This window comes from Daldinia loculata, assembly GCF_022478755.1.
Source record: "Daldinia loculata strain CBS 113971 unplaced genomic scaffold F4817scaffold_29, whole genome shotgun sequence".
Classification (NCBI taxonomy): Eukaryota; Fungi; Ascomycota; class Sordariomycetes; order Xylariales; family Hypoxylaceae; genus Daldinia; species Daldinia loculata.
Window position 1 is genome coordinate 256,406 of NW_026054883.1, and position 67,305 is coordinate 323,710.

At 36.8% G+C, this 67,305-nt stretch overlaps 20 protein-coding genes across 20 annotated transcripts in view; 12 read left to right on the forward strand and 8 right to left on the reverse strand.

Moving 5' to 3' along the window:
- Positions 1–3,439: 3,439 nt before the first annotated feature.
- F4817DRAFT_339795 (zf-C2HC5-domain-containing protein) lies at positions 3,440–5,289 on the reverse strand. Its single transcript, XM_049303587.1, has one exon. It carries the CDS (start codon positions 5,092–5,094, stop codon positions 3,511–3,513), a length of 1,584 nt encoding a protein of 527 aa, XP_049158358.1. The 5' UTR covers positions 5,095–5,289; the 3' UTR covers positions 3,440–3,510.
- Positions 5,290–6,595: 1,306 nt separating this feature from the next.
- Positions 6,596–9,905, forward strand: F4817DRAFT_365729 (Six-hairpin glycosidase; the record flags this gene model as incomplete). The annotated part of the gene is made up of 3 exons (XM_049306905.1): positions 6,596–7,817; positions 7,887–8,420; positions 8,540–9,905. 3 exons carry the CDS (start codon positions 6,596–6,598, stop codon positions 9,361–9,363), a joined length of 2,580 nt encoding a protein of 859 aa, XP_049158359.1. The 3' UTR covers positions 9,364–9,905.
- A 288-nt stretch (positions 9,906–10,193) lies between these two features.
- Positions 10,194–14,652, forward strand: F4817DRAFT_339809 (uncharacterized protein). The gene is made up of 3 exons (XM_049303588.1): positions 10,194–10,793; positions 10,856–13,926; positions 13,978–14,652. The coding sequence occupies exons 1-3, from the start codon at positions 10,440–10,442 to the stop codon at positions 14,516–14,518; spliced, it is 3,966 nt and encodes a 1,321-aa protein (XP_049158360.1). The 5' UTR covers positions 10,194–10,439; the 3' UTR covers positions 14,519–14,652.
- Positions 14,653–14,815: 163 nt separating this feature from the next.
- F4817DRAFT_339811 (UPF0052-domain-containing protein) lies at positions 14,816–16,861 on the forward strand. Its single transcript, XM_049303589.1, has 4 exons — positions 14,816–15,278; positions 15,369–15,386; positions 15,471–15,753; positions 15,847–16,861. The coding sequence occupies exons 1-4, from the start codon at positions 15,104–15,106 to the stop codon at positions 16,760–16,762; spliced, it is 1,392 nt and encodes a 463-aa protein (XP_049158361.1). The 5' UTR covers positions 14,816–15,103; the 3' UTR covers positions 16,763–16,861.
- F4817DRAFT_127184 (malate dehydrogenase-like protein) lies at positions 16,847–18,392 on the reverse strand. Its single transcript, XM_049297703.1, has 3 exons — positions 18,238–18,392; positions 18,042–18,159; positions 16,847–17,933 (listed from the first exon to the last, which is right to left on the reverse strand). The coding sequence occupies exons 1-3, from the start codon at positions 18,301–18,303 to the stop codon at positions 17,095–17,097; spliced, it is 1,023 nt and encodes a 340-aa protein (XP_049158362.1). The 5' UTR covers positions 18,304–18,392; the 3' UTR covers positions 16,847–17,094.
- A 902-nt stretch (positions 18,393–19,294) lies between these two features.
- Positions 19,295–21,025, forward strand: F4817DRAFT_365734 (phosphotransferase enzyme family-domain-containing protein; the record flags this gene model as incomplete). Its single annotated transcript, XM_049306906.1, has 3 exons — positions 19,295–19,310; positions 19,392–20,017; positions 20,105–21,025. The coding sequence occupies 3 exons, from the start codon at positions 19,295–19,297 to the stop codon at positions 20,825–20,827; spliced, it is 1,365 nt and encodes a 454-aa protein (XP_049158363.1). The 3' UTR covers positions 20,828–21,025.
- Positions 21,026–21,052: 27 nt separating this feature from the next.
- On the reverse strand, positions 21,053–22,308 carry F4817DRAFT_365738 (uncharacterized protein; the record flags this gene model as incomplete). The annotated part of the gene is made up of 1 exon (XM_049306907.1): positions 21,053–22,308. Exon 1 carries the CDS (start codon positions 22,178–22,180, stop codon positions 21,053–21,055), a length of 1,128 nt encoding a protein of 375 aa, XP_049158364.1. The 5' UTR covers positions 22,181–22,308.
- Positions 22,309–22,525: 217 nt separating this feature from the next.
- Positions 22,526–23,197, reverse strand: F4817DRAFT_365740 (uncharacterized protein; the record flags this gene model as incomplete). The annotated part of the gene is made up of 1 exon (XM_049306908.1): positions 22,526–23,197. One exon carries the CDS (start codon positions 23,195–23,197, stop codon positions 22,748–22,750), a length of 450 nt encoding a protein of 149 aa, XP_049158365.1. The 3' UTR covers positions 22,526–22,747.
- Positions 23,198–23,296: 99 nt separating this feature from the next.
- Positions 23,297–23,998, reverse strand: F4817DRAFT_316633 (uncharacterized protein; the record flags this gene model as incomplete). Its single annotated transcript, XM_049300700.1, has 1 exon — positions 23,297–23,998. The coding sequence occupies one exon, from the start codon at positions 23,996–23,998 to the stop codon at positions 23,297–23,299; it is 702 nt and encodes a 233-aa protein (XP_049158366.1).
- Positions 23,999–24,917: 919 nt separating this feature from the next.
- F4817DRAFT_316634 (uncharacterized protein) lies at positions 24,918–25,361 on the forward strand (the record flags this gene model as incomplete). Its single annotated transcript, XM_049300701.1, has 1 exon — positions 24,918–25,361. The coding sequence occupies one exon, from the start codon at positions 24,918–24,920 to the stop codon at positions 25,359–25,361; it is 444 nt and encodes a 147-aa protein (XP_049158367.1).
- Positions 25,362–26,134: 773 nt separating this feature from the next.
- Positions 26,135–27,850, forward strand: F4817DRAFT_339816 (uncharacterized protein). The gene is made up of 2 exons (XM_049303590.1): positions 26,135–26,336; positions 26,392–27,850. The coding sequence occupies exon 2, from the start codon at positions 26,702–26,704 to the stop codon at positions 27,671–27,673; it is 972 nt and encodes a 323-aa protein (XP_049158368.1). The 5' UTR covers positions 26,135–26,336; positions 26,392–26,701; the 3' UTR covers positions 27,674–27,850.
- F4817DRAFT_339818 (uncharacterized protein) lies at positions 27,851–28,814 on the reverse strand. The gene has a single exon (XM_049303591.1). It carries the CDS (start codon positions 28,569–28,571, stop codon positions 28,029–28,031), a length of 543 nt encoding a protein of 180 aa, XP_049158369.1. The 5' UTR covers positions 28,572–28,814; the 3' UTR covers positions 27,851–28,028.
- A 2,597-nt stretch (positions 28,815–31,411) lies between these two features.
- F4817DRAFT_339821 (major royal jelly protein-domain-containing protein) lies at positions 31,412–33,572 on the forward strand. The gene is made up of 4 exons (XM_049303592.1): positions 31,412–32,486; positions 32,533–32,750; positions 32,811–33,286; positions 33,345–33,572. Exons 1-3 carry the CDS (start codon positions 31,629–31,631, stop codon positions 33,025–33,027), a joined length of 1,293 nt encoding a protein of 430 aa, XP_049158370.1. The 5' UTR covers positions 31,412–31,628; the 3' UTR covers positions 33,028–33,286; positions 33,345–33,572.
- On the reverse strand, positions 33,132–33,435 carry F4817DRAFT_359234 (uncharacterized protein; the record flags this gene model as incomplete). Its single annotated transcript, XM_049306129.1, has 2 exons — positions 33,132–33,284; positions 33,343–33,435. 2 exons carry the CDS (start codon positions 33,433–33,435, stop codon positions 33,132–33,134), a joined length of 246 nt encoding a protein of 81 aa, XP_049158371.1.
- On the forward strand, positions 33,573–35,163 carry F4817DRAFT_339822 (glutathione S-transferase domain-containing protein). Its single transcript, XM_049303593.1, has 3 exons — positions 33,573–34,308; positions 34,365–34,804; positions 34,859–35,163. Exons 1-3 carry the CDS (start codon positions 34,263–34,265, stop codon positions 35,069–35,071), a joined length of 699 nt encoding a protein of 232 aa, XP_049158372.1. The 5' UTR covers positions 33,573–34,262; the 3' UTR covers positions 35,072–35,163.
- A 19,416-nt stretch (positions 35,164–54,579) lies between these two features.
- On the forward strand, positions 54,580–56,754 carry F4817DRAFT_127276 (uncharacterized protein). Its single transcript, XM_049297704.1, has 2 exons — positions 54,580–55,218; positions 55,277–56,754. Exons 1-2 carry the CDS (start codon positions 54,833–54,835, stop codon positions 56,586–56,588), a joined length of 1,698 nt encoding a protein of 565 aa, XP_049158373.1. The 5' UTR covers positions 54,580–54,832; the 3' UTR covers positions 56,589–56,754.
- Positions 56,755–57,456: 702 nt separating this feature from the next.
- Positions 57,457–59,742, forward strand: F4817DRAFT_359237 (putative maltose permease; the record flags this gene model as incomplete). Its single annotated transcript, XM_049306130.1, has 8 exons — positions 57,457–57,546; positions 57,632–57,688; positions 57,743–58,032; positions 58,369–58,427; positions 58,489–58,869; positions 58,921–59,298; positions 59,413–59,567; positions 59,623–59,742. The coding sequence occupies 8 exons, from the start codon at positions 57,457–57,459 to the stop codon at positions 59,740–59,742; spliced, it is 1,530 nt and encodes a 509-aa protein (XP_049158374.1).
- Positions 59,743–59,889: 147 nt separating this feature from the next.
- Positions 59,890–61,686, reverse strand: F4817DRAFT_127442 (FAD/NAD(P)-binding domain-containing protein). Its single transcript, XM_049297705.1, has 4 exons — positions 61,387–61,686; positions 60,886–61,310; positions 60,716–60,828; positions 59,890–60,663 (listed from the first exon to the last, which is right to left on the reverse strand). The coding sequence occupies exons 1-4, from the start codon at positions 61,460–61,462 to the stop codon at positions 59,958–59,960; spliced, it is 1,320 nt and encodes a 439-aa protein (XP_049158375.1). The 5' UTR covers positions 61,463–61,686; the 3' UTR covers positions 59,890–59,957.
- Positions 61,687–62,191: 505 nt separating this feature from the next.
- Positions 62,192–63,366, forward strand: F4817DRAFT_316644 (NAD(P)-binding protein; the record flags this gene model as incomplete). The annotated part of the gene is made up of 4 exons (XM_049300702.1): positions 62,192–62,276; positions 62,330–62,992; positions 63,050–63,184; positions 63,236–63,366. 4 exons carry the CDS (start codon positions 62,192–62,194, stop codon positions 63,364–63,366), a joined length of 1,014 nt encoding a protein of 337 aa, XP_049158376.1.
- Positions 63,367–63,992: 626 nt separating this feature from the next.
- The window catches only part of F4817DRAFT_359240 (DHS-like NAD/FAD-binding domain-containing protein), a gene marked incomplete at both ends in the record, with an annotated part of 5,772 nt that continues 2,459 nt past the window's right edge, over positions 63,993–67,305 (forward strand). Inside the window, 5 exons of the mRNA XM_049306131.1 lie at positions 63,993–65,082; positions 65,197–65,846; positions 66,686–66,770; positions 66,803–66,912; positions 66,969–67,305. The exon at positions 66,969–67,305 is cut by the window's right edge and continues 115 nt beyond it. Of these exons, the coding sequence (XP_049158377.1) occupies positions 63,993–65,082; positions 65,197–65,846; positions 66,686–66,770; positions 66,803–66,912; positions 66,969–67,305 (2,272 nt within the window). The remainder of the gene's footprint in view (positions 65,083–65,196; positions 65,847–66,685; positions 66,771–66,802; positions 66,913–66,968) is intronic.

A 67,305-nucleotide genomic window follows, 5' to 3' on the forward strand; every position in this document is an offset into this window, starting at 1 on the left:
ATTATTTTAAAAATATATATATATTATAATAAATTTATATAATAAAAAAAATATTTAATAATATATAAAAGTTTTATATATTATTTATTTAATCCGTTTTTTATTATTTATTTAATACGTTTTTTATTATTTGTTTAATGTTATTTTTATATAAATATAAATTTTTTAATTTTTTAAAAATAAAATATTTTTTAACGTTAAACTTTTAACCCGTGTAATTTATTAACTTATTATTTACGTTAATATATTTTTATTAAGTAATATAATGCTATTACGTAATTTCACATGATTCTAACCCACTGTATCACACACATGTTCGCAGGTTTGTGTGAGATGTACCTTAGTACATCTCAACACGTGACTGCTCGTCACGTGTCATTCAGACATTCAGATTCATCTTGAGTGTTTGTAAAAAAAAAAATAATAATGTTTCATTTTTATTAGTTAGTTCAATAGATCAATTTATCTAACAGTTTGCAAGTAGTGATCGGGCGCTTAAGTAAGATAAGGCGGGGTGATTGGAGGTTGTGCTGTACATGAGTTGTCACCTGCAAAGCACCCAACATTTGAATTAGCACGGCAACCAACCACATCTAACTCTTGACCGCTAGATAGGTAGCTTAAGTAGCGTTTGGTGCGGGACCGCGGGACATCGGATCCCTGTTTGGCTTGAAAATATTTTTTTAATTGGCAGTAACAGCAAAGGGAAGGAACTTTTCTCTACCCAGTCACTTCCCTGTTACAACCATCGGAACCTATCGTATCTTTTCTTCCCCCTCTCAACATCTCATTTTATGCATGCGACGGAATGAATGAATGAACAAATTGTTTAATTGATACCTAGCATCTCAATTCTGTTACTTGATTGATTGCTGTCGGATACCCCCAACAAAGCAAACATCATTTGGTAGAAAGCCGTTGCATTTCGTGTGAACCTTCATTCCCCATTTGCGGCACATTTTGCAACGAAAATAGCAATTTGCAACCTCAATTCTCTTTCCGCCTCACATATAAAGAGGACGCGAAGAAGCACCTTACGAGATGGGTAACATACTCTCCACGTTCTCTAGTGCCGCTGCTCTTGCCAAGGAAGAAAGAGAAGCTATAGAGAAGAAGATTTCAGAGAGAGACGAGAACATTACCACCCTCGAGAAGGACTTGGCCACGAAGGAAAGCGAACTCTCGGAGGCCAAGGAAGAACTCAACAAGGCCACCGAGGAGACAGAGGCCCTGCGAAAAAAGATCGAAGAATTGGAAGCGCAGTCCACATCACTGAAGCAGGAAAACCAGGAACAGGCTGATAAGCTCCAAAATGAGCTAAAGCAGACTTCCGACGACTCCGCCTCGGTGCGTCGCACTCTCGAAGAGTCTGCCTCTGCCAAAGCCCAGGAGCTCGAAGAGAAACGCGCCGAACTAGCCCAGAAACAGGACGAGGTGAACGCCTTACAGCAGGAGAAGAACTCACTAAGCGAGGAGCTATCAGATGTTAAGCGGGAACTAGCCGATGCTATCGAGCAGCGCAATTCCCTCGAAGCCTCCCTGAAGGAAGAATTGGCTAGTGTAAAAGAGGAATTGATTGCCTCAAGCAAGAACCACGAGGCCTTGCAGAGCGATCACAGCAAGCTCACTGAAGAACTCGCATCTGTAAAGACTCGCCGGGATGAACTGGAGGAGAGTCTTACAAAATCGCTAAACGAGCTCAAGGCCCTCGAGCAAACTCACGATCAGCTCAAGAAGGAATCCGACGAGGAGATTGCCTTAGCAAAGAAGACTCTGGCTGAAACGCAGCAGAAACATGATAACTTGCAACAAGCCTATGGCCAGTTGCAGACAGAATCCGGTGAGAAGGCTGCTGAGGCGGAGAGGAATGTGGCCGAATGGAAGCAAAAGCACGAATCCTTGCAGGAGGAATACGATAATCTTACCAAGGAAGTAGAAGACGCTAAGAAGAGCTTAGCCGATGCTGAAGAAAAGAGACAGTCGCTTGAGCAAGCCCACGAAGCCGAATTGGAGCGACTGCGTACCGATGCAGAAAAGCTGCAGCAAAGCAATGTTGCCCTAGAAGAAAGCCAGAACAAGCTGAAGGCGGAGCATGCGGCCGAGCTCGAGAGTGCCCAGAAAGAGGCAAGCGAATTAGAGAGCAAATTAAAATCGACTCAGGAGGAAGCCGAGACGCTACAAAAGCAGCTTGAGGCCCAAGGCGCTGAGCTTGAGAAGGCGAAGCAAGAAGCTGCTGAGTTACAAGACAAGATCACAGCCACCGAGGATGAACGTGAGAAGTTGCAAGCACAACATGACGAGCAATCTGCTACACTTGAAAAGCAAATTCAAGAAGCATCTGAGTTACAAGACAAGATTAAAGCTACGGAGGATGAACGTGAGAAGTTGCAAGCGCAACACGACGAACAAGCTGCCACACTCGAAAAGCAAAAGCAAGAAGCAGCCGAGTTGCAGGAAAAGTTGGAATCCGTCCAGAACGAACGGGAGCATTTGCAGAAGCAGCTTGATGAACAATCGGAAGAAATCACTAGCCTGAAAGCTAAGGCCGAGGAGATCAATGCTAATGCCGAGGAGGCTAATGCCAAGGCTGCTAAGGCTGAAGAAGACCTTAAGAAAGCTCAATCTGTAGGCCAACTCTCACGTTCCCGAGTCATTTTTTAGACGTAATTTAAGCTAACTTTAACACTAATATTAGGAGAAGACTGCCCTCGAGACCAAGATCAGCGAGCTCCAGTCCGAAAAGCAGGAAGATGAGAAGACTCAGTCCGATCTGAACACCAAGCTGGAAGACGCTCAAGCTGATGTCGCTCGCTTGGAGTCCGAGAAGAAGGAAGCCGCAGAAAAGGTTGGGAGTCTTGAGGAGCAAGTTAAGCAGTTGAAGGCGGCCGCGGCACCTAAGGTGAACGGCACCGCTACTGAGAATGGCACTGCCGAGAACGGTATCGCCGAGAACGGTATCGCCGAGAGCAAAGAGCCGGAGAAAGTTGCAGCTTAAGTTTCTATAATTGCCCCGGGACGCGGTTGCAGCGTAATCATGACGACTTGGACGCAGACGGCATTGTCGATAACGCCCGTTATGACGAAGGAACTATAATTCTAATACCACTCAGTACATTTTGTAGCGTTACGCCGATCGTTCTATAGATGCATGGCGACTGCTGGTTTCTTAAGGCCAAGCTCAAGCACACACCAGCTTCAGCTGTGAGTAGTAGAAGGAAATATGCCTTGGACGTTGCCTGGTAAGCCTCTAAGGAGGTAAAATGTTTGGGTTGACGGAAACGGATTGATGAGGCTAGGGAGATACCAATGGAAATATGGTCACAGATCCGTATATGGACTAGTCTTCGTTTCGCAAGTTAGGCGTAGCAATGGTCGTTCGAGGTGATACTATACCAATGAAGATATTTGACATTCCTTTACACGATACTATAATACCCTAGCCGAACTTGACAGTGGTGTGATCATTTGGATACTAACTTCATTAATTAAGTTTTCTAACTAGGGCCTACATCAACCGCAAGCAGGTTCATCTACAGCGGCACGAGCTGTTTCTTGGCCGGATTTCCCTCCATACGCTCCACCATCAAGAATGACGGCCTCGTTATCATCTAGATCGTCTTGTACTCTCCTCCACCGAGTGGCCTTGGGATCACGGCCTTCTAGCTTAGCTCCCTTGCCCTTGGCGTCGAAAACTGGCTTGATTAGCGAGCCTAATAGTGGATTCTTGCTGAAAGCTCCTCCAGTCCCGCCTCCTCTGCTCGCATTGTCGCGGTTAGTATTATTGACCTCCTGTAGGGTCGTATCGGTCTGTATGTCGTCTTCGGGGTTCCCTGGTCGCTCAACGGCTGCCATCTTCCTGACTACCTTGCCACCTACTACGTCGATGCTGATAACTTGCCGTCGTTTTTCGTAGTCTGGTCGAGCATTCCATTCTATCTCTCTTAAAACTTTCTGCTGGCGTTTTAACTCCCGAGCTCTCTCTTCGGGCGTGGCCCAGATATTACCGCCGAATCCTGTCATAGCCCCACTGACATCGAAATCAGCGGCCTCGTCCCGGACAGTCGTTCGACGTGCATTCTGAGCCTGAAACTCTAGCAAACGATCTCGATGCTCCAGAGCCTTCGATTGTGCTTCACTGGTCTCGCTGGTGGTTTCCTTGGGTTTTGAGAAAGAAGTAGGGGTCCTCGACACGTCGGCCTTCTTGTTAGCTTCGCGGTTGGCGGCCATTTTCTCTCGGCCCCGCTCGTCGCGCAGTTCCCGTATCATTAATTGTATCTCGGCTGGGCTCAGAAGAGGCGTGCCGCAGAATGTGCAAGGCCCGAGGCCCTCTTTTACACATACGACTTTCCCGCAATTCATGCAGTTCGGTGCGGCAGCCAGCAAGGGATGCCTAGCAGCGACGCAGTTGCATTGCCGAGCGGAGTCGTCCGTTCCCAGAGTAGGATTTGTGGCCGTTTCAAGAAGGCGAATGGCGTTGTCTAAGTCCGATAAAGCTGTAGATGCGCCATGCATAGCAGTACCACCAGAGATGTGGACTTTGGTTTTCGGAGCCGGCGTTGAAGACCGTGAATCAGGCATTGACTTTGGCTTGGGCTTCCGGACATCTGATATCAGCTGACCCGCAGCAGAGGGAGGTAGCTTTGGCAGAGGAGGAGTTGCGGATTTCTGAGGCGGAGGCTTCTTTCCGGACCCGGACCCAGATCCAGCTGAAGTTGCGGCCGGGCTGGGACGCCGAGTGATGTAGTCGCTCTCAACATTCTTGCTATATGCGGTTCCTGGTGCAGGGCCGAGATTGGTGACTGGACGTGGAGCAGGAGTATGCAACTGAGCCTTTGGCTTTTTAGATGCTCTCGTCGGCTTCGGCACAGGTTCGATATGTGAGGAAGACCGGTTTGACGATGCAGCGGAAGCTGTGGGGTCTTGTCTCTTGGAATTAAAAGAAGCTATAAAATCAATAGATTCAGGCGATTCGCCGAGTAGATTCCGAAAATGCTCGGCGGCGTCTGGCTTAGAGAGCGTAGCCGCATAGTCTATGACTTGCTTCAGTTCACCCTCGGGTAGAGGTAATAGCTTTGATAGTTGAAATACTGACATAGCAGCTTGAAATGAACTGAAAATAAACTAGAAATATGAAATATGAAATATGAAATCCGGTTGGAATGAGACCGTTTGCTGGTTTAGATATAATGTGATATTCCGAAGTCGAAAAAGGTTCAACTAGTTATTTGGAATTACAGATGACACACGCCGACGCCGACGTACATTGTACTGATGTATTAATGTACCTACCTATATTCGTGCAGTGATGACAGGTAACGACTGCTAATAAGGGTTGGCAACTGGACCCAGCTGTCAACTTTTACAACCCCAACAAAAAGTTGTCCTAGGTACCTTTACTAAGGTTCTTTACTTGTCGGCTTACATTATATGTATCTATAGACATATATGTGCAAGCGTCTTTGACAACCCATTAGTACCAAATCATTATATCTAAATAAACTAACAATAAGAATGTTCACCTACAGAAAAGGAAAGTAGTCAGACGAGGAGCGTATCTAGTTATCTAGAGCAATGTAACCTCTTCTTGGTCACGTCCCAACCGAGGAGCGCTCTAGATTTGTCTATACTGCCAATAATGTCACCGACCAATTCTCCAAAAGCCCGGCGAATTCGGATTCCGAGGGAACATTAAGCAGTATTAGAGACCCTAAAGATCTACCTGACCTAGGTCATGATGGCTGTCGTCGAATTTCAAGGTGAGAGACCTAGTTATTGACCTATCACAAGCTATCCGGGGTTGGCGTTGACCATATTTCCTAGACATGCGGAGGGGGTCATGCCTATGACGTTATGCGCATGACTATTTCATCCCCCGGCCACATGAGACTCTCCTCAACGACCTACCTACTTAGGTAGTTAGTATGAAGGGGATCTTAGGCGGGGAAATCTACATAAAGATGGCCTTAATATCCCTATTAAAGAATTCAAGGATGATCGTCAGGGAATTAACACAAAATTGGTTCAGCCTACGCAGATCTTTCTCTATCAATCTTGGGGAGGTTGGTATCTGTTTGACTTACATCTATTTCATACATAATGGAAGCAAAGTACTAATAACTGTGAATTAGATACTGTTTACGTTTAATACTTACAACTCGAGTACTTGCCTCACCAATCCGGTACGACATAACATTTGAACTCGGTATATAAGGTTGTTCCCGGCATTTTAGTCATTGCGGGGATCTGATTGTGGAGAAATCCCCCTGGATTTAGCGACGTCGCAGGTCCGTCGCTTGCCGGTGTCTGCCGTTTCTCACCGTTATCTTTACCGAAGCCTCCGCTAGCATTACCTACCTATACTATTTATACCGGCTGCAGCCCTATCTTCGTGGGTATCCATATATATTAATGGTACGCTAATACTCACGCGATATACATCGTGTCCAATCGGTCGGATATTGCTGCTGTTGTTGGTATCAAATTGGTATTACTCTAATCCATGCAGTTTCGATAGGTCACATCGCAAGGTAACCTTACCTTGGTACCTGCGTTACCCAAACCAGAGTTCACCTAATAAGATCTATTGTTCGAGAAAATGGCGCGGCAGTCTTATAACACCTTTGAATCGGCTGATTCTAAGAGCGCCAAACTTGAGGAACAAGTTGATTTGTTGCCTCTACATTACGGCAAGGGGAATTCACTGAGGAGAAAGCAGGATGGCGGGCCGTCCGATGCTGATTACCTCCTTCTCAAAGTGTCCGCTCTCATCTCGGCGGTTGGAGTTTTTTGTCTGCTCGCCTATACTCTCCTCGTACAGCGAGTACCTCCTCGGCCTGAGCTTGAATATGTCAAGGGTACTTCGTTCTTGGATCATGAGACGCCTATCAGCGCATTCGCGGGCAAATCATTCCTGAGACATAACATCCCTTTCATCGATATCCCCGATTCGCTTATACAGGATGTTTACTATTACAGGTGGACATCTATCCAGCGTAATCTTCGCTACATCAGGGCTGGAACGGGTTATATGTGTACCGAGTTCGTTCAACCAGTTGGCTACGCCAAGGCTTTCGGTTCTATCGATGCCGCGGCTGGACATCAGATTGACGAGTCAAGATGGTTGAGAGATACCTTCTATGGTGATGATTATATCCATCTCTATACCCGTGGGCCAGCTGACGCGCTGCAGTACACCCAATGGATCCTCGACGCCGCGAGTCGCCGTGCTATGGTGACCGGAGACACCCATTTTCTCGCTGCCCAGCTCGATGACTTGGTTCGCATATGGCATGAATGGGATCAAGTCTACGACGGGGCAGCCGGCTTATACTACTACCAGCCAGTTTGGGATGCGCAAGAATTATCCCTGCCGGGTTTCATAGCTGACCCTAATGGGACTGATTGGACTCTAAGGAAGGACGGCCCTGATACCTTCAGGCCTAGCCATAACGCCTACATGGTGGCAAACGCTAGGGCAATAGCTCGGGCTGCCCACCTTGCCCGCGATGGGTTTAGGGAGGTTCAGTTTTCCATTATGGCCGACAGCCTCGAGGAGGCTATGTATAAGAGGATGTGGGCCCCCGAGCAGCAGTTCTTCATGGACATTATTCGGCCCAATAATCCTAATTTGACACAGCTTACCGGAAGGGAGCAAGTCGGCCTATTCCCATATCGATTCGGCATTGGCCTGAATAAGTCGTATGCACAGCCGGCTATCGATGCTATGTTTGATCCGGAAGGGTTCTTAGCTCCTTACGGCCCAACGACGCTGGAGATACGAGACCCATGGTTCATGGCTACTAGACCAGATGATTACTGTACGCTGAAGCTCGACTCGAAATTATAGCTCCCGATAAGTATCTTGCAACTTACTGACTGTCTCATAGGTTGTTACTGGAATGGTATGTCGTGGCCGTATTCAACAGGTCATACCTTGAAGTCACTCGCAGCAATATATCGCTCTGGAACTACAAATGTTACCTCAGAGCAGTACCTACAGTATCTTCAGACGTATGCGAGAACCCAACAGAAAGACGATCATCCTTATGTTGCAGAATCTCACTACCCCTTTCTGGATACTTGGAGCGCCGACAGTTGGAACCACTCAGAGCATTACGATCACTCAACTAATAACGACGATGTGATAACTGGCCTGCTCGGGATCATACCGCAGCAAGATAACACACTTGAAATCTCACCTATTACTCCAAAGAATTGGACTTACTTTGCCCTCGAAAATCTGTCATATCATGGACACCTCGTAACCATACTATATGATAAATACGGATCAAGATACAAAGTTGGACATGGTTTGACTGTTTTTGTTGACGGTAAGGAGGTATATAACGGCGCTGGGAAGCATGCCACGATACGCATCCCCCCACCAATATTACCAGCCGATGCCTTGATTAACATTGCAGGTTCGTATTGGTAATTCTACTATGCCTCTACCTCCCCCACTGAGTTGTTTTCTTATATTTTAAACTCAACCTGGGCTTTTCTACATAATCCAAGCCAAAATCATGGCTAATAGATACAGCGAATCCTACTGGGCCTGGTCAGTACCCGATGGCTAATGCGACGTACACCAATTCCGGCGACTTCCAATTCAAGGCTATTGACGGTGTTCTGTTTTACGACTCGATCCCCGACAATCGATGGACAAACTACGGATCACCAAACCGAAATGATACACTTACAGTTACATTTGCTCGACCTAGAAACATATCTTCTGTCACACTCGCGTTGTTCTCAGACGTTGTAAGAGGAGGAGGCGTAGATGTGCCCGCTCGTATAGAGGTATACGGATCCGCCGGTTTGTTAGCTGCGGTCAATGATTCCTCCAGCTTATTGCCTAACGACCGTAATGAAATAACCTTTGATCAAACCGAGACACAGTTCTTAGCCGTTAACATGTATCGGAAGGCATCCTACCTCTGGGTCGGTATCTGCGAACTGGAGGTTTGGACGCCGCCCGTCCCTGGTCCAACCTACCACGCAGTTGATGCTTACCTTACTGGGAAAGACACGCGTGTCCTCTTTGATAACAGCTCAACTGCTACAGCAAATGGGGCTGTTGTTGGAGGGCTGGGTACGGACAGCAATGTAGCCTTTTCCGGAATCGTGTCCAATGGTGGTCAGACCTCTCTGATACTCACATACTCTAATTCTGGTAATACGACGGTAGGGCTAAGTGTCGAAGTTAATCAGGTGCCACAGACGAGCTTGTATCTTCTCCCTAGCAAAGGAAAATACGTCAATACTACAGCAACGGTCGTATTGGCTTCTGGAAAGAACTATGTTAGCTTGAGGGGAGGCTCAGAGGACGAAGGCGTAAGGCTGGAGACTTTAAGCTTGTTCTAATATTGCTGATAGAAGTTCAATTTATTATTTATTTATTGTTGTATAACGCGCCCTGAATTGTATTTGTCTGGTTATAACGCCGATACTTACGCGACCGCTAACTCATAATCAACTACTGGACTAACTAGATAGCCTATTCAACAGGGAGCTGGCGATTGGAACTCTTGCACATTTGTTTTATGTTGGGCTACCTCCCACGAATGAAGGCTGTACATATACCTTATATCTAGTTGAGTTTTAAAAAGAATCGAAAGAACCGAATGAAACCGGCCTAATGTTAATAGAGTAGTCCTCGGTATCTTCGAGTGTTTATAGTAGTCGTAGCCACCTATGTAAAGTCCCATCATTCCCTCTCTTTGATGCGAATTGTCAATTCTGACGCGCAACGGGATTGTTGATAAGCTACGCCCCTTTTGAGACGTGTCGGTCTAACACGTGAAGTGTTAAGTGAGATCTATCAAAGGCTTCATGAAGCCGAAGTCTTAGCTCTCTGAGGATCAGATGAAGACGACCGGGCCACGAGTTTCGTGCGCCTAGCTTCGACGAAAAAAAGTCGAGAGATGATTGTTTGAGTATACTTACATAGGTACATGAGGTAAGGTACATGGTCCTGGGTACTTCACTTTCAGCTAGGTACCTACATTTGCATGTCTGTGCGCAAGAGCGAAGGAGCCACAACCCTGCAGAAACCTTGTATACACAGTGCATGTGGCAAGTAGCGGGTAACTCAAACATGCATATGTGGTTTGTGCAACGACGAGAGAGGTACATAGTCCGTGTTAAGTTTAGTGTCAAGTAGTTACTCAATCAGTTGCCAACACTTGTCATAAGCGACAGTTGCCACACGTCATCTCGATTTTCCGAGTTCAACAATTTCTATTCAAAATAGTCTCCCTCTACTTTCGCACTTTTTTTTTGTCCACTCAACGTTAGACGTGTTAGCGCTGTTCTATCCGCCCTGACCGCCCACGTACGATTGATTACAAGGGAGAAGAGTGACTACGGTTTATATACTTCTTGGGTCTCTTAAGTCTAGTCAAGAGGCTTATGGGATCACCGAGAGGCCCGGTGTTATAATGGCTCTCGTCGACAATTCCCAGATTCAGGGCGCCGAGTTGCTCAAGCCGCTCCCCCTCTATCTTCACACATATGTCGCGCCTTTTGCCATAATATGGCCTATATTCGCCCGTTATTTCTACACCCCCGAGCTATACGCCAAGCATATTGGTTCATCTGAGTGGACTTTCGTCTGGTGCGGCGCCATCATTACTCTGCAGAGTTTGGTCTGGCTTAGCACAAACTGGAGCGTCAATCTTAAGGCTCTCTTTACTGCGAGGAAAGCAAGCAGGATCGAAGATGCGCAACTGATCAAGGTCATCCCCATCGCCAATGCCGGCTCAGCCGACATCTGCAAACTTATTCGCGATAAGGTATACGCTTTCTCCCTTCATACTAGTCCCTTTGATCTTGCTAACCGCCTTGCTCGTTCTAGGTCGGCGACGAGACAAATCTGTCTTTTCTATTTCAGAAGCGCCGTTTTCTCTATGACCCTGCGAAGAAATCCTTCAGTACCTTGACCTACGAGATCGACGCTGAGCCTAAGCCTAAGATCGGGAAGTTTCAGAAATCGACCGGCATCTCTTCTCAAGCGGAACTCACTAAGCTTGAACAATACTATGGCTCTAATACCTTTGATATTCCCGTACCTACCTTCACCGAGCTCTTCCGAGAGCATGCCGTTGCTCCCTTCTTCGTCTTCCAGGTCTTCTGCGTTGGTCTCTGGATGCTGGATGAGTACTGGTACTATTCTCTATTTACCCTATTTATGCTTGTCGCATTCGAGAGCACGGTAGTCTGGCAACGACAGCGTACCCTGGTCGAATTTCGAAGCATGAGTATTAAGCCGTACGATATGTGGGTGTACCGATTGGGCAAGTGGACTGAGCTCGAGAGCGACAAGCTGCTTCCGGGAGACCTCGTTTCCGTTGGGCGAACTAAAGAGGATAGCGGTGTTGCGTGTGATATGCTTCTGGTCGAGGGCACAGCTATCGTTAACGAAGCTATGCTTTCAGGGGAGAGCACACCGTTATTGAAGGATTCGATTCAACTTAGACCCGCCGATGCTTCTATCGATACCGAGGGACTAGATAAAAATGCTTTCCTCTGGGGTGGCACCAAAGTCCTGCAAATTACGCATGGTAACCCCGACGAGGAGAAGCCTAAGCTCGCCTCAGGTGTTCCACCGCCTCCTGACAATGGTGCTATGGCCATCGTGATGAAAACCGGCTTCGAGACGTCGCAGGGTAGTCTGGTTCGCACTATGATTTACTCGACGGAGCGTGTTTCTGCGAACAATGCCGAAGCTTTGTTTTTCATTCTCTTTCTCCTCATCTTTGCGGTGGCCGCTTCGTGGTATGTCTGGGACGAGGGTGTCAAGAAAGATCGCAAGAGATCGAAGTTACTCCTTGACTGTGTTTTGATCGTCACTAGCGTCGTGCCTCCTGAGCTTCCCATGGAACTCAGCTTGGCAGTCAATACTAGTCTGGCAGCCCTGGCTAAGTTTGCTATCTTCTGTACTGAACCTTTCCGTATTCCTTTTGCCGGCCGTATTGACATAGCATGCTTTGACAAGACTGGTACCCTAACCGGCGAGGACCTGGTCGTCGAAGGCATTGCGGGACTTGGACTTGGCCACACTGGCACAGATACCCCTCGCGAATCTGATGGTGCTCATAGCCATCTAACCTCTGTCAAGGATGCTGGAATGGAAACAACCCTCGTGCTAGCTAGCGCCCACGCTCTCGTTAAGCTTGAAGACGGCGAAATTGTGGGTGATCCTATGGAAAAGGCCACGCTCGCAGCTCTCGGTTGGAGTCTAGGCAAAAACGATACTCTCGCTGCGAAGCCTGCCGTCACGGCCGCAGGGGGTACCTCGGGCGCTGTTCAAATCAAGCGCCGCTTTCAATTCTCGTCTGCTCTGAAGCGCCAGAGCTCCGTCGCTACAGTAAATGCTGCTGACCCTAAGACTGGCAATAAGGTGCGCGGTACCTTCGTGGGTGTGAAGGGCGCCCCAGAAACCATAATGAGGATGCTTGTTTCTATCCCCAAGGATTATGAAGAGACTTTCAAGTACTTTACTCGACGGGGTTCCCGAGTGCTTGCTCTCGCTTACAAACAATTAACATACGATAGCGAGCTCGGCTCTGGCAAAATCAACGATCTGAAGCGTGAGCAAGTCGAGGCTGACCTTACCTTTGCCGGTTTCTTGGTTCTCCAGTGTCCTCTGAAGGATGATGCGAAGCAAGCTGTGCAAATGTTGAATGAGAGCAGCCATCGTGTCGTCATGATCACGGGAGACAATCCACTTACGGCTGTGCATGTCGCTAGAGAAGTCGAGATTGTTGACCGTGATGTTCTCATTCTAGACGCCCCAGAACAAAATCACGGAGGGGAGAAGTTAGTCTGGCGTAGCGTTGATGATAAGACCAATATCGAGGTAGATGCGTCGAAACCGATCGACCCCGAAATCATCAAGTCGAAGGACATCTGTGTTACTGGATATGCGCTGGCTAAGTTTAAGGATAATAAAGCTGCCTGGCGATCGCTCCTCCGTCATACTTGGGTCTATGCTCGCGTGTCTCCAAAGCAAAAGGAAGAAATTCTCTTGGGATTAAAGGATATGGGTTATTTTACACTGATGGCTGGCGATGGAACCAACGATGTTGGCGCTTTAAAACAGGCTCACATTGGTATCGCTCTTCTCAATGGCACACAAGAAGACTTGACAAGGATCGCAGAGCATTCCCGCAACACTAAGATGAAGGAGCTCTACCAGAAGCAGATCGACCTTATGAAACGATTCAACCAGCCCGCGCCTCCTGTTCCGCCCATTATTGCTCATCTTTATCCTCCCGGCCCCTCTAACCCTCACTACGAAAAGGCGATGGAGCGAGAGGCGCAGAAGCGAGGTGTTACTGTCGAAGAACTTGCGAAGCTAAATGGTACAAACATCGAGACCGTAACTAGCCCAGGAGCTCGGCAGCTACTGAACCAAGACCCGAGAGCATCTAGGCAACTAGAGGCGGCTAACAAGGCCGCCGGCTTCGCTGACAAGATGACGACCGCGATGATGGAGCAGGAATTGGGTGATGATGAGCCGCCTACTCTCAAGCTAGGTGATGCATCAGTCGCTGCGCCTTTTACTAGCAAGTTACGAAATGTCATTGCTGTCCCTAACATCATTCGACAAGGCCGTTGCACACTGGTCGCCACGATTCAGATGTACAAGATCTTGGCTCTCAACTGTCTCATTAGTGCCTACAGTCTCAGTGTTCTTTATCTCGAGGGTATCAAGTTTGGCGACGGGCAGATTACTATCAGTGGAATGCTCATGAGCGTCTGTTTCCTTTCGATTTCCCGCGCGAAATCTGTCGAAGGGCTGTCCAAAGAGAGACCACAGCCCAATATATTCAACTTTTATATCATTGGTTCGATCCTAGGCCAATTTGCTGTTCATATTGCTACACTTATCTACATCGCCCGATTCTGCGACAAGCTAGAGCCGTAAGTTGTTGTAAATTATTACTCTTGGAATTTCTGCTAATAGTGCTATAGACGATCTGAGATGGTTGATCTCGAGGCCGAGTTCAAGCCGTCATTACTAAACAGCGCCGTATACCTTCTGCAACTGATCCAGCAGATCTCTACGTTTGCAGTCAATTATCAGGGCCGGCCATTTAGAGAGTCCCTGTCTGAGAACCGAGGTATGTATTGGGGTATCATCTCGGTTACTGGTATTGCGTTCGCCTGCTCGACGGAATTCTTCCCGGGACTCAACGAGCAGATGAAGCTTGTGAAATTTACGGAGGAATTTAAGACCACGATGACTGGAGTTATGGTTATCGACTATGCTGCTTGTTATATCATCGAGGTGATCCTCAAGCGGCTTTTTAGCGACTTCCGTCCTCGTGACATCGCGATACGCCGGCCAGAGCAGAACGAGCGTGAGAGGGTAAGAAAGGAGGCAGAGAAGGCGCTGAAGGACGCCGAGGAGGAGAAGAGGCAAGCAGAGAAGGTAGCAGCTTTTGAGAGGAAGTTGGAGGAACGAAAGCAGAAGCTCCGAGAGGCGACACAAGCTGTCCGCGCTGCGAGGTAATGCTCTATGTTCCTTTAGAAAGCATTTTGTTTCTATATAAGGGACAGGTGGGATGTTTGATGCATAGATATGACATTGTAGACATATAGAAAAGACGTTGGTTCCATAGATCAACCCGCCTATATTCTTGTTCAGCGGTATCGTAGTCAAAGGCGTGTTGTTTAAGTGATGATACCATAATACCGTAATACCATGATACCGTATAGTATGGGACCGGGCAAACTTCGGGAGGAAAAAGTCGAGGTATATTCTATTCGATAACTGCCTCCGCTCCTTTTTTTTTGTTGCCGGTTCCTCTTTTCGTCTTCAAAGGGGAATTACATGCATACGGCATACGAGTCTCAAAGTGTCTACAATTTTTAGTTTTTAGTAATCGGCATGGATATCGCTTTAACTTAATTTGGACATTCCGATCGCTTACAAGACGAGACCATCATGTTATAGATGCCCCCCTTTCGTCCACTCATCATCGAACTGGTAGCGTGACATTACGTGTAATTTCTGTTGTAAACATAAGCAAAGCGTCTTTGTTACCTTGGATCCAACTTAGATCCGCACCTTTCACTTACTCAACGTGCGTATATCATGGACGCACGCTCCAGAGGCATTGTTGTCTTCGGAGGCGGAACTGCAACTAATAGCCTTGTCGATGTATTTGAGAGTATTAGAGAGAGCCGGAATTGCTGGCTTAGCTACGTCATACCTATAAGCGATAATGGCGGAAGTTCGTCGGAGCTGATCCGTGTATTCGGTGGTCCTGGTATATATTCCTTACATGACATCTCATCTAACTGACCCCCTTTCTTCTAGTCCTCGCGTCTTTATTTACAAAGCTAATAATGATGAATAGGTATTGGTGATATCCGCAGTGAGTAATACACCTCACTTATATATTCAGCACTAGGAATCATGGACTTTCTTGGCTGACATCTCCATCGCGCACCCCTTCCAGGTCGTCTTGTGCGTCTAATCCCCGGATCGGAAACAGACGCAGAGCGAGCATCGCTTAAGGAGCTGTTCAATTACAGGCTTTCGTCTGATCCAACGCAAGCGCGGCTGCAATGGCTAGATATAGTCGAGGGCCGAGCCGAGCTCTGGACTAACATCTCGAGCGAGAAACGTGAGCTCATCCGGTCTGTGTTCAACCTCGTCAACTTGGAGATAGTCAAGAGGGCGCGGCCCAGTTCCGTGTTTAATTTCTCCAAGGCTAGTATTGGGAATTTGTTTTTGACTGGGTACGTTTGCATATGCTTTCTTATTCGTATCGTACCTATAATATATAATATAATATATGCATGTGTGTGTTATCTCACTAACACCTCATCCAGAGGCCGCGTCTTCACCGGCTCCCTCGAATCAGCCATCTACCTCCTCTCCACAATCTGTAGCATCGCACCCACTGTATCCGCCCTCCCAGCCATCAACAGCAACTTCACGCACCACATCTCAGCAGGCCTAGCTGATGGTACCTACATCACGGGGCAGAACTCTATCTCGCACCCCTCAGCACCCACCTCCCTACCCGACGACGAGCAGCTCCCGCAGCAGCAGCACCTGCGCCGGGAAATGGACGAGCACGATCGCATCGAGGACGCCACGTTGCCTGGCTCGCTGCCGACCCTGCGCAAGCAGTATATTAACTTTAGCAAGGCCGACGAGGAAGACTTGCCCGCGCGTATCGAGAGGATTTGGTATATCAACCCGTATGGGCATGAGATCTGGCCGCTCGCGAACCCCAAGGTCTTGGATGCTGTACGTCGCGCCGGCGCGGTAATTTATAGTATTGGCAGTTTGTACACGTCTATTGTGCCTAGCTTGGTACTGCGCGGGGTGGGGGCCGTGCTCGCGGATCCGGGAGTCCGGTATAAAGTGTTGATTCTGAATTCAAGTGTAGACCGGGAGACGGGGCCGAGTACGGAGCCGCTGACGGCGACTGGTTTTGTTAGGGCGATTGCGCGGGCGGCTGCGCAGAGTCGGGGAGATTTCGTTGTTGGTGATGAGAAAAGTATGGGCAAGGGGGAGGTGAGTAGGTATGTCACACACTTGGTTTACCTCGAGGGCGAGGGCGTGCCCAAGGTCAACAAGGAAGAACTAGCTGCCCTAGGTATAGGCTGTATCCGGGTCTACGGGAGGAGGGTAGACGGTATGCTCAAGTATGACGAGGCAGGCTTGGCGAGAACCCTTGAAGCCGTGATAGGCAAACCTGAGATGGCGAGGAGTCGTAGAAATACCAATGGCCAGTGAACGCGGTTGTATTTGCTTTACTGTACATATGGCACCGGAATTGTATATCATATATCACAGCGAGTGTCTTCTTGTTCGAGCCCGTAATACGAGGGGGGATATCATGATATCATATCTTTATCATTTACTATTGTACATCTCTAGGTACTAAGTCTATCGCGTTTTCCCATGAGACAAGTAGCGGAAGGCCGAGCCAGCCGTGGGTGCATATGAGCATATGACCAAACATAGTCTACATCATTCAAGCATACCCATCGACTTTGCTTCTCCTTCGTGATTATTTGTACGCACGTTAACTAACGCCGAGTTCTAGCTATCTAGATTGCTGTTATTTATTTGGGAGGGTTGGAAGCGACAAAGGCAACACCCTTCTCAATGTTCTTCTTGAGGTCGCCTAAGCACGCCTCTAGGAGCTTCTCCTCGTTGGCGTCTATCTCGCCGACGGGAAGGATCCTCTCAACACCGTTGGGGCCGAGCTCGACTCTTGAGGCGAAGAAATCAATGCCCTGGTCCTTGTAGAGGGGGCTGTCGACGAAGGTGGGCTCGATAACGCCTTTCTCGCCCTGTGAGGCGCGGAGAAGGGACTCGGCCATGCGAGCACCAGCCATAGCCATGGACAAAGTAGCGGAACCGGCACCGTCCTTGGCCTTGACAACCTCGTCACCACCGAATTGGACGCGCTTCACGAGCTCGGTGTTGGAGGTCAGATCGGGGTGGCCGCTCTGGCTGAAGAGAGGGACGATGGTGACACCGGAGTGACCACCAACGACGGTGATATTCTCGTCCTTGGGGTCGGTGTTCTTAAGCTCGCTGACGAATCGGCTGGCGCGAACGACATCGAGGGTGGTAACACCGAAGAGACGCCTGGGGTTGTAGACACCACGGGCCTTGAAAACCTCGGCGCAGATGGGGACGGTGGAGTTGACGGGGTTGGAGATGATGAGGAGGTTGGCTTCCGGGCAAGACTCGGCGGCGGCCTTGGCAAGATCGCGGACAATGGAAGCGTTGGTGTTGAAGAGATCGTCACGGGTCATGCCGGGCTTTCGGGGGACACCGGCGGGGATGAGGACGATGTCACTGCCCTTCAAGGCGTTGGCAAGGCCGGTGGGGCTGGGGTCATAGCCCTTGACGGTGCTCTTCGTGTTGATGTGGGAGACATCAGCAGCAACACCTGTGCGTCAATTATATGTTAGTTGGGTATAATTTCATCCGGACATGGCGGGAAAGCTAGAATCAAGTTCTATGACCATATATCCACCAATTGGAAAATAAAGCGTACCGGGAGCGCCGCGGATATCGTAGAGAGCAAGCTCAGTTACTCTGGGGTTAAGCTTCAATAGAAGAGAGAGCGGCTGGCCGATACCACCGGCAGCACCAAGAACGGTGACCTTGGAGAGCTAGAGAGAAGCAGATTAGTCATTGACTCTCTGGATAGCATTCTCGTCTATAATTGAGGTCTAGAAAAGTTTACTTACGTTTCGCGCCGAGACCGAGAAAGCTCGGCGTTGAACACCACCGAAAACAGCTCGTGCGAGAACCATTTTGAACTTATATGTGATTTAAATGTATTAACTATGCGTGTTACGATACGTAATAGAGAAAAGACGAGAAGGAGAAGGTGGTTATAAAACCAAGAGCACGCAAAGTCGAAGGGAGAGAGGTATGGTAGAGTAGGTTGAGGTGAATAAGTTGAGAGAGGAAAAAAAAAAGGCGTAGGAGTTAAAGAAAGAAAATGCGTGCGAACATCCTTTTTTCGCCGATCGACCGTAAGATTCTGGGGAAGGAACCTTGGAAACACACACCTGCTTCCACTGTCGGCCCGGGCATTACCGGGGTAGTACATACATCCGTACCTTCCTACCTTTCGTCCTTCTATGTTGTATGCAGATACCTTACTAACCTTGATGCATCTTAGTATATCGAAGAAGACGGCCTAACTGGACCGGCGAAAGCTCGGTGTTTTACCATCTGAGGTACTTCGTATACCGCAAGGAAAAGTGTAAGGAACGCCGCGAAGTACCTGCTCTTCGTGTATTAGAGGTACCTACCTGAAGTACCGATCACGGTTTAACCTCCAACAAACGCGGCCTATTTTCACCATCCGCTCCCTACAAACACTCATTATTACAACAAGAAGTTTCAAAATAATATTAGTCAACACAATATTTTTTTTCTCAGAGGGTTGAACATGATCCTTCTTACTCGATGCTAGTGATTGGTATAAACACCTCAAGCCTAAAGAGTCTTAACTTAGTCTACTAAGTTAGCAATTCTTCAACAACGTCAACTGTCCAAGTACAAACAAAGTACAGACAGCGGGACATCTTTTCCTTCGTTCTTCGTGATATATTAAAGAGTCATCTACAGTCTTGAAGCGAGAAATAAGCCTAGGATGGCATATATCTTATGAATTCGTTGGTTTCAACTCAGACTGTCTCAATCTTAAATCTTTCCTACTGGGCATAAACTCATTGTATTCCCCATATACCGCGTACTCCAATACTTATGAACCTTCACTCAAGTTGATCCAAGATGCAGCCTAACATTGGTGAGATACCAGAGGACCCCCTACTATGGGGTAGCGTTTCGGAGCATGAGGAGCGAGACCGCGCTCTCTCGCAAGATATAGACTCCTTGTTTGGGGACCCTGTCGAATCCATCAATGACGACGGCGACAAAGTTGGCCCCTTGGACTCTGCCGATATCCCTCCCCACCATGATGATCCAGCATACGGTCTCCAGTGGACCAGAGACGATAGTTCTTTTCCCGTAAGACCTGAATGGACTGTCGAACCGACAGTTGACTCTATTATCCTAACCCTCCAGAAATTCGTTGATCCAGATAAGGAGTACATAGTTCAGCATTACTGGAATGGACTGTATAGTAAAATATACCGCGTCTCGTACGACGGGATACGCCTCATCTTGAAGGTGTCTCTACCGGTATGTCCTAAATCTATGACAGAAAGCGAAGTTGCAACGTTGCGATGGATCGACGAAAACACCCGTCTACCCGTTCCTAAAGTTCGTCACTACGATTCCTCACGGAACAACCCTATAGGTTTCGAGTGGGTTTTGATGGATCGTATAGACGGGAGCCCCCTTTCCCAATGCTGGGAATCTATTACCCAAGGTGCCAAGGAACGCATCGTCAAGCAAATTGCCGAATATGCCGCTATTTCATTCACGAGACAATTCAAAGGGATTGGCAATATATACCCTTCGGAATCGCATCAGTCTGATCTACAACCTCGCGTGGGCGAAATGGCCTCGATGGCGCTCTTCTAGGGTGAGCGCGCCAGTATACGTCATCACACTATGCCTTTCCGTACCGCGTTCAAGTGGACGAAATACCGCCTCCGTCTTATTTCTGCCGAGCTTCGATTAAGACTAGACGAGGCAACCGACGAAGACCATCGCAAGACCATATCTAGTATGCTAAATCTCGTCGACCGTCTCCGAGAACTAGAAGACAAGTTCTTCACAGCTCCTAGACCTTCCAATGATAGCGCGCAACCAGTCTACGAGGATGAGTCAACTGACGAGGAGGACATAGAGACCATCGACAAGAGCAACAAGCCATATGAGCCAACGATGCTTTGGCATGATGACATTTCTCTTGACAACATTCTTGTCGATGAGAACGGTATACTCATGGGTATTATCGGCTGGTCGTGTGTTTCATGCCTCCCTATATATGAAGCCTGCCAATTCCCAGCCTTTCTGCATCAGTCGTGGGATAGGCCTCTTGAGCCGTTGACTCCTTATAGTGTCACCCGAGCGCACTTAAATATCAATGAGGAAGTTCGGAGCTACGGCATAAAACTAAGACAGCACCATCTAACCCTGCTTCGCCAAGTTTTTATTGGTGAGATGATGCAGAAATGCCAGGAATGGGTTGATGTCTTTTACAATCAGAAACACCGGAGGGATTACGAAGCCGCGGTGCAGAACTGTGATAATGAGTTCGCGTATAAGATTGTAGAGGAATGGGTAGGTGCTGCAGAGGAACGATCCGACTCGGATAAGCCGCTTTGGTCGCTTCACGTACGTCTTATGAGATGATATGGGTTAATTCAGGATACAGTAGGTCCATGATACTGAGCCCTGATTAAGGCATTACTATAGCATTGTTTGGAAAGTCGAAACTCACGAAGGCGACAATTCAAATGACAATGACAATGCGAATACGTTTACCGAAAAAAATTTATTCTTTCTTTTCTAATTATGATAACTCTATAACTCATAAATTCCAAATGCCAGCCCCTTTAAGCCAAGACCTCTATCAAGTCAAGAAGACCTTCTAAAGTATGACCAAATCTTTCTTATCACCGGGCTTCCCCCCTGGGGTTTCTTTTCTTTCTCTTTCTCTTTCTCTTTCTCGGCAAGGAAATCGATGAAATCATCCGTAATATCATCCGCACTGCTGAATCCGTCGTCGGAATACCTAGGTGTATTGGGATTGGGGGTCTCCAAGTCAGGGGTAATATCTTGGTAATAATTCCCCTGGGGATGTTCCTCGTAATACATGTCCTCTGCGCTTTCTACTGTAGCTGAAGCGTCGGTATAGCTTATCTCGAGACCGTATACAGAGCCCCCAGTGTCGTCTTCGAAGTTGAACATGACGGTATTGGCGGCAGTCTCATCATAGTATACCGCATCGTCCAGATCGTCGTTCTCAAGGCTCTCAGCGTACTCGATGGTACCCCGGTGACCACCTACTGGAGGAGGAGTATTTAACTCCATATTTTCCTCTTGGTCAATTGCCGTATTTTCTAATTGTTGGCAACTGAGTTGCTGCTGCTGCTCCTCTACGAATTTTTCCACCATGCTTTCTCTATACGACCCCTCTTGTGCCTTGTATTTATATAGGAGTCTTTGCACAACCTCTTCAATGTTGACGTCTCTTTTCTCGATATTCCTTTCATTGCTTGGAGGAAGCTGCGGAGGAGATATGATGCTGCTCTGATTTCGCCTTTGCTGGTAGTGCCTGTAGATATGTTCATGCCAATTTGGATTTTGAAACGGCGGTATCAGAATATCAATATCAGCCCTGGTACAATCTGGGAGAACCAACAGCTTATCGAGTCTGTCAGCCGTGTCTACTTCTCTGACGAACTCCCTTCTGGCTGGGTCTTCAAGACTGCACGCCGTCGATCGTCCCGGATACGATCCACATGCGAATGGCAGCTCCCCTAACACCACAGCCGATTTCGTGTGCTGGCATGTATCAGTGCTGCAAAGGTAAACAGAGTTTTTGTTAGACCTGCATCCGCAGGTATGATAGAAGGTTATAAATTGGCAGCTAACGCCCGTATCTTGCGGTTTCTCTGTGGCGCCCTTTCCGGCAGGCCAGAGACTGGCCCTCGGAGCGTTAGCTGGGTAGAAGGATGAGGCTGAAGGTAGTAGGATCGACATCTTGGTTAGCAAGCCGGCTTGCCCGTAATGTGTCTTTATTAGCTGGGTGTGTATGGATTGATTGGTCTAGCTCTGTCAGTTGTAGACTCTCTGTGCTTGTTTTAGTCACCTGGGCTTTTATGTCTTCTGTGATCAGGGCTTAACTATGGGTTGGAATTGCATCAAACTTAGGAACTGGCGATGGGCATGATTTTATCTTCGAAGCTCGGCATTGTTAGATGAGACTGGTGTGAGAAGAACAAGGACTTGGTTGATTACATAGTCGTTTAGAATATAAGACTTCATTGTGTAGCCTGCATGAGCTAGGTAGAGTTTTGATACAATTCCTAAGCTAAATCTAACAATGTCCTCTATGGCTTATTGTTGGCTAATCTTCTTGTTCCCTTTGTCCCGAGAGAGCCCAGCGCCGGCGGGATACTAAGGTTCAAAGAGAAAGAAGTCAGAGTAACTAAGTCTACCTGTCCAAGTGAATTACCAATACGAAAAGTAACCGCTATAACGCTGTGTATACAATATGACGCTCCGCACTCATTGCTTGATCTAGCCGACTACTGGAATCACATCCCCCTAAGAAAGTTCGTTTCTCCCAGGAAGACGGGCAACATAATCGCGCCAGAACGGGACATCGTCTTGGAGATCTAGAATTGGGAGCATCCACTCCCAACTGTTTAACCATGGGTCTATTGTCTCCTGTCCAAAGGTTTTATCCCATGTGTACAGCCTCCATCTGCCATCCATTCTCTGGTATTCGGTTGCGATCAACTGCAGCTTATGGTCGAATTCAGATGCTGGTTTCGAAGCTACCTGAACAAGGCTCGTTACGATACGAATCCACTTCCAAGCAAGTTCGTAGTCCATCGTACTCTGAAAATGGCGAAACTCGATAGTAGTATGATCATTTTCCCGTTCGTAAATAGCCAGGGCCAACCGCTGGGCTGACGGGTCTACCAGGGCACCGGACAGAATTGCTGAAAGCGTGCTCATATCCCCTGCTGTAAGGATTGTCCTGATCCGCATTATGTCGTCATCCGAGAACGTTTGGGGGATGGATACCGTTATAGTTGTTGTATGTGCCAGTTCTGTATTGACGTTTCTGGAGGCTGAAGCAAGACTGTCCTAGAGGGAATCCGGTACCCCCATATCGTCGTGACCAGATGTGGATGGGCGTCGTGATAACATGGATTGTTTTCGGATTGGTGCATGATGCCAATTCATTCCCCGATCAGTGCTGCAGAGAGAAAAGAGGCATGGCTCTAAAAGCCATCCAAGAACAGCTACCTGTCTGGCCGTCTCTAGGCTGAGTCCATCTTTGACGCCGACATGGACATGGAGTCCAGCTGTGCTGTGAGTTGAGGGTTTGAACTCTTCAGCAATTTCCTTGTTCGTGAGTTCGCCGCCATTACGAACGGCCGCGAAAGCAGTTTTCAATTCGGGACATCCTTGCTTATCAAAGTCAAGAGCGCGTGTAGAAACCTCCAAGCCAACCGCGCGTTTATTTTCTGCTTCTAATTTCATTTCTTCTTTGAAGTTCGGATAAACGGTTACGTCCTCGGAGAAGCAATAGTGATTCTTCCACTCCTTCTTTTGTATAGGCACTTTATGGGGACCCGGATAGTCACTCCGATAACCTTGGCCCGTAGATTTGTTCAGTTTAGCCGTGATACAGGCACAAGGCAAGGGGGCTGCTAGATTCTCCAGATTTCTCAAGAACAGTTCTGACATTGCCCATAGTGCTGCTTGATTTCTATAATAGTTGTGGTTGACGGTAACCATAAACTCTAGCTCGACGCCGAATGTCAACGCTGTTTCGGAAGCCATGATGAAAAAGAATGACTAAATAAAATAATCGCCCTAGCCTATTGCTAGATATTCGTAGAATCGACGACAGACGAAAATGTTATGTGTAGATGCTATTGTATGAGTAAAGAGTTGATAAAGAGAATGAAGCCGAGAGATAGTTTTTACGTTAGAGATTTGAAGTTCGCATCTGAACCCCTACCAGGTGTTCCCTGGTTTATTAGGTTAAGAGCCGGGTAATGCCTTTCCATTGACTTTCCCATTGACTTTCCTGTTAATATAGCTTGTATACAACGCTGCTGCCTTTCAAATGTGCGACTAGTATGCATTAGTCTGGCAACTGGGAAGGTCCTATTTATATGTACATACAGCAGGAATATGTTAGAAAGAACTCCTGAGTATATAATATAAGCGATGGTTCAAGTCGTAAAGAAGTTGTTAGCTCTGGTGGATAGATGTTAGAATCTAGATCCATACCTATGATACAGGACAGAACAACTTCCTAGCCACAAGAGTTACTATGGGGCACGTTCCAGTCAAGTATCGAAACTAAGTAGAGCTGGACCGGTCTAGAACAGTATAACAGTAAAGCCGTTAGAAGACAGCAGTGACGTGTACAGCCAACACACATACATATATATATGAGTTTCATATTTCGTAGATGAGATTGTTCTCCGAGGAATGAAATTGTTTCCTTAATCATTGAGCTGGATAGACAACAGATAGAAAACAAGTAGGCGATCCGTATAAAGAAGGCGATAACATGTTTCATATGATCTGGTATTAAAGTGGCATGGGAGCTTCTATGTTCCCTCTATTCCTCAACTCAAAGCACTCGAAACAATTTTTTTGTACTATTTCGAGCAAGCGAGCCGTGTTCAGAACATATCCGAGTAAATCGTAAACCTTGTACCGAAGCTTTTACGAATATTACACCAAGATGTGTTACTTTGCCGTTACCACGTTTTCCTGCGGGTGTCTTGCCTGGAGAGGCAGCGAGTACAGATATTGCGCGGAGCGAGGCAGAAGCTGCAGGGGGAAGCAGCTCGAGAAGTATGAATGGCTGACTTACTGTCCGGACGCTCGCAAGGCTCTGGATAATAGGAAGTGCAAGAACCGCGTTGTGTTGCCGAAATGTTGCGAGAGGCTCAGCCAGGAGCAGCGCGATGCTCTTTGCACAGAATGTAACTCCATCCTGGAAAACGGGAAATTGGATTTGTTTCCGTACTGCGCTGAACACCGAGTCCGTGTGTCTGCCGGAATCGAAGCGGATGCTGAAAAGGAGTTCGAAAAGGTGGTAGCACTTTGGCCGTCTCATTTACGTTCAAGATACCTCCGAAGGAAACAAGACAAAACTGCTAGAGACTGTGGATGGTCTCTATAAGCATTATGTATGATGTAAGACCGTTATGATTTGGTTTGTTTATGGGCTTGCGGGCTTGCGAATTTATGCATTTATGAAAAAAAAGAAGAAGAAAAAAAAGGCAAAAAAAAGGCAAAAGAAAAAAAAACCTCCTGATAAAAATTAAGGGAAGTCAAGAGCCAGGAGTTCGGAATCATGTTGGGACATGTTTCTAATGCTTGAACGTTTTGTTTCTATTCTCATTTTGTTTCTATTTAACTACGCCCCTCGTCTTGTTTTCATGTTTGGATAGTTTCGCTTGTATGGGTCTCAGGCGTTTAATTATGTAAATGATTAAATACCTTAGGTACCTATACCTAGGTATGTAGCGATAATACAGACTGAGTTAATGTTTTAAATGTGTTGTATATTACTTTGAGGTGCTTTTTATAAGTAATCTGATGCCTTAAAGTTGAGGCTGTGGTGTTTGTTTGAAAGTTTTTATAAGCGATGTTGACAATAATATTGTTGGCAATAACAATGCTTTGGAGCTTCGGGGCTTTGGAGCTTTGGCATTACAAGTAATAACACTTCATTGCTTCGACTGAGATGTCGGTCATCGGCATTCCAAGACGCCGCCATCTTATATGTCTGCGGACCCTATTATTATTTAATTACGGAGAATGATAGGATGCTATTGGTCGATTCTAATTTACTTTACCCCTTTAGGAATTTCGTCAACGCCGACCGACCGGCACTTATGCGTGAATCCACCAGACCGGATCCGTAACAGGGATGGCATGATGATGTTAACTCAAGACTAGGTAGTCTTGAGTCAAGCAACATAAAGAACAACTTAGCCTGCCTAGCTGGAACGATCTAGTAGCACTAGAGCAAGCATTAGAACAAGATGTGATTAGATCTTGTGGACCGATTTCGTGGTCTCGGGATCGCGAGACATGCGCGGTAATGCGCCGAAAGGACATGAGACGAACGATATGACCTTTAAATAACTTAGTATGTTCATTTATTCTCGAGGAAGAGCTTTACGTCTTTATCTAAGTATTTTAAGTCTCGCACCAATCGCTTGAGCTTCGATATTCTAAGACATCTTCATATCGAGTCCGAGGTAACTTGACATTTACATTTTTTCTTATTCTTGTTTTCTTGTCTCTCCTCGGAACGCCTGCATATATTTTTATCTTCTTATACTTTGCATGCGTTTCCCGTCAGATCTATCAAATCTGACAGATCTGCACTCTTCAACCTAATCTTGGTTATATATACGTTACTCAAGTCGATATTATTACCCCTATTATTACCTATACCAATATCGAAATTAATACGTCTAATATCATCATCATAATTATAATAACTCAGCGATGTCACAAGCACAGCAACATCGCTCGGGTCCGCCTTATGCGCCCACCACGGCGGCCGTTGGAGGTCTCCCTTCAGTTATACCCGACGTCCCTATCTCCGCTGTCTTCATCGCCTTATACATGGTCTTCGCAGCAACTAATATGACGATATTCCAAATCAACAATCGAAGAGGTCACAAATTCCTCCCTTCCGGCGCCCTATTCGGCTTCTGTATGGCCCGTATAGCTACCCTCACCTTACGGATAGCATGGGCGAACCGGCAGACCAATATTCGTCTTGCTATTGCAGCTAATATCCTTGTTAACGCCGGTATTCTCATTGCGTACGTCGTTAATCTAATCTTCGCCCAACGTATTCTACGAGCAAAGCAACCATCCCTTGGTTGGCACATAGCGCTTCGTACCACGTTCAAACTACTCTACGTCGGGATTGCCTGTGCTCTGATCATGGTTATCACAGCTGTGGTGTTATCCATGTACAGCTTGGATCCGTATACGCTACGAGCCTGTCGAGCTGTTCAACTAACGTCTAGCACCTATCTCCTCGTCTTCACAACTCTACCAGTCTTCTTGACGGCTGCCGCTTACCTATTACCTCGATCCCCTATAGAAGAAACTTTTGGATATGGCAAAATGAAGACCAAGGCCGCCATTGTCCTTGCGACGGCCTGTCTATGCATATTGACTTCAGGGTTTAAAATTGGGACTGCATTCGCGCCTCCGCGAGCACTTAATAACCCTGCTTGGTATCACGGCAAGGCTCCATTCTACATCTTCAACTTCACAGTGGAGATCCTTATTCTATGCGTCTTGACCCTAAGCAGGGTCGATAAACGATTCTACATTCCGGACGGGAGCAGTCAACCAGGCCACTACTCCTCTGACCGCATCGGATCGTCGTCAGGAAGCGTCGGGGATATTACTGCCGAAAAGGAACGCCGTCGTGAGGACATAATCTCAGATGGTGTTTGATTTACTTACATTTTTGGGCTATATAATTTTTACTTTGGGTGAGATGATTTAGATGAATATGACGATACCCTATAGAACGACAATGCTCCCCTAATGGTGATGATTGGATATACCTAGTTTAGAGTGCGATGGATGTATACTACCAAAGCCTTTCTCTACTTGTAGCATCTCGTGGCATTTGTAGATATAACGGAATAGAATAAGAGTTGGTAATGTAGGGCCTATCAGTAGAAATATTGGCTCTAGTCATACTACCCGCTTCGAATCGCCACCGATCCCCATGCGCCTTAGCCTACATTATACCTAGTGCTACACAAAGAGAACGAATCTACCCGACTTTAACCTCATCCCTAGGTTATAATCGACTAGATAACATGTCCGCGAGAGTCTCACTTATGCTGTCCCCTTCCCACTCGTCGATATTAGCGGCTTCCCACTCTATCTGAAGATACCGCAGGATGGCCCAGACCTGATGAAACTCCCTGTCGCTTTCTAGATCCTGGTCGTTATCAGGATCGAATCTCCCATGCGTCCACTCGCCACCGTTCTCCCAACTGAACCGAAGAGCGCGGACGAGAAACCGAGCCGCGTGATCGAGCGCCGTCCAGTTTCCCTTACTCGGCGTCTTAGAGCTTACATACTTGGGCAACACGAACGCGTTCTTGGACCTGCACCATCTGAATAGCTCATCGCAATCTACATCCTCGATCTCTGCTTCGGCTTCGAGGTAGTCGCGTCGATACTCTGCGAAAAAGGGGCTGATGAAGTCCCCATCTAGGATCTGCCGCAAGAAGTGCTTTTCATCGTCGTGAAACCCGAGATATATGCAGAGCGTGTCGTAAGCGTGCTGCAGAGCCAAGAGTCGTTCCCGCGGGATAGCCTTGCTGGCTGCCATCATGCGGGGTGGGTATTTAGCGAATGACCTTTTGCGAGGACTAGGCTGGCGGTAAGAGACTTATGAGAATGAGAGTGCCAAATGTTGCTGTCCCAACCGGAGTGTTTTATCCTTATACCACTTAATTGTTTGTCTGATCTTATGATTGCCTTTTTTAAAATAAATAAGGACACACGTTATTTTGAGTCATCTCCCACCTCCTATTTAGTAGTTATCTGTTTCATGCGTGAGGAGTAACAGTCGAACGAGGCACAAAGTTGCGGGATCGCGAGGGGCTTTGCATCGTACATGTACTACGCGGGAAGGGCACGGCCGGCCCAATCACGATGCTCACCGGGCTGCACGATAGCTGCATCCCCAAGTCGGCATGGCGTTAAAACGTTACGCATGGTACTTGCGGAAACCGTGTATCTTCCCCGACTATCTAGAGCTATGCATTCAGCCACTGACGCATGAGGCCTCCTAGCTTCGAATAGTTATTTGTTGAAGTCGCTCGGACTAAATCTTGAGCCTTGTAACTTATTAAAGCTATGCCATGATCAATTAGACATTAAGTTATAGTAAGTCTATTTGAATATAGAAGTATCAAACGCAAACGCACAGACTATTATTCAGCTTTGAGTCTTGTTAAGTCACGATTGATATTTAGGAGGTAACCAATAGGCCTGACTATTCAATTATTGAGCGACAAAATATATTCCGTAATGTCTATAATAGTGAGATGATAGTAATAGAATAAAGTAACTAGGTATATTTATTATACCCCGAGTTAAAGAATTAATCCTAATTTGCCGTAAATAGACCCCTTAAACAATAAGAAATATGATATTTCCCATATGAGAGCTATTGTATATCCCGACAACGCTGCCTAAGCTTAATCATCTATAAAGGATCCTCTAAGCGAGAACATACGCGGAGAGAGACATAATACGCGTGATAAGAGTCCTGGGCGTGACGTTCACTCATTGATATGGGTGTACTTTGATTTTGTACCCAAGCCCGTCCGACTTGCGTCTGCTTTCCGGTTCCATGTCGGAATCCGGCGGCATTTCTGGTTTTATATACTCGGTAACCGTGTGTGATAAGCTTGGAGCGGATGCACGCCTTTTCCGACGACATCTTCTCGAGGGTACGGCAAGGTATTTGGGCCTCGTAGGCTTGCTGCTCTTAGGTCTTGGTAAACGTTTAGCTTCTGGAAATTCTATATCGTATCCAACCAGTGGGTCTGGGGCCTTTATTGCTGGGTTTATGTGGCTAAGCCTGCCTCGCCTTTTCCTTGCACCGTCTTGGTGTTCTACCCCCTCGCCGATTCTGGCATCTAACTCTGAGCGTCGAGTGGTAGTGGTGTTCTGTAATGAGTACCGGCTAGTTCTCTCTATATATTGCGAGTGTCCCCTTGCAGAAGACGCAATTTCGGAAGCTGATGGCCTTACTAGATACTCAGGAGGGATCCCGAGTATCGGAAAATTTGGTCGCTCGCTCTTCTCTAGGCTATTCGAGTATGCGAAGTGTCTTTTCTCGTTTGTCCCTCGTATTGGTCTCTTCTGCTGGTTCTGTGTCCTCCTCGGATGATTCTAGGGAGATTGAGCAACGGAGAGACTTGCGGCATTCATCTAATAGGCTAATATGTACGCCGCTATCTGGTAAATATAACCGTGGCATATCAGAGGCCGAACCAGACAGTTCACGTATTTCATCTGTTTTCAGCGCCGCCTTTTCCCCATTAGAAGATGGCTTCCTAGACCTCCACTTTGACAAATGTCGTTTCGACCATAGGCGGCGGAAGAATGTTCGTATGGCGCTAGCAATCTTTCGCGACGACGATACAGGCCTGCCTCCGTTAGGTTCAGATGGATCGTTCCAGTCTTGTATAATGATGTGCGGAATAGGCATATTGTAATCCTTAGCTGTCATTATACCAAGTCGAAGTAAGGAAACCTACTACGGGACTTGTAGGTGATTTGAAAAGAGAATGTAACGACATGTACGACTGGGAGAAGATATAATGGAAGGAATGTGACAGGATTTTAGTAGAATAAATACCTAGATAAACGTGTCAAGACGGCGAGTAAGGGGCTAGTGAAGTATCTAACAACTGAGAGCCTAGTGACGAACACTTGGACGCGGTAAGGTTCTCGACGTGATTGGAAGGTTTACGCTTGAATTAAACCACAGACCGGCCCAATGCATATGGTCACAGCAGAGACACAAGTTCAATATGTCAGTTTAGTATCACGTTTTTAATTTCGAAAGATAGTCGCAACTACCATAGATACAGTAGGCTAGGTATAAGCCCCTGAGCAGAGTCGTTAATAACAGCCAGAATACTAACCCACGGGATAATGAGCTACCAAGAACGATACTAATAGTTGAGGTATAAGTGGATTTGTATTCATCTCCTAAAGCGCTAGTAGAACTCGAACCTGAACTTACTTGCACAGCTCAAGTAAGGGTAGTTTGATAGTATTATAGAAGGCTGTGTTGAGACTGCTCGTCTAGATGCTTGAATGTGTAAGGTTAAGGTTACTACCGTGCTGCTTAACTTAGTAGTAATTTACCAAGTTGGAAGCGAATAATATGTATCTAATATCTCATTGTACTCCTTATGACTAACTGCCTAATATTTTCATATCCGTTCACATTTGTTTACATTGATCTTCGGTATAAATAAGAGAGTTAATAACTGCTATTATGATTAGGTCAAGTAATGAGAAATATTCAGATAGGAGCTTGAATTAATCGGCTCAACAGTCCGTCGGAAATACCCAATGTTGCTACAACCCCCTCAGCATGTCAATGGATGATCCCCGCATTACATCATCCCCGAATTGGAAGACATCTCAGCATCATGCATTCCAGAGAATATGTAGGTGCATAGTTCCGGAACATGTAGCAGTTCGGTTGACGTCCACTTCGTATTCATGCGCCCGGGAACTCGGCATTTGATGAGGTGTAAAGGCATTAATGCCCTCTATACTATACAACCTCTCCGCTTAGGATTTAACTGTAATTTCTAGAAACTTATATGGTATTTTGATTTCATATTGCAATATATAAAACATGAAGTTAACCCTATCAGTCGCAACTGGCCTTCTTAGCCGCGTGGTGGCACAAGCCTTCTTCCCAGTAGCACTTAATAGTACGTTCGGGACCTCTGGGGCACGGAATATCCGTGTCGACACAGGGACATACGGGCCACTGGTAGAGGAATACCACTATTTTTACGATCAATGGCCCATTGGACTCGCTGTATCTAAGAATGGGCGAGTTTTCACCTGCTATACGCGAGGGACGTACGCATACACCTTGGGTGAAGTCGTTAATGAGACCGCCGAGGTGGCGTACCCCAACTTGGAACTGAATACACCCCCTCAAGGACTTTCCGCTGTTAGCAACGGCATCACATTCGGCAGCAACGATGAGAGTCACTTTATCAGCGTGCAAGCTCTGTACGTGACCCCTGATGACACACTCTGGGTGCTCGACACTGGACGCCCTACTATCACCCAAGAGGAGAAGATTAGCACGCCATACGCCGCACCGGGTGGCCCGAAGCTGGTAGCTATAGACTTAACTACGAATAGCATCAGAAAGACATATACCCTACCTCCGACGGTTCATTATCCAGACTCTTACATGAATGACCTGCGGTTTGACCTTCGGTCTAATGTCACTCAGTCGGGAGGCGGCATCGTGTATATCGTAGACAGCAGTAACGAAGGGAGAACGGGGTTCATCATGATCGACCTCGCGACAGGGGAGAGCTGGAGGCAGTTGAATCAACACCCCAGTACTCAGGTTATACCTGAAGTCGTTCCCAGTTACAATGGTATTCCGTTTTATCTACGCCAACATGGATATCCGCTCGGGTTCCAAGAAGAAGGTCTCGACGGGGCTGAGTTAGATAAATACGGAGAGGTAGGCATATGAACTCGGAGATGTCGAGCACGGCTAACCTTAGTAGGTCATGTACTACTCTGCGCTCACTACAGATTATCTATACGCGATAGAGACCCGGTATCTACGGGCAAACCCGAATAGCGACCCGATCGCTAATAAGAATGCCTTCGACAACGTCAAGAATTTAGGACAGAGGGGCGGAAACGCTAATGGGTTCACTGGAGATAGCCTCGGTAACGTGTATATGCTAATGCCGGAGCATAATGCAATATTTATATACAAGTACGCGTCTATTTAAGTCGATTTATATTCAGGATTGCGCAAACCGCTAACATTTCTCAGTTACACGACTCAATTAACAGTACCGTATGTTAGAGACCCTCGTATTGTCTGGCCAGACAGCGCCAACGTGGGTTGGGATGGATACCTCTACGTTACAATTAACCAGCTGCCGTACCAACCAAACTGGAACAATGGAGTGGATAGAAGAGTCTATCCGGGGTTAATACTGCGGTCAAAGCTCCCCGATGGTGCCAGCAAGAATACACTATTAATGTAATCCATGAGCGTAGTTGGTAATTGGCCTTTCTTTCATTATAATCATACACGTTCTTCTAATATCCGCGAAGAACAACAACTGTACACTTTGACGATATTAAGGCATTAATTTGTGCTTCCGCGTCCTCCCTGTCCACTCCCCGGACCATGTGTTAGACCCTGACATGAACCACCACTAGCATTTAATCCTTTCAGTCCTGCGCCGTGTTCGTGTTCGGGCAGCTCTGCAGTCTTATCCGCTCGTGCAACATGAGGGTCCTGTTTATAGATATTATTAGCGAAAGACTAGGTTAGGCGACTGATGGACTTGGCTTACAGTCTCGTTGCCGGCACCGTGGATGATGTTGTGATCGGTCTCAGGCGAGAGATCTTGAGCGTTGTGGGCTCGACCGCTTCCGTCTCGAGGCATATTGATTTAGGGATATGTTTGACTTAGTAGTGTGATAATTGTAGTGTAGGTAGTCTTGTTTCCTGTCTGAATATAAAAGAACTTACACCTATGTAGCTTGGGCTTGGGTATTTAAGTTTAACGGCGACAATATCCCTGACGTCATCGACATCATGAACACACCCATAAATTTGTATGAGGTCAGCTTGACGTCACGACGAACGTGAAGGTGAATATATTCGCAGATCTCGGTTAATATGATTGACGGTGAGGATCCCCGGGATTTCTAGTTCATCTTCGATAAGCCACACCTACGGAGCATAAGTGGCTGTTAAAATATCATAAGTCAGAGTGATGAATTATATTAGTCGGCTCAAACGAAGCTATTTAGGGTGTTCTTATCTGAGGGATCTAGAGACTAGAGCATAGGTCTGGTGAATAGCCTCATTTTCAAAGTGGGGAAGACAGTGAAACAGACTGATAGAATGAAGGCAGCTTTTAATTTTATATAACAGGATACAGCTTCAACTAGAATCAAAATTACCTGGTGAGTTCGTCACGAAACGCTCCTCGGAATGATTAACCTCAAAATGCCCGAGCTGAGACATTGTCGGAGACGAATTGCGCAATTCTTTACGTGCCTTTTCTTTCTGTTATTGGGTAATCACGCCGAATTGCGCGCAAAATGACCCCGCATATTGGTAAGCAGCCTCCGTCGATGCCGGTAGAAACCTTGGGTCCGTAGATATAAGTTGAAGTCGTGAGGCCGGGGTAATCGTATTTTATATCAAGTATCACATCTACAGCCCACACTGTCTTGGTCTACTCCTCCAAAACCCCTTAAGAAAATGGCGACACCAAAGATTAAGTTGTATACGAACCATCGTTGCCCATGTGCGAGCGCCCCGTCCAAGTCTTATGGGAAAGGAGCTGATAAATCCATTCATTAGGGGCTCACCGAGCGCACATCTCTCTTGCCGAGCTCGGGCTGCCGTTCGAAGAGGAGATCATTGACTTGAGCACCCCCCGTACTGCCGAGTATCTAAAGATCAACCCTCGGGGTTTAGTTCCGTCTATTGAATATAACGGAGAGATCCTCACCGAGTCGGGTATTATCTCTGACTTCTTGGCCGACGCTCACCCGTCTCATCTTATCCCGGTTTCAAATGCCCCTGGTGGAGCCTTGCAACGTGCTAGGATCGCCTTCTTCGTCGATACTTTTATCTCAAAGGTGAACAGTAACTTCTTCAAGGCCTCGTTCGCCAAGAACGACGATGAAGTAGAAGGCTTTGTCAAAGAGTACGTCGATGCGGTCGTGAAGGAACTCGAGCCCCTCCTCGCCAATGCCGCACCTTTCTTCAACGGCAGCGACAAGCTTACGCAGGCCGAGGTAATTGTTCCCTTTGCTTATAGTGTCTAGATTGCACGAGCTAAATCGTTCTAGGTTTTGACGGGGAGCTTCGTCATACGACTTTTCACACTACCAAAGCATGGCATCTTGCCTGCGCACATACTCACCGATATCTCCGCCAAGGCCCCTAACTTCTACAGATGGGGAGAAGCTGTTTCCAAGCATCCCAGCGTGACAGGAATATACAACGAAGAAGACATCGTAAAGAGTACGAAGGAGAGACTAGCTAAACTACGAGCAGCTTGAGCGTAATCGTCGCAGCGCACCTTCTTGGCCAGAGCGTATGATTTAGGATCCGGTGATAGGACCTATCCTCTAATTTATATTTTACGATGAGACTTCGCTTGCCTACGTGCTTGTATTTGGTCTCTTCCTAATACTGGTGAACTACGATTTAATACTAAACACCAATGTGAAGTGTAAAGCACGTCTATATCATAGAAAGATAAGGTGATGCTTCAACCGAAGTCTTTGTTTGGAGTTTGGCTAGTCTGGTTGCCTCGGTCGTCTGGGCGAATCTTCGGGGGGACCGCTGTCTGTTACTGTAAGTGAGCTGGGGTTCTTATGGGATAGATAACTACCTGGGGTATGTTCGTAGAAACTTTGGTAAAGCGCATTGCAATCTATAAATGCTAAATCTTAGACACTCTATAGACTAATGGTGCTTCTATTTTCGACGCCCGACCACATTTACGTTAGGTTAGGTTAGGTACCTAAGGCAGTTAAGCCAGAACCCTTCCTAGCACAAGGTGTTGCCTGAGCTTTAAAGTAAGCTGCGTGACTTGATTCCGAAACCAAAAGAAACCATCTAGTTTGTTAAATTTATATTTCGGACGTTAGCGGTTATCTCAGTAAACTCAGACCACATTTCGTAAGGGCGCGGGCTGCGCCCGCACAGCCCTCGGCGCCACAGGCGCCTCAAAAACGCATAGCCTGTATGTTTGTACTTATAGGTCACGGGTATGTTATTTTACGAAATGTGGTCTAAGGCTGGCCTGGGCCTAAGCGCTTGTTACAGTGGAAATTTTAGTAATAAAATTTAAATATTATATTTACAATAATTTAATATAATATAATAATATATAAAATAACTTTAATTTAAATGATTTAAAATTAATAATATATTACATTTATTTATTTAAATTTTTTACATATTTATATAATGTTACGTTTTTATATTATAATTTTAAACGTTAAATTTTTTTTACGGTAAATAATATTAATTATTATTAATTACCATTATAATTAATATTATAATTAATATTATATATAAATATAAAATATTATTTATTTTAATTTTAATTTAATAATTTAAGCCTTTTTATTTTTTAATATTAAATTTTAACATTTATTACAATTATTATTATAACCGGTATTATTGTTATTATTACAATTAACGCGTTATAACCAATTTTATTAAAGTTATTTTTAACATTTTAAAAAACATAAAATATATAAATTTAATCAATAAATTTAATAATAAAGTTAATATAATTATATAATTAATAATTATTTATTATAAAAACGTATTAACGTTATTATTTTTAATAATTTTATTAATTAATAAATTAATTATTATAATTAATATTATAATTGGTATTATAACCGTTATAATTATTATAACTTATATTTAATATTTTAAAAAATTTAAAATATATAAATTTAATTAATAAATTTAATAATAAAGTTAATATAATTATATATAATTATTATTTATTATAAAAATATATTAACGTTATTATTTTTTTAATAAATTTATTAATTAAATAATGTTAATATTATTTTTTATAAAACAATTTTTTAAAAAAGACGTATTTAAAATAACTTTAAATTAAAGTTTCGATTTTTTTTTAAAAAAATTATACAAGTTATGATTAATTAAAAAGTGGTGTGGCTGTAAAAGGTATATCCCCCCGAATTAAAAATCGAAATTTTGGTTTAAAGTTACTTGAGATAAGTTAGCGGAGTGTTTAAACTATCCGAGCGGATAATCACGAGTTATACATAATTTAAACGGTTTTTTCGAAAAGGCCATTAATAATATATTTACGCCGTAAAACAAATGATGTTTACGTGGTAATTGCGTAAAATCGGCATAAAAACTTGGTATAATAAACGGTTAAAACATTTATTAAATAAATTAATTTATTAAATTAATTAATAAAAAAATAAAACATTATTATTTTTTTTTTTATAAATATTTAAAATAATTTTAAATATTTAAATAATACGTGATAAACAATTACGTGTTAAAATATATTAAAGTATATTTTATATATTTTTTAAACGTTATTATTAAATAAATTTATAAAATCTTAAAAAATTTGCTTAATTTTATTAATTAAACTTTTTAAATTTTTTTTTTTTAATTTATTTTTAATATTTATTAATTTTATTTGTTTTTTAAATTTTGTAAAAAATATATTTGTAAGTATTTTAATAAAATTATTTATAATTATGTTTTTTAATAATGTGTATTTTATACGTATTGTATTTTTATATATTTTTTAACGTAATTAATAATTGTAAATGTTTATATATTTTAATTTAATTTATAATTTATTAATATTTTTTAAAATTAATTAAATGGTTTAATAATTGTTATATTATATGGTAATTGTAAAATTATTTAAAAATATTTTTAATTTTTTAATAAATTTAAAAATAAATATAATTTTTTTTGTTATTTATAATAAAATTAATAATTTTATTTTTATAATTAATGTAATAATTATATTTTATTTATTTGTTTATTATTTAATAATTTTATTAAATAATTTTATTATATATATTTAAAAGTTTTTGCAATTTATTATATTATTAATAAATAACGTATTATTTATTACTTTAAATTTATTATTTTTTTTAATTAAAGTTTTAATGTTTTAATATAATAAAAGTATTTAATAACTTTATTTATTATTTTATAATGTTTTAATTTTAAGTTTAATAAAAACCGTATTAATCGGGAATATGTAAAAATTATATTTAATTTAATAATTATTATAACGTATAATATTAAACCGATTTTTTTTTAATATAAATGTATAAACTTTAATATTGTTTTTTTTTATACGGTAATAATTCTTTTTTAATTATAAGGTATAATAAGGTTTATTTCGTATTTTTTTCGAATAAATTATTAATTTTATTAAAGTAATTAAATTAAAATAATTATATTAATCGTTTTATATAATTTTTTAAAATAATAATGTTTAAATATTATTAAAGATTTTTTTTTTTTAATAATGTTATAATATTTTTTTAATTAATTAATTATTATTTATATTATTAACTTTTTTTTTTTTATATGTTAAAATTAAATTATTTATATAAAAAAATAGTAATATTTTATTTTTATAATAAATATACGGTTTATATAAAATTATTTAAAAGTTTAATTATTTTAATTTATTTATAAATTTATTATGTTATAAATTTAAAAAACTTTTTATGTTATAAATTATTATTTTTATTTTAAATATTGTTTTAAATTTTTTATATTTAAGTAACATTTTTATAAATATATTTTCTTTTATTTTAACATTAATAAAAATATTAATTATATTAAACTACTTTAATTTTAAGTTAAAATATATTATTATAATTATAAAAATCTAAAATAATTTAATTATTAATATTAATATATATATTTTTTCGGTATTAATTTTTTATTATTAATTATTTTTAATTATTATTTTTATTTTATATTTAATAAATCGTTTATATTTGTTAATTTTATATATATATATTTATATATAATTTAAAAAAGTTTTTTTTTTTATATTAAAAGTTTTTTTATAATATTTTTTTTTATGTATTAATTATTTTATAACTTTTTAAATAGTTTTTTTTTATTTAACTTTAAAAATTAATTATTAAATAAATTTTTATTTAATTATAATGTTTAAAAAGTAAAAAAAAGTTTTTTTTATATATAAATTTTAAATTTTTTAATAATTTTAAAAATTAAACTTTATTAATTAATTTATTTTTAATTTAACTTACGTACTTTTTTAAACGGTTTATATTTAATGCGGTTTGTTAAGTTTCGGTATGCGTGGTTAAAAAATTTTTTTTTTTTTTAATTTTATTGTTTTAACGCATATGTCAGATTAGTTAACACTGTTATATGACCTAAAATCTTTGATTTCCTTGTAATTACTTACGTTTCACGCGTTTTTATAATTTTACACTTTTATAACAATATATAATAAAATTATAAGTAATTATATTAATATTGTTTTAATCGTACGTATTAATTGTTTAATAATTAAAAGTTTTATACGTTTATAAGTTTAATTTAAATTAAAACGGTGTTATTTAATTATAATATATATAAAACAATAATAAATTTAATATTATTATTAACAAAATTATTAAAAAAATAATATTTTTTATTTATATTACTTAAAAAATATTACTTATTATTTATATTATTATACTTAAAAAAAACTTATTATTAAATTATAAAATATTAAAATTAAATTAATTTTAAAAAACATTTAATTTAAATTAATTAATAATTAATAATAATATTAATAAAAATAAATTTTTTATATTTAATTAAATAAAATACAAGGTAATAAATTTATTTACTTATTTTATATTTATTTAAAACATTAAACGGTATTATCGTTAATAAACGTATTAATTTTTACGATTAATTTATTTTTAAAAATGTTAAAAAGTTTTTAAAGTTATTTTTTACATACGTTATAATATTTTAAATATATGATTTATAAAACCGTTAAACATAATAAACTTTTTTAAAATATATTATAATAAATTAATAAATTTTTTAACATTTAATAATATTCACGGATCGTTAAACGGAATAATTTTTAATAATTATTTCGATAAATTATTTATTTAAATTAAGCTTTTTTATATAAAATAACGTATAAAATTAAAACCTTTAGTAAATTACACTTAAATATAAAACGATGTTATTAAACTTTTAAAAAGTAAAAATTAAAAATAATATACGTTAATTACTTTATTTTTACAATTTAATAAAACATTTTTATATTATTTAATAAAGTTATTTTTTATTTATATAATTATATACTTTAATATATATATAATTAACGTATTTAATACAACCGATTTAAATTTTATTACGGTAAATTATAAAATTATATTTTAAGGTTTAAATAAATTATTTTATTATTTTAATTATTAAATTACTTTATAACTTATAATTTAAATTATTTGTAAATTTACTTTATAAATTACGATTAAACCTTTTTATTACTTTATATTTAAGTTTACGTATTAAGTTATTTTATAATTTAATTATATAATTATTAAATTATTTATTAAATTATTTTATTATTTATTTTATTGTTTATTTTATTATTTATTTTATAAGTTATTTAATAAATTATGTATTAACGTATATTTATAAAATTTATTTTATATATATATATATTATTTTTAATAAAAATAACTTTATATATAAAAACTTTAAAAAGTTAAAAAAAAGATTGTAAAATGTTAAATAATACCGAATTGTTAAATTTATTTAAAATTTTTAACCGAAAGTTATTAAACCCGAAAAAACCAAGGATATAAATGTGTTAAAGTTAAATTTAAAGTTATAAACGGATAATATAAAAAGAAAGTAAAATAGTAATTATATTATTAAAAATTAATTATTTTTATATAATTATAATTTGTTTTTATTTAATTAATTTTAAAAATTTATTACCGTTAACAACTTTGTTTATAACAACGATATGTATTAAAACGTTAAACGATTTTAACACTTTATTTAATATAAATTTCACGTAAAATAAAAGCGTTTTTAAAAAGATGTATAAATTAAACGATTTTTATAATAACGGAAATTTAATTATTTTATAAATTATTTTAATAAAACTTAATTATTTAAAAATAAAACAATTTAAAATAAAATTTATAATAGCATTAAAATTAAATTTAAAAAAGTTACTTTTTACTTTAATAATAAAAACGTATAATAATGTTAATAAACTTAAAATTTAAATTAAAATTAAATGACGAATTATAGTTTTTAAACATTAAAATTAAAAATCGCAAAAACGGTTAATTTGGTTAAATTAATTTGTTAAAAATTAACGAAATTATTAACTTTTAAAACTTTAATACAAGTTTTTATAATAACGATATTAAAATTTATTTTAGTAAATTTAAACTATAAATTCGATATTATTCGTAAGGTTATACCTTTTTTAACCACACCACTTTTTAACCAATTAAAACCTGGAATAACTTTTTAAAATAATATTAAATTTATGGTTTAAAATAATTTTAAAACCCCGTACATTAAAATCATACGTTTAACGTTTTAAAATAATAACATTAATAATAACATTAATAATATTATTAAAACAATAATATTAACGCGTTTTTATAATAAATAATAATTAATTATATAATAATTATTAATTTTTTTATTAAATTTATTAATTAAATTTACGCGTTTTAAGTTTTTTAAAATGTTAAAAATAACCATAACGGTTACATTATAACGGTTGTAATGCGTTAGCCGTAACACCGGTCGTAACAAACGTTAAAACCGTAATAAACGTTAAAACTTAATATATAAAACCGTATAAATATGTAAAAAAAGTTAAAAAGCTTAAAAAATAATATTATTAACTTTAAATTATTAAAAAAAAAAAAGGATTTTATACGTGGTTATAAAATATTAAATTGTTATATTTAAATATTTTATATAAAGTTTAATATAATTAAAACGTTAAAGATTTTTAAACGTTAAAATTTAATATATAAAAACGTAATATTATACAAATATATAAAAAAAATAAAAAAATAAATTAAATATATTATTAATTTTAAATCATTAAAATTAAAATTATTTTATACGTTATTATGATATATTAAATCATTATAAATATAATATTTGATTTTTTTATCATTAATAAAAACGTTAAAAATTTTTATAATATAATATAACTTTAAACCAAATATTTTTAAATGTTTTACCTGTGACCCATAAGTATAAACACACGGACCACGCGTTACGTGGCGTAAAACAAACGTAGTTTAACTCGAAAATATCGGGTTTAAAATTATTTAAAATAAATTAAAATAACTTTAATAAAATCTTTAAATTTATTAAATATATAACGGCGATTACACGTTTTAATATTATTTACGTAACTTTAAAATTATTAAAAATTTAATAATAACTTTAATTTAAAATATTATAAAACAATAATTTTTTTTTAATTTAATAATAATATTTTATATAAAGTTTTTAATAAAACTTTATTTAAAGTTATTAATTATATTTTATTTAAAGTTATTATAAAACTTTATTTAAAATTATTAATAAAGTTTTATTTAAATTTACAAAAGATTTTATTTAAAGTTTTAATAAAACTTTATTTAAAGTTTTAATAAAACTTTATTTAAGTTTATTAATTATACTTTATTTAAAACTATTATTAATTTTATTTTAAGTTTTTTAATAAGGTTTATTTACGGTTATTACTAAAGTTCCATTTAAACTTTTTAATAAAATTTTATTTAAAACTTTAATAAAACTTTATTTTAAATTATTAACCAAGTTTATTTAAAGTTTTTAATAAAGCTTTATTTAAAACTTTAATAAAACTTTATTTAAACCGGTTAAAAAAACCTTATTTAAATTTATTAATTATATTTTAATTAAGATTATATAAAGTTTTATTAAAAACTATTTAACTTATTAATAAAACTTTATTTAATTTTATTACGAAATATTATTTAAAATTATTAATAAAGCTTTAATTACCGACAATTTTACGATTAAAAAACTTTTTAAATATATATATTAAAGTTATTAAAAGGCATAAAAAACTAAAAAAAACCATATATATAAAAAAATTACGTTAAATTAAAACGTTAATATATACAATTATTAATTATAATAAAAAGTTAAAAAGTTATATGTAATTAAATTACGTTAATTTAAAAAATATAATTAAAAACAAATAATTAAAAAGTTTTATTATAAAAATTATATGAAAAAATTTAAATTAATTAAAATTAATAAAACTTAATTATAAATGTAAAAGTTATAAAATTTAAATAAAAAAATAGTTTTAAAGTAAAAAATGTATATTAATAATTATTAAAAGTTTAAAAAACATTAAACGGATTAAAATTAAATCGTTAATGATTTAAAAAATAAAGTTATTTCGAAAATATTAAACCAAATATTAAATTAAATTAACTTTACGGTTACATTTAAAAAAATATATTAAATTAATTAATATTATCATATAATTTAAAATCTTTGATTTTTTTATAATTACTTGCGTTTCACACGTTTTCACAATTTTACACTTTTATAACAATATATAATAAAATCATGAATAATTACATTAATATTACTTTAATCGTACGTATTAATTATTTAATAACATATTATATTTTAAATAAATTTACGCAAGAAATTTATAAAAAATAATGGTTTAAAAGTTAATAACGGTTTAAAATATATTTTAAAATATTATGGTTAATTAAATTTAATTTTTAATTATTAATTATAATTATTATTATAGTTTTTATTTAAAGTTTTATTGTTTAAATTTTTATATTATATATTAATTTTTTTTTTAAATATATTTTTATAAATATATTTATTTTTTATATGGATTTTATAATTATTATTTTTTTTTTATAAATTAAATATATTATATATATTTATTATATTAAATATAATTTTTTAAATTTTTTGCAAAAACATTTTTTATTTTTTATTAAAAATATATAATAAATTATTTTTAAAATTATTTAAGTTTTTTAAAAATATATTATTTTTATTAAAAATTATATTATAAATAAATATAATTTTATTAGTTATAAAATTTTAAATGTAATAAATATTCGTAAAAAAATAACTTATTAAATAGTTTATTTAAATTTTTAAATTTAATTTTTTACGTTTATTTTTTTTCAATTATATTTTTTTAGTTATTATAAATATTTTATATTTATAAATACATAAATATGTTTATTATAATTTATGTTAAAACTTTACATTACCGTTTTTTTTTACAATAAACGTATAAAACTTTTTATAAAATAATTTTTAATTATATATATATTTAAAAATACGATTACATAAATAAATAATAAATTTATAAATTTCCAGTTATAAAAACGTTAATAATTTTATATCATTTTTTATAATATAAGCTTTAATTTTAATTATATTTTTTAAACGTTTTACGGCATTATTTTATTTTTAAATGTAAAACGTAAATAGTTTTATCCGAATATATATTTGTTAAAAAAATTATTATATTTGTAATTTATTTGTTATAAATTTATTATTATATTTTATTATTTTAAGTTTTAAATTATATTATTTTTTTAAAATATTTAATAAATCTTTAAAATAATAAATAATAAATTATGTAAATTATTTTTAAAAATAATAATTTTAAATATATTTGGTTTATTGGTTGGTTATTAATATAATGTTTTTATAATTTTCGTATTTTTTTTTTAAAAAGTAAAAGTTTACGGTAAAACGCAAATTAAGAATTTTTTTTAACCGTTTCGATTTATACCAAATAAGCCTTTTAATTTTAAATATATTATATATATTATATTTTATGGTAATTAAGTTAATAATTTTTATTTTTTTACAGTAATTTACAAAATATTTTAATGTTTAAAAACTTAAGTATTTTAATTTTAAATATTATTTACTTACATTACCGTATTTAATAACTTGTTTAATTTTAAATATAATATTTTATATACATATATAAAAAAAACCTTTTATTATTTTATAAAAAATATTTTTTATTATAAATTAATTATATTTATTAATTATTTTATATAAAATAAAATTATTTATTTTATAAATAAACATTTTTTCGTTTTTATTATTTTACTAGTACTTTTAATAACGTAATATATAAAATAAAATAAAATTATATATAAAGTTTTTATAATGTGTAACATTTTAAAGTTAAAAGAAATAATTTCTTTTAGTTTTTTTATTTTTATATTAATATTATTATACCTTTTAATAAGTATTTCGTTATTTTTTATTATTATAATATTTTTTGTAAATATTATTTTATAATTTATAATATTATATTAATTATAAACGCGGTTATAGCTTATAATATTTTATTAATTTAACGTTTTAATTAACTTTAAAAAAATTGCTTTTTATTGGTTTTTTTTTTAAATTTTTTTTTAATTTTGTTAATTTTTTTTTAAAAATTTAAGTTAACTTTTAAATTTTGTTTAAAAATATGTATACTTTTATTTTTTTTTAAGTTAAACCAATTTAATTTTATTTTTTTAAAAATATATTAATATTTTTTAAATTTGTAAATATTTAAATATGTTTTACATAATTAATACGGTTTTTTTATTTTATTTAATTTGTTTTTTTAAGTCGTTTATTAAAACCATTTTAATTATTTTCTTTTATTTTTTTTTTATTTTTGGAAATATTTTTATTAAAAGTATTTTTTATATTTTTTTTATTTTTTATTTTAAGTGGGATTAAATAATTTTTTACTAGGTTTTTTTTTACAAATATTTATGGTTTAAACTTTTGTTTTTAAAAATAAAACAATAGTTTAAAATGATAAAATATTATTATTTATAATTTAAATATTAATAATAAAAAATATATTAATTTAATCGGATAAAATATATTTAAATATTATTAATAAATTTTTAAACCATTTAACGTTATGTTTAATTATAGTTAAGTTTTTGTTTTTTACTTTTTTTATAACTTTTTTTTATTAAAAAATTTATGCATTTTAATTTTTAAATGGTTTGTAAAAAATGGCCGTAACTTTTTTATAATTTTTTTATGTTTAAACTTTTAATTAAACATTAATAATTTCCATATATTTTTTTAATAAAATATATTATTTAATAAAAGATAAAGTAAAAAAATAAACTGTTTAAAAATAATAAAATAATACGGTTTATTAAATTTAATTTTTAATTTTTTTAATAACATTTCGTTTAATGTTATAATTTTTAACATTTTTTTTATATATATTAAAGTTTAAAATAAAATTACTTTATTAAATTTAAGTTAAATTTAATATTATTTATATTTTATTTGTTTTATTTTAAACATTTTTTAATTTAAAATAATTTGTTAAAATAAGTTTAATAAGTTTAAATAACCATTAATTTTAACGGTTTTCGATAAAAATATTACTTTTAAAACAAATTTTATATTAAATATTAATATTTATTATTTTTACCTTAAAAGTTATCTTTTAATATTTTTAATAATCGGAATTTTAAAGTTTTATTATATTGGTATTTATTGTAACACTTATAATATATTACTTTAAAATAATATTTTAAATTTTTTAAATTAATTTAATAATGTATAATAAATTAAATTAAATTTATTAAATTAATTATTTAATAACTTTAAACAAATAAAACTTTTAATTATTAAATAAATTAATTTATTAAATTAATTAATAAAAAAATGAAATATTATTATTTTTTTTTTACAAATATTTAAAATAATTTTAAATATTTAAATAATACGTGATAAACAATCACGTATTAAAATGTATTAAAGTATATTTTATAACATTTATGTTAAAATCGAAAAAGTCGGTAACATTATGTTTAATACGGTAATAATAACGTTAAAAGTATAATATAAACTTAATTATTTATTTTATATATATAATTTACAAAATAATACATACATTTTATTTACTTTATATTATGATAACTTAATAAATATTTATTTAAATATTTTTTAAAAAATATTAATATTTTAATTAAAAAACAATAAAAATTATAGTTTAAATTACATATAATTTAAATTAAAATTGGTAAAAATATTAAAAAATTACGTATTTTTATATATATAATTATATAAGTTTTATTATTTAAATTACTTTTATTATTAATTTTTAAAGTTAATTAATTAAATTAATTAAAAGATTTAATTATTAATTTAATTTTTAATTATTTTATATATATACATTTAAATAATTTTTTAAAAATAATAATTTAAACATTATAATTAATATTATTTTATAATTTTAATTAATGTAAAAATAATGGATTAAATTATATATTTATATAATATATATTAAATATTATATTATTATTAAAATATTTTTAAAAAATATTACGTATTTATTTTTTTAAATAAAAAACGTTATTTAATTTTATTATAACATAATAATTAAAAAGTTAATTTAAATACAATTTAAATCATTATTTTCGCATTAATTAAAATTATAAAATAATATTAATTATAACGTTTAAATTATTATTTTTAAAAAATTATTTAAATATATATATATAAAATAATTAAAAATTAAATTAATAATTAAATCTTTTAATTTAATTAATTAAATTATGTTTATTTAATATAAAATAATGAAAAAATTATATATTTTACTTTATATATACCTTGCATAATATATTATGCATTTGTTATATTACCTTTTTTAAAAAGCCTTGACTTATTTTTTTAATTTTAACACAAATGTTTTAACCGTCCACCATATTTAGCGACGACAATGGGAGTAACACGAGCTTTACGGAGCTTATCTCAAATGACTTTAAACCAGATATTTTTTTCGAAACGGGTTACGCCCGCTTGCGCCACGCAACGCGTGGTCTGTGTGTTTATACTTGTAAATTACGGGTAAAACATTCGAAAATATTTGGTTTAAAGTTATATTTATTTTAGTTTTTAAACCAGATATTTTCGAAACGGGTTACGTTTATTATACGTTATATAACGCGTGGTTTATATGTTTATATTTATAAATTATAAATAAAACATTTAAAAATATTTAATTTAAAATTATACGGTATTATAAAAGTTTTTAACGTTTTTATTAATAATAAAAAAATTAAATATTATATTTATAATAATTTAATATAATATAATAATATATAAAATAATTTTAATTTTAATAATTTAAAATTTATAATATATTTTTTTTAACTTTTTATTTTTTTTATATATTTATATAATATTACGTTTTTATATATTAAATTTTAACGTTTAAAATTTTTTAACGTTTTAATTATTTATTTAATATTAAATTTTATATAAAATATTTAAATATAATAATTTAATATTTTATAATTATATATAAAAAGTTTTTTTTTAATAATTTAAAATTAATACATTTTTTAAGTTTTTAATTTTTTTTATATATTTATATTAAGTTTTAACGTTTATTACAATTATCGTTACGCGTTACGGTTATTATTATAACCGGTATTATAACCGTTATTACGGTTAATACGTTATTACGGTTAATGTATTATAACCGTTATAATTATTTTTAATATTTTAAAAAACTTAAAACGCGTAAATTTAATTAATAAATTTAATAATAAAATTAATAAAATTAATATAATTATATAATTAATTATTATTTATTATAAAAACGCATTAATATTATTATTTTAATAATTTTATTAATATTATTATTAATATTATTATTTTAAAACGTTAAATATATAATTTTAATGTATAAAGTTTTAAATTTATTTTAAATTATAAATTTAATATTATTTTAAAAAATTATTTTAAAGTTTAATTAATTAAAAAATAATGTGGTTAAAAAAATATAATTTTTTAAATTAATTTTAAATTTATAATTTAAAATTATTTAAAATAAAATTATATAACGTTATAAAAGTTTTTAACAGTTTTATTAATAATAAAAAAATTAAATATTATATTTATAATAATTTAATATATTATAATAACGTATAAAATAATTTTAATTTTAATGATTTAAAATTAATAATATATTTAATTTATTTTTTTAATTTTTTTATATATTTATATAATATTATATTTTTATATATTAAATTTTAACGTTTAAAAAATTTTAACGTTTTAATTATTTAATATTAAATTTTATATAAAATATTTAAATATAATAATTTAATATTTTATAATTACGTATAAATTTTTTTTTTAATAATTTAAAGTTAATAATATTATTTTTTAAATTTTTTAGTTTTTTTTTTAAGTTTTAACGTTTATTACGGTTATTATTACGCGTTACGGTTATTGTTACGATTAATGTTACGATTAACGCATTATAACCGTTATTATAACCATTTTTAATATTTCGAAAAATTTAAAACGTATAAATTTAATTAATAAATTTAATAATAAAATTAATAATTATTATATAATTAATTATTATTTATTATAAATATGCATTAATATTATTATTTTAAAACGTTAAACATATGATTTTAATATATAAAGTTTTAAATTTATTTTAAATTATAAATTTAATATTATTTTAAAAAATTATTTTAAGTTTTAATTAAATAAAAAATAATATAATTAAAAAAAGTATAATTTTATAAACGATATTAAATTCATGGTTTAAATTTATTAAAATAATATAAAGTTAAAAGTAAAAAGTTTTTAATATTAATAAAATTATATTTATATTTAAATCCATTATTTAATATTTTATATATTATTATATAAAAATTAAATTAAAAAATATACCGAAAAAATATATTTATATTTATTTTTAAAAATACATTAAATTAAATTAATATTTTTGTTAAAAACTATGTTAAAATTAATATAATAACCGGTATAATTAAACGGTTAATAAAAATAAATTTATTTTAAATTTTAAATATTTTACATTATTAATATTATATATTAAATAAATTTAAATACGTTAATAAAATATATATAATAAATAATAATTTATTATTTTAATTAAAATTTAAATAAATTATTATTTATAAATTTATTATAAAAGTAAATAATATAATGTTATTATTATTTTTAAATATATTTATATAATAAACTTTTATAATTTTTATAATTAATAATTTTATATTTTATATTTTATATTATTTAAATTTATTAATAAACATTATTATTACATAAATTTACATAAATTATTAAATAAGTTATTATATTTATTTTATTTATACGTTAATTACATTATTAAAATAATTTATAAAAAAAATCTTTTTTTTTTTTTTTAATTTATTAAATTTTACATTAAATAAAACTTTACAATTGGTAGTTTTATTTTAACGAGTAACTTTTAAGCCATTAATGTAATACTTTATATTTAATAAAAAATACCATATTATTTTTTTATTTTTCCTTTTATTATTTTTAAATTAATACTTTGTTAAAAACGTTTTATACGGTGTATTTTAATGTTTGTAATATTTTTTATACTTTATTAAAAGTCATTTTAAATTTATTAAAAAGTTTAATTAAAACGTATTTGTTATTTATAAATATTACGTCCCGGTTAATTTACGAAAGTATTTTAATATATTAATTTTAAGCTTTTTTTAATATAACTTATATATGTAATTAATAATGGTTTTTTTATAAACTTTATTTATTTTTATTTATTATATTACGTTAATAAATAAATTTATATTATAAAAAATAATATTTTTTTAATAATAATTATATTTTTTATTTTATATAATTTATTTAAATTAAAATAAAATATTTTTATATTTTTTATTTTAAAATTATTTAATTAAAATTTTTATTTAATTAAAATTTTTATTTAATTATAATTTATTATTTGCGTTAATTATTATATATTTTTATAAGAAATTTATTAATTATAATTAATATTAAGTTAAAATTTATTTAAAATACGATAATTTATTTAATAATTTATTATTATTTTTTTTATCGATATTTAATAATGTTAATAAAGTAAATAAAGTAAATAATTGGCTTTAACTTTTATTACCGTTACCGTTTAATTTTATATTTTTTATTATATCGTATATAAATAAAAACAATAATGTGGTTAATAAATTATAATATAATAGGATTAATAAATTAAAAAATATTATTAAAAAACATAATATAATTTATCGGAAAATTTAACCATTTTAATGTAATAATAATTATTATTTACAAATTTAATAAAAAAGTAATATTTATTTTAAATTATATAATTTATAAAGTAAATTAATAAATATTATTAATATTATAATTTTTTTTATTTTATAATTAAAAATTATTTACAAAAGTAATATTTAATAAAAATCTAAAGTTTATGTTAAAATTTTAATAAATTTTATTTATAAAATTAAAAATAAAATTAATAATGTTAATTAATTATTATTTATAAATAAATAAATAAACCGAAAAAAAAAATTAAAATATTATTATATTATATTTTAAAAATTATAAATTAATATTATTTTAATTTTATAATATAATTTTAATAATACGAAATTATTAATATTATAATATAATTTAAATAAAATTATATATAAGTTTAAATTAAAAACTTTAATTTTAATAATAAAATTATTAAATAATTTTATTAATTTTAATATTTTAAAAAAATTATATTAAAAAAAAATAAAAGTTATAATAAATTTTATTATAATTAATGTAAAAATAAAATATAATAAAATTTATAAATTAATTAATTAAAAGGTTAAAAATATGGTATATTTTAAATTATATAAAAGATATAATTTCTTAAAAAAACTTCCGAAAAAATGGTTTATTTAATAAGTTAATTTATTAATAATATTAAAACGTATTAAAGATTTAATATATAAATTAAATATTTTCAATTATTAAAAAATATATAAAATTATATTAATAATTTAATTTTATAAAATTTTATAAAAAGTAAATTTATATAATAAATAAAAACTTTAAATTAAACGCGTTATAATTAAAGGTAATAATAATAAATAATTATTTTATAAAATTAAAAAACCTTTAAAAAAACGAATAAATAAATAAAATATATTAATATTAAAATATTTTATATAATAAAAAAAATATACTTTAATATATAATTAATGGTACGTTAAAAAACTATTAATGTAAAATGTAATAAAGTTAATTAATTAATTTAATAAAATAAATAAATTAATATTAAAAAAATTAAAATTACGTAAAAAAATTAACAAAAATAAAAATAAAAAATAAAAATTAATAAAAAAAATATTAAAAATAAACGTTAAAATAAAACTAAATATTAAGTTAATAATATTATCGCTAATATAATCATTAATTATATTAATGTAATTATTAATTATATTATTATAATTAACCATATTAATAATAATACTTTTAATTTCGAAAATTAAAATAATATAATTTTTAAAATTAAATTTAAATATAAATAAATAAAATAAAATTAATTTTAATATAAATAAACAAAATAAAATTAAACTTAATACGGATAAACGGAATAAAATTAAACTTAATATAAATAAATAAAATAAAATTAATTTTAATATTTAATTAATTTTTAAATTAAAATAAATGCAATTAATTTAAATAAATATAATTAATTCGAAAAATTAAAACTTATTAAATAATTATAAAAACCCTTTTTTTTATTAATATTATTAAAAATATTTTCTTTTTTTTTATATTATTTTTTAAATTTAATATAATAAAAATATTACTTAAAAACATTAATACTATTGTTATAAACTTTAAAAATATAATTTTTATACTATAAATTTATATATTTTTATTTAATTATATTTTTAAAAATAAAATTGTTATACATTTTTAATTATATTTTAATTATATTACCAATTAATATAAATTTTAAAACCGAAATATTTAAAATTAAAATATTTTAAAAATTTAATTAAAATAAATATTAATTTAATTTAATAATAACTTAAAATATTATTAATTTAAATAATGTTAAAACATTAAAATAATATAAAAGATTATTAACCGAAAAAATACACTATTAAAAATAAATAATTATATTATTAAAATAAATAATTTTTAATTAAAATACTTATTTTATAATAATAAAAAAATGTTTTTATTTTAAAAGAAAAATTTAAAAATTTAAAAATATATTAAATTAAAATAATATATATTATAAAACCAAAAAAATAGTTTAACTTAAAAAGAATTATTAATATACTGGTAAAATTTAATTTTTATAATTAATTAAATAATAGTTTATTATATTATAAAATAATATTAAAATTATAAAAAATTTACATAATTAAATTAAAAAATAATTAAAATTTTAAATAATATAAAAAATTTTTATTATATATTTTAACCAAAAAATATTTTAAAATTATATAAATAAACAAAAATTTTTTATTAAAATTTAATAAATTATTAAATAATATTATAAAAACATTATTAATATTAAAATTAATATAAATTATATAACTTTTAAAATATTAAAAAGTTTTTATATTTTAATAACAAATAAAAAAGTAAAAAAAAATACCGAAAATATAATTATATAAAAACGTAACAAAATTTATATTCGATATTTATAACTTTAATACTTTTATATTTACCATTAAAAATAATAAAAAAATCGATAATAAAAACATTATAATAAATAATAAAAATAATAACATTAAAAATATAAAAACGCAAATAAAAAATATTAAAAACATTATTAATAATATATTAAAAAATTTTTTATAAAACTAATAACAAATAAAATAAATATATATAAATTAAACCAAAAAACTAAATAAATTTAAAAAAATTTTTAATCTTTTATATAAATAATTAAATAATTTAAAATATAAAATTTTTTAATAAAAAAAAATATTTAATAACTTATAAAAATTATATAATTAATAAAAATATTAAATAAAATATAAAAATATAATTAATTAAAATAAATAATATATAACTTAAAAAAATTAAAAAGAAAAAAAACATTAATTATATTTATAATTATATTAAAAAAATTAAAATTACCATTAAAAAAATTTAAAAACTATAAATTAATAATCGAAAAAAATAAAACAAAAAATGTTAAAATATAAACAATATTTATAAATTTACCAAAAAAATAATTATAAATTTTTTTATAACAATTTAAACTTAATAAAAAACTTTAAAATATAATAAATTAATAATGTAATAAATATAATAAAATATAATAAATTAATAATATAATAAATATAATAAATTAATAATATAATAAAAAATATAATATATTTATAATAAATTAAATTAATAAAAATGTTAAAAAATTTTTTATAAAAAAATTATTAATAAATATTATTATTACATAAATTTATATAAATTATTAAATAAATTATTATGTTTATTTTATTTATATATTAATTATATTATTAAAATAACTTATAAAAAAAATCTTTTTTTTTTTTTAATTTATTAAATTTTACATTAAATAAAACTTTATATTTATAAAAAATATTATTAAATAATTTTTTTATTTAACCATTTTTTAAAATAAAAAATTCGTTTATACATAATTTTAAAACGTTTTTATTAAATATATCTTTAAATTTTCACGTGTTTTTTTAAATCCCCACTTTTTTTATTTTTTAAAATACGTATTTTTTTTTATTTAATTTTTAAATAATAAATAAATAATTTAATTAACCACGGTTATTAATTACGTAACCGTATTATATGTTTTATAAAAGCTTAAGTTTAAATTTTACATGTTTTTTTTTTATTTTTATTTTTTATCTTTTTATCTTTTATTTTTTAAAAGAATTTTAACAAAGCTTGGTGTTCGAGGTTTTTCGCCGCTGTTACCGGGGAAAAGCGCTCGGCGCGCGAAGCGTGCCGAGCGCCTTTCCCCGGCAGCAGCGGCACGTGATTCGTAAACTCGGGCTATTGTGGTGCCCCGCAGGGGTGCCCTCATGTTACAAATGTATAATTATGCAGAGCTTTAGAGCGAAGCAAGAAGAGGTTAAGCGCCCGCAACCCACTCAAAAATCCTATGTACATATGTACATACATATCCCTCAACCCATGTAAATTGTCCCTCTTTTCCATACTCACATACCGCTTTTACTAGGTATTCATTCTAAGCCGCTCACCAATACCGCACCCACCGACGCGTCTCTGCTGCAGTGCGATAGACCAAGGTCTAAGAGCAATATTTGTTGAGCCTAATCCGCTCATTTAGAATCATGGGCTCCTTGCTTTCTGAGCGCGCGTATATTGGTACACGGTGAAAGGTCTAGGATATTGGCTGGAAACAGATGGGCCGGCTTGAGGCGAGAATACAGAAGTCGGACGCGATGAGCCGCGATCTTGTATATTTAACTCGGAAACCCCAGTTGTCGCCCGATTCCGTGGATTCGGGATCAGACTCCACCGAATATGGACAAGAAGCGACTTTAGGGTCGCTAGGGACAGCTAGCAGCGAGCTTATGGTAATACCCGGAGTGGCCGGACCGTCTAGTAGTTCGGGACAGACTCCGAAGCCGAAGCCGACAGGTTCTAATCACGGCCATCGTAAACGAACACATGCTCCCGAAGTCTGGGAAACGCATAAGGCGGAGATTGGCCGCCTTTACCTGGACGAGAATAAACGGCTCAAGGATGTGATGGAAATTATGGAGAACCGATGGGGCTTCCGAGCATCGTAAGCTTACGAGTTTCCCTCGATTTTCTTTGTCCATTAACTAAGCCAGCTTTTAAAGTCAAAAGATGTATAAGACGAAGCTCACGCAATGGAAATTCTTCAAGAATAATCGCCAAGCTGACGTAGCAAATCTCCTTTACTTGCAGCGTCACCGTCTGGCCATCGGCAAAGAGAGTACTTTCCGTAGAAATGGTAAATTAATCGACGTAGAGGCGTACATGAGGAGAAGAGGGGTCAGCGCGTTCGATCTCGTCGAAGTGGCGGACTCGGGCGACTTGCCGCCAACTGTAAGATGCCGGACACCGCCTTCAATCCCGAGGCTCCTGGACTCCCCTGGCGACCTCTGTATCAAGGAGAAGTTCTTCCAATGGACATCTCAGAAATTCATCAAGCCCCGCCCGATGGACACTGACTACTTGAAGAAGCTGGATGCCCATCATACGAGCAATGCCCTCCTTTCTGTCCAGCTGTTGACCCACGGATGCTGGCTCTTCTCAGAAGGCCGTAATCAGGAGGGTGGCTGGTTCTGTCGGGGTGCTTTTGCCCTTCTACACCATATTCTCGAGACATCTGCGTCCCTATCCTTCTTCGAAATGATGATGGCGATCCAAAGGTATCCCAACGCAGAGATCATGAGGGAACTTTGGAGCTATCTCTCGCGGTATGCTGCCGCTATTGATGGGGTGAATCAACCGCTGCATCGGGTATTGGTGTCTTTCGCCAGGTTTTCACAGCAGCACAGTTTAGAACACAATGTCAACGTATTAGACTGGGCCCTGCAGTGGGCCTCGGGTAGGTTTAATAGCTCGTTCGACGGTAAACCATTTGACTACACTCTACTGAAGCCGTGGGATCTCGGGCCTATATGGGATTCATATCACCGGTACTACTTATGCCTGAATCATTGGGAAGTCGATAAGATACCAACAGCAACCCTACCAAATCTAGACAAGGTTCAGGATCCTTCGAACTTGCGAGCAGACTTACTACTTATCTTTGGAAATCAATGTAGTTGGCGCGATGATAGACTCCCAAAAGTCGCGTTGAAAGTTCTAGAGCAGAACCAGTCGTCTCCTAAGCCTTCGGACTACCTCGAATTTGTCGGCGAGTACTGCATGGCCCGTTATAGCAAGACGCGGTCTGATGGGGACGATCCTACGACGAGCGTCGACCATAAACTAGCGAGGGAATACCTGGAGTCGGCAGCCAACCTCCAAGGGAAAGCCTGGCCCCCCGGAAAGAACTATTACGAAACCCTAACACTTCTCGAAAGCTGGTATCAAGAGGCCAGCGACTACGAATCTGCAGACGCCACTCGAAGAAAACGCGATCATGATTGCGCAGATATATTCAGCTCACTATCCAGATAGGCAATCTCTTAGTGCCCGCGGGAGCATCCCGGGGCTACGTCCTCCATCTAAGATACTGAATACTAAGTTATTTACTGGGTAGCATTGGATATTTCGTCCTACCAAGCCAAGATGCGACATATGCTAGCTTTTTCCATTTAGAACCCTCTCACGAACGATGGCACTAGCTACATAAGAACAGCTCTTGAAGTATAAAGAGACTATCGTGGAGATGCCGGTTCTCAGATTAGCTAGGATATAAAGTGTGATGTGCCGTGGCATACTACACGTTATGTGATTGGTTCGTTTGGGTTTATAGCTTGCCTACATTAATAATAATCAAGGAACTATACTAGCCACGTCGCATCCGGCATGTGATAGCCATGCCTATTGTTCTATACGTGGTGACCAACCTACTCTGTCTATACCGCCAAGTTCTATTCCAGACCTGGAGAATCTCCGTGCGGCCACAAATATCCATATAGTCTCGGCCCCTCTCGTCCGTCGTGTAGCTAGGGTTAACGCCAACTCCAAAAGGAGGTTGCAATGAATTAGCCGGCAATACTACACCACCCATGGTTGTTGTGATCGTGTGGGGAAAGGGGGGCGATCAGCCCCAAGAGGTCTGTTGAACGCTGGGGTAACAGGGGATCGCTTAACATTTATGGCTACGTGTGCTAGAACAGGTATGCGTGCCCATAACGGCAAATCCAGACCACGAGTTGATATGCGGATTCCTTGTTCCAAGTTTCTGGGATGCATAGAGCATGCCATGGGTGCTTGCTTCTTAAGTTGAGATTTCTAGCCAACATCTGGTCGGGCGGGTAGGTCCTCAAACAAAATCCCTTCTTGACTCACGCAACTTACAATTTCTTCGTCCATCGTCAAAATGTCGACAGACCAAGAAAAGGCCCTAGGGGTCAAGGACCACTGGAAAGCAATAATTGCGATGACCCTAGTATCTCTAAGTTCTTTCCAAGTGAGTTATTACACAGTCCTTAACGGTTTCTGACTTCTATGACCGCTGTCCTACTGTCAAGATGTACTGACACCTTCTATGGTAGTATGGACTCGATTTCGGTATTATTGGCGGTCTTCAAGCCATGGTACCATTCCTAAAGGTAATTTTAGTCATTCCCAAACGAAAAAGTAGTGTCTTACGCTTTATTTTCAAGGTCTTTGGGCAGGAAGACCCATCAATTCTACTTGGATGGAATATTCCATCCGATAGACAACAGCTTATTGCGTCTTTGATGGTCCTCGGCGCCTTTGTGTCTTCTTCGTCTGCTGGATTTACTGCCAAGTATGTCGGCCGAAAGCTATCTCTGTGGATAGCATGCATTGGTGTTTTTGCATCGACCGCTCTCATGCAAGCTACTACAAACATAGGGGGTCTATACGCGGGAAGACTGATACTTGGCCTTGCTAATGGGCTGCTGATGACACACTCACAACTTTATGGTACGTTGAACAATCTTATTTCTTGCATTCTAAAGCTAGGTATTTTGTACGTGTTCTAACCGGGGCGATAGTAAGCGATTCATTTGGTTCTCTTAACCTTAGAATAACTTAAATACACGATGAGGTGGGGAAGGACATCGTGAAGGTCCTATAGGGGTAAAAAAGAAAACGAAAAAACCTACGAATCAAAAGAAGAATGGAGATGGTTGGATATTTCGAAAAGCCAAGCTTTATGCATATATCTTCCTATTGTAGACGCTAACATGTAGTAGATCCAGGTATGCAGACTCGTGTAGCGCTGACAACTACCGCAAGTAACTTACACCTCAGCATAGGAAAGTGTTCCCAGCCGTTACAGAGGATTGGGAATATCGTTCCTCACATATTGGGTCTCATTGGGTAAGAATCCGCATCTTGCAAGCACCGACCATATGAGTCGTACCCTTCCTAACTTGCCTAGGATCCCTTATTGGGACTATCGTAGATAACTTTACAGCCAAGATCGCAAGCAAGAACGCCTACATTATCCCTTTAGGTATCGTCTACATTGTTCCTGGGATCTTGTTTATCGGACTCTTCTTCATCCCCGAATCGCCCCGCTGGTTGGCCGCGAAAGGGCGATTTGATGAAGCCGAACAGTCCTTACATCGGCTACGGCCTGAAGGATGGTCTGTTTCGCAAGAATTAACAGATATGAAGACGACTCTAGAGGCAGAGGCCAGACTACAGTCGGGTATTGGATACGTAGACCTCGTCAGGAACCCCATCGACCGCCGCAGGACAACTATCGCTATACTTGCTCTCACAAGTCAAGCAGCATCAGGTGCAATGTTTGTCATATGTTCGTGCATCTTATCGCTTTCAGTCTCCAGTACGTAACTAATATAGACAGCTTACGGAACTTACTTCTTCGAGATGGCGAACGTAGGAAACGCTTTCGAGAACTCATGCATCCTCACCGGAGTCGGGGCGGCCGCCCTAGGAGTTACCGCCATCTTGATTACCAAATTCGGACGTCGACGACTTATGATGATTTCAGGTTTTATTTTCTGCGGGATTTCTCAGCTTATCATTGCTATAGTGTACACGGTTCATCCCAATACAGAAAGCTCCGGAAAAGCTCTCGTTGGTATGAGTGTCCTCTACATAGTCGCGTACAACTCCATGGTCGCACCTTATGCATGGTTATCTGGAGGAGAGCTCTCCTCGCAGCGTCTACGCTCGCACACATTTGGTCTAGCTACAGGTGTTGGGTTCTTCTTTGCTGTAAGTCCTTTAGAGTCTTCATCCTTGAGCCGAAACTAATTATACGTAGTGGCTTACTAGTATGTCAATGTTTTATAAACGCTAGGTATATGTGATGCTTAGTACTAACTCGGCGTAGCTTTCACAGCGCCGTATTTCATTAATCCAGATTCGCTAAACTGGGGACCGAAGTATGGCTATATCTGGACTGGTTCCTGTGCCGCTGCCGGAATCTGGATCTTCTTCTTCTTGCCTGAAGCAAAGGATCGTACATTGGAAGAGATTGATGAAATGGTAGGCCTTTCAACTAGCATGAATGTAGATGGGTTTGCTAATTATCGCGAAATAGTTTGAAGCTCAGGTTCCGGCACGAAAGTTTCGCAAATATCGTTGCACGGGAAAGCATGCAGCCCTTGGTGAGAAGACCCAAACGGAATACATCGAGGAGAGGGTTGGTCATGATAAATAAGATGCTTGGGATGCTTGGGCAGGTAACTTTTATACCGTGGCTGATACACCAATCACACATATCACACAAACACGTATAAAGCACCTAGGCTTCAATACCAACCTTGGCGTGGTAGAATTTCACTATTCATTAAAGAGACATACATACCTAAGGTATGTAAGCGATGAAAGCGAGTATAAGTTATGACGAATCGTTCAGATAGATACCTAAGTAGCTTAAGCATGCAAATTCATAGTCTGTGCCGCAAGAAGTTCCTTAACAACAGTGTCATATGTTTCCTCAGCATTCTTCTCCGCGTCAAAATCAAAAATCCATTCTTGCCTCGGGAACTGAATCATCTCGGGGTTCTTCTTGACCTTCTCCCAGTCCGTCTTGTGCCACATATCTCGCGTACTCTCGCCGGTCTTCTGCGTCTGGCGGACGCGATCGTATCTTATCTTCTCGTGTGCCCTGACAGAGGTCGGGACGTTTTCCTTGCCTCCTCGGCGCAGACACACAGCAATAACTACACCATCTTCGAGCGCCTGAGTTGCTCCCTGGGCACTCGTAGGGAGGAATGGATGCGCTGAATCCCCTAAAAGTAGGATTCGCCCAGAAGGACTGACCCAGGTAGGCAAAGGATCCCGATATACCAACTTCCAATCGACGAGCATATCCTCGGGTGTTTTCGAGACGATTCGAGTACACAGAGGATCCCAGCCTTTCAATGCCTCTTTAACTTCCGAGAGCCTCCCTGGGAAACTCCACGACTCGTCAATGTCATGTTCGTCCGGATGAGTTAGTACCCAGCAGCAGTCCGAGCCGTTCTTAATAGTGCTGAACAAGAAGTGCATGTCCGGTCCGATCCACCCATTGAAAGTATCGCCGTTATTGCAGAATTGGGCAGTCTCCGGGTCGGCGAGCATGTCCTTGTTTGGAAACCTGCACTATCTTAAGCTATTATCCTATGTATTAAATAGAGAGCGATTCTTACCATGACCTCCAAACAGCATATCCACTACTCTTTGGCTTATCTTCGTAGCCCAGCACGGACTTACGTGCCTTAGACCGTACTCCATCTGATGCGATGACTACGTCGGCGGCGATCTTTCTACACAGTTAGCTGACCGCAATGGCGAAATCTCAGTTTACTAGGCTACTGACCCTTCTACCATCGTCGAGCACGATGCCTGACTGTTTCTCATCTTCAAAATATGTCTGGATCTTGTGTCCTAAGTGAATTGGTATTTTGAGATCGTCTCTAGCATAGTTAAAGACTACTTCGTGTAACTCGCCCCTGTGGCCGTTAAAATTTGGCGCATCTTCAGCATATTGAGGTGTCTTCTGGTTAATAACAATCTCGCCGGTGTCATATTTATGAATATTGAACCCGTAGTTCCTCAGGTCGATACTTAGGGGCCGCATTCGTTGGACTACTTCGCCATTTGACCAGCGATAGAAAATTCTTCCCGCATTTGGTCCAAACGAGATGATATCTCCAAGCGTTTTCAGCTCTGGGAATGCCTCGTATATTTCGACATCGTGTCCCTGACGGTGACACTCTATCGCAGCTCCTAGGCCACCAAATCCTGAAGAATCGAGGTTAGAGATCGTCAGTCAGATGCTCGCTTCGGAGGCTTTGTATAACTTGCATAGAGTACATACCAGCCCCAACCACTATTACCTTTATGCCCGTCTTGGGTCGCCCTGCTGTCCCATTGGTATAGCCGTTAGCTGTCATCTCGATAGTCAATGCACAAAGGAATCTCCCGAGGTGTGAGAAGATAGGAGTTTCCTTGTAGCAGAATTTGGAACACCAAAGTTGCGACTGGATAATCAAACTGTTTTAGGTGTATGACGACGGCCAATAACATGCTGATACCATCGACATTTAAATATGCCGGTTGCCCCTAATGATAGACGACTCCATAAACCCAACACGCGATGCGGGGGTGGGAATTCTCACATGGGGATTTCCCCAAGTTGGTGGAGTGCCGACCCTTTCTAGTCACGCTGCCATGTTCCCGAGACCTAAGGTAAGAGGATTCGACTTGACAAGGGGCTGGGCCACGTTGTGACCTACGTGGAACGTCGGATAGTTTGTCCGGGGATTACAGCCGACTATTGGGTAGATACCTTGATAACCTCCAAACGGGGTATCCTGGACGTATACTACCCCCCGACCTTAGCCTATACTTGATCATCGACTCTCGGCCTGGAATGCCCAGACCGGCCGATTACACGACTTGTAAATAATGCCGGTATTCTTGAAGAACCCCATGTTGTAGGAATGCGGTTTAGTCTGGCGCAACGGGAGTCAGGCTCGGTTAGTAAGGAATAATTCAAGGCCAGTCTCCTTGTCATCTTTATCCTAGGGGTAAGTATAATAAAATAAACAACGGTTATAGCATCATCTCTCACGTCTCCTCCCCGTGAATGTGGATTATACCATAAGGTCTAAGTAGCCAAAATGACGTCGAATCCAGAATGGGGAGAGAAGACTTCCGGACTAGAGGTGGCTAGTACTTATGCCCAGTACATTGAAGGAAGAAATGGTAGGTATATCTCCCCACCCGAGACTTAATTACGACTCTAACGAAGCAAATAGTTCTGATTACCGGCGTGGCGCCAGCAGGTGTTGGTGAAGGAACCGCCATAGCCTTCGCATCTCAGAAACCTGCAACTCTGATCTTGGTATCAAGGACCAAAGAAAAGCTCGATAGCGTCGCATCACACATTCGAGAATTATACCCAGAAGTTGATGTACGAGTCGTTACAATAGACTTGGCATCCCAGGCCTCAATTCGCAAAGCGGCTGCTGAGGTCACTGGCATAATCTCGAAGTTGGATATACTAGTGAATAATGCTGGTGCCACTTACAATGCTCGCCGTTGGACAGCTGAGGGTATCGAGATACAATTCGGCGCGAACCATATCGGCCCGTTCTTGTTCACGAAGCTCATGTTCCCTCTTTTAAAAGAGGCAGCTAAATCGTCACCTGCTGGGGCGACTCGAATTGTCAACCTGTCTAGCCACGGACATCGAATATCTACCATTCGATTCCACGACTACAATATTGAAAACAAGGAGATCCCTGAAGAAGAGAAGCCTTTCTCTCCTTTACCACCTGCCTTCGGAAGGGTCCAAGAAGATGGCTACATGCCTACCATTGCGTATGCTCAAAGCAAAACGGCCAACATATTGTTCACGCTGTATATTCAAGAGCACTTACAGGCGAATGGGATTATGTCGTACGCCGTACACCCAGGAGGTAAACCGTAGCCTATCCCTTGACCATGAATAACAGACTAACTTACTGTTTGTATAGGTGTTGATAGCCAGCTTGGTCGAGAACACGACGAGGAGATGGCCGATACTATTGCGAAGACGTCCACGTTCTGGAAGAACTGCGACCAAGGCGCGTCGACGACCCTCGTTGCAGCATTAGACCCAGCATTGAATAGTAAGTCCCTCTATCCACTGGCTAAATGACTCTTCTAATGTGTAATGGCAGCTCGCGCTGGCCTCTACTTGTCCGATTGTCAGTTCTTTCCCAGCGCAGACTTCGCTAAGGATCCCAACATAGCCGAGCGTCTTTGGCACTTAAGTGAGGATCTGATCGGGGAGAAGTTCAATCTCGAGTGAATGTCGTATCGGTGCGTCGTAGCGCGAAGGCGATGATCCGCCTTAGGAAAGATAGATCAGTGTATAGAACTTGAGGTAGTAATATACGTTATAGACGTCACCTAGCGTAATAATTATTAACATAGCTACCTGTCACTGCGATGTTCACATGTTCTAGTCTCCTAGGCAAGCGTATTTATAGGCTAGATCTCTTAAAGTGATCTATTATAAATATATTGGTTCCGTGACACCGTTTCTATTTTAAGCTTAGCCACCAGGCAGTATTGATTAACCCCCTTAATAAACGTACAGAAATGTGTCCATCGCAAGCCTAGAATGGCATTAGAAAGCCCCGGCCACTGGCCGGATCTACCAATTTGTACAACACCAGCCCCGGCTAAATATGTTAGCATACCTAATCGATCCCAAGCGATTGTGTGCTAAGAAAACAGGTACGCTCCGTTAAGGGCGTTGGAGTTTTCTTGGAGGCGATATCTTGATAGACAATTATTTCATTTAAATCTTTCTTCGGCGAGGTAGGAGAGCTTGCTTTCTCTTTGTGATTAGATTGGGGTCTGTAGTCTCGTTGGATAGAGGTGCTTCGTTTCTTTACTTTAAGTGGCCCTTAATTCCTAGGGAAGTTCACCATGAGGTTAATCCTTGTAGGCGCTCTAATTGGAGCATGGGCAAGCTATGTGGCCGCAGAAACGCTGGCCACTCGCGAGGTGGTAGCCAATCTCCCGGCCGGTTGGAAGTTTGAGAAGCCAGCGAAGGCAGAAGAGCCGATACAGTTATCAATCGCACTCAAGCAGCCCAGAATCAATGAACTAAAAACCCGTCTCAATCGTATCAGCGATCCGCGACATGCTGAATACGGACACCATCTCACGAGGGATGAGGTGAAAGCCTACCAAGCACCCGACCGAAAGACGTTGGATTTGGTCGACTCATGGCTCAGGTCGAACAGAATCACAGATATAACCAACGAAGGCTCAATGGTGAAATTCACTTCGACTGCTGCGGAAGTTAATAGGATCCTTCGTACCAACCTAGGATATTATTCTTTCCAGGACTCTTCATCATTCATGCGTGCTCAATCGTATGCACTGCCTCGGATACTTGACGGAAATGTCGAGTTTATATATCCAATCTCCAACTTTATGCCGCCACCTCAATCTAGGCTCAAGCACCGCCCTTCTCGAAAAGCAGCCTTCAAGGCGAGCGACGACGACCAGCCTTGCTCATCGGGCGTCACTCCAGCGTGTCTCAAGAAGCTTTATAATGTGACATATGCTGACACTAAAACTCCCATAGAGTCACCTGTCCGATTCGGAATAGCTGGCTTCCTTGAGCAGTGGATCAAATACGACGATGTTTCCGAATTCCTCGGAAGGTATTCACCGGAACTCGCACCACTGAATTATAACTTCACGGTTGTCACTCTAAATAATGGCACAAATCCTCAGCCTAATGCACCAGAATCGAGAGCGGGGCTAGAGGCTAGTTTAGATGTAGAGTACGCCATGGCCCTTGCCTATCCGGCGAATGTGACCTACTATTCAACGGGAGGACGAGGCGAGAAGATTGATCGCGAGGGAGAGTTGATGCCATCGAATAGGAGCGATAATGAGCCATACCTCGAGTTCTTTCAGTACCTTCTTGACCTTAAGGACGAAGAAATACCTCACGTTATGAGTATCTCATACGCCGATGATGAGCAGTCGGTGCCGGCTCCATGTACGTGACATCAATGATTTTGTTTCTCCCTTTTAGTAGGTTGAGGAGTTGTCACTCTCGAGACATATCTAAACTCGTCAAACTGAAGTAATTGCTGATTATCATTGTTAATAGATGCTGCTCGCGTGTGCGACCTTCTTGCTCTTGTTGCAGCTCGCGGTATTACAGTCCTCTCTGGATCCGGCGATGGCGGCGCTGGCGGCATAGGGCAGAACCAGTGCTACAGCAACGATGGTCGAAGGCGCAAGATATTCCTTCCCACGTTCCCAGCCAGCTGTCCGTACGTCACGGCTGTAGGCGCAACAGGAAACACTCTGCCATTAGAGGGAGCCGACTTTAGTACAGGTGGCTTCAGCAACTACTTCGCTAGGCCAGAGTGGCAGAAGGGCGTCGTGGACGAGTATCTATCTACCCTCAACGGATCTCATAGAGGTCTATATAACGCATCCGGACGGGCGTTCCCTGATATCAGTGCTACTGGTACGAATTACGTTATCCAAGTAGGCGGCTACCAGACCGATGTACTTGGGACGAGTGCTAGCACACCAGTGGTAGCCGCTTTAGTGGCGTTGATCAATGATTCGAGGTTGAAGGCGGGGAAGAATAGCACAGGATGGCTAAATCCAGCGCTATATTCGCAGCCTGTTAGGGAAGCGCTACAAGACATCACGACGGGCGTCAGTCAGAATTGTGTGTTTGGCGATGCTAAAGAGCCTGGATGGGAGAGCGTAAAGGGCTACGACTGCGTAACTGGCCTCGGCTCCGTGGGTGACTTTACGAAGCTGTTGAACGTGTTAGGGTAATATGTTGGGATGAGGAATGAGGAATGAGAAATAATTTTTGGTTCTCTTTCGGTTATTGTTTGAGGACCTCGGTACCAAATATTAAGCAGATATATGCATATATTCTGTGAGCATGCATGCAAATAGGGATGTATACGTGCGCATGCGATTAATCAAATAATCTCCGCATTTTAAAGTACGAGGTACCAAACTAGTGGGGTAAATTTAGCAACTTAGCACGCGTTACTGCCATCTCAGTCAGCTTCGCCAGTGTTTACTAACTCCACACTAGCTAAAGATGATTCGCGCTTTGTACCCAAGATTGAAGGTAATTGCTACTGCCGACCTCGTACTTACTCGTACTTTTTAACTATCTCACAACTTAGTTTATATACCCTTTTTTCTTCTTCTGTGTTTTAGAATTTACTTACTTTTTTACACTAGTTATATAGTCCTGTCTTCGTACTTCTGCCGCCATCATTTATATTCGAAATCACGTTCGATTGTCCGATTATATTCGTATACTTTCCCGCCCGCCCCACGATCGATAGCTTCTATGTTCCCGTCTTGTACACGATTAACGTCTCTCTAACCGTCCGGCATACCACAACCCATCATATCGCGCCTCTTCAATTTAACAACCCATGTCCCGTTGTTTTTATCTAGCTATAGATGTTAAGGCCAACCTTTTAACAACTTAACTAATCTGCGATACACGCGTGCTGACGCGTCTTTATCCTCGATTTCTACTTATGCGTCCGCCTTGAAGCTTCCCGAAGAAGAGGACACAGCAAGCTCGTAGATACGTGTTAGACTACAAGTTTTACAAGTCATTCTCGCGCGATGACTCCTTTACGCGCTTAGATCACAATCCCTCCGAATTTGCGACTGGCCTTGGGCATTCTGGTCTTGAACATTCAGCATGACGATACTCCAAGTCACACCTACTTCTTCGGAATTGCTCCAAGACGTCGCCAACTCGCTGGGGAAAGCCAAAAAGGTTGTCATAATCACAGGTGCTGGGATAAGTACCAATTCTGGTATCCCAGTATGATCATATCCTTGCTATATTTGGAGATATCTAGGGACTGACTATTCGTGTAGGACTTCCGCTCAGAAAATGGGCTTTATTCACTCATCCAGGCCCAGTTTGAACGGGCGGAGGCCGGTCATAGTAAATATAGCGAAGGACAGGCTGTTGATTTCGCTATAAGCGAACGCCCGACCAAAAGAAGAAGAATATCACATACGACTGAAAGGATAATAGACCAACATAAACCCACGAAAGCGGTAGACGGCTCGGATAGTCAGAAAGCCCAGGATAGGGCGAATACGTTAGTCGGCGGTACTGATGGGGATACAATAACCCTTATTCGATCTGCGAGAGAGGCCCCTGTAAAACAAGAAGTAGTAGCTTCTGGAATATCGTTACAGCGACTTA

Excerpts from the sequence above, each read along its gene's own strand:
- F4817DRAFT_127442 (XM_049297705.1), bottom strand. The coding sequence starts at position 61,462 with ATGACAGCTAACGGCTATACCAATGGGACAGCAGGGCGACCCAAGACG. Across the intron at positions 61,311-61,386 it reads GGTAATAGTGGTTGGGGCTG|GATTTGGTGGCCTAGGAGCT; the intron begins GTATGTACTCTA and ends TCGATTCTTCAG. Across the intron at positions 60,664-60,715 it reads TATGCTGTTTGGAGGTCATG|GTTTCCAAACAAGGACATGC; the intron begins GTAAGAATCGCT and ends AAGATAGTGCAG.
- F4817DRAFT_339818 (XM_049303591.1), bottom strand. The coding sequence starts at position 28,571 with ATGATGGCAGCCAGCAAGGCTATCCCGCGGGAACGACTCTTGGCTCTG.
- F4817DRAFT_339822 (XM_049303593.1), top strand. The coding sequence starts at position 34,263 with ATGGCGACACCAAAGATTAAGTTGTATACGAACCATCGTTGCCCAT. Across the intron at positions 34,309-34,364 it reads TACGAACCATCGTTGCCCAT|GGGCTCACCGAGCGCACATC; the intron begins GTGCGAGCGCCC and ends TCCATTCATTAG. Across the intron at positions 34,805-34,858 it reads ACAAGCTTACGCAGGCCGAG|GTTTTGACGGGGAGCTTCGT; the intron begins GTAATTGTTCCC and ends AAATCGTTCTAG.
- F4817DRAFT_339811 (XM_049303589.1), top strand. The coding sequence starts at position 15,104 with ATGGACGCACGCTCCAGAGGCATTGTTGTCTTCGGAGGCGGAACTGCA. Across the intron at positions 15,754-15,846 it reads GGGAATTTGTTTTTGACTGG|AGGCCGCGTCTTCACCGGCT; the intron begins GTACGTTTGCAT and ends CACCTCATCCAG.
- F4817DRAFT_339809 (XM_049303588.1), top strand. The coding sequence starts at position 10,440 with ATGGCTCTCGTCGACAATTCCCAGATTCAGGGCGCCGAGTTGCTCAAG. Across the intron at positions 10,794-10,855 it reads GCAAACTTATTCGCGATAAG|GTCGGCGACGAGACAAATCT; the intron begins GTATACGCTTTC and ends TGCTCGTTCTAG. Across the intron at positions 13,927-13,977 it reads TTCTGCGACAAGCTAGAGCC|ACGATCTGAGATGGTTGATC; the intron begins GTAAGTTGTTGT and ends ATAGTGCTATAG.
- F4817DRAFT_127276 (XM_049297704.1), top strand. The coding sequence starts at position 54,833 with ATGGGCCGGCTTGAGGCGAGAATACAGAAGTCGGACGCGATGAGCCGC. Across the intron at positions 55,219-55,276 it reads CGATGGGGCTTCCGAGCATC|TCAAAAGATGTATAAGACGA; the intron begins GTAAGCTTACGA and ends CAGCTTTTAAAG.
- F4817DRAFT_339816 (XM_049303590.1), top strand. The coding sequence starts at position 26,702 with ATGTCACAAGCACAGCAACATCGCTCGGGTCCGCCTTATGCGCCCACC.
- F4817DRAFT_127184 (XM_049297703.1), bottom strand. The coding sequence starts at position 18,303 with ATGGTTCTCGCACGAGCTGTTTTCGGTGGTGTTCAACGCCGAGCTTTC. Across the intron at positions 18,160-18,237 it reads TCTCGGTCTCGGCGCGAAAC|CTCTCCAAGGTCACCGTTCT; the intron begins GTAAGTAAACTT and ends GCTTCTCTCTAG. Across the intron at positions 17,934-18,041 it reads CGATATCCGCGGCGCTCCCG|GTGTTGCTGCTGATGTCTCC; the intron begins GTACGCTTTATT and ends ATTGACGCACAG.
- F4817DRAFT_339821 (XM_049303592.1), top strand. The coding sequence starts at position 31,629 with ATGAAGTTAACCCTATCAGTCGCAACTGGCCTTCTTAGCCGCGTGGTG. Across the intron at positions 32,487-32,532 it reads AGTTAGATAAATACGGAGAG|GTCATGTACTACTCTGCGCT; the intron begins GTAGGCATATGA and ends TAACCTTAGTAG. Across the intron at positions 32,751-32,810 it reads AATGCAATATTTATATACAA|TTACACGACTCAATTAACAG; the intron begins GTACGCGTCTAT and ends AACATTTCTCAG.
- F4817DRAFT_339795 (XM_049303587.1), bottom strand. The coding sequence starts at position 5,094 with ATGTCAGTATTTCAACTATCAAAGCTATTACCTCTACCCGAGGGTGAA.